Here is a 60,948-nt window from a genome sequence, read left to right as displayed (position 1 = left end):
TTTTGAATTTCTTCCTCCTTTTATAATCAATGTTGTTTTAGCGTACGTATCTTTAATCGTGCTTCTTTGCGGTTTTTAACCTTTTTGTTGGGAGCTAAGTCCCCTATATTTCAACAATAAAAAAGGATGTTACAAGCTCTTTTAATAGTCATTTTTCAATTGTATCAGATTTTCGTCTTCGTATTCTTAATTTCATTTTCCTTTTCTTTTCTGTTTTCACATTTATTATCAATTGTATCAAACTTTCACTATGTCTCTTGTTTTAATGAGTCTATTGATTTCGGATTTGGGAGAAAATAAAACCCAAATCAATTAATTTTAATTAATTTGGATTTCAATTTTTATTTTGCCAAACATGAATGAGTTGGTTCGATTTAAGTAATTAGATATCCAACAAAAAAGTTAATTTAAAAATAAAATAAAAAATAACATGATTTTTTCTGAGTTTAACAAATAATATTGTCATAAAATAATATAACATTAAATGTAATTGACTTTATATATATCAACTAAATAATAACATAAAATTATAAAAAAAACACATAATTGATTGATTAAATCATAAAAACTCCATTTATATATAATAATTGAAAGAAAATAAATCAAATTATCCAACACAAACATTGATTCTAAAGACAAACTAAAGAAAAATACAATGAAAAGATTCAAAAGACACAAGATAGTAAGTAAGTCAAGCATTAAAAAATAATAATAAATATATCATTGGTTTGGAGTTGGAGAGTGTGAATCTAACACTCAAACCAATCAACATCGGATTTCAATTGATTTGATTTGGGTCTAATCTGAATAAGAAAAAATCCAAATCAATTTAATTGGTGTGGTTCTAAATGTTGAGTATTAATCTAAATCAATGAACACTCTTAATGTATTCAGATGTCCGGTGCAATGCATCACTCATCACTCGAAACAACTAGTAGTTTCTTTTAGGTTAAATTAGTTTTTGATCCTCTAATTTATTTTTTAATTGAATTTGATTCTTTAATATTTTTTAGGTTTAATTTGGTTATCTAATTTTTAAAATCTAAATAAATAATCTAACCTTCTTTTTGGCGTGAATTTTATAGAAACGAGGATCTAGCAGCTGAACCATGTTTTTTCTGCACAGTTATGAGAGGGGTCAGCAAGGTAGAGCATGCTTTTTTCTGTACTGGGGCTGAAAGAAACTAATGGAGGGCACGAAGCTTTTACTTGCATGGGGGGCTATCTGAAATCTAAATGTTTGTGAGGAAGTGATGAACGGCTGGGCCCGGTTCAATCTATTTTCCTTAACCCTATGGGCCCGGCCCGGTACAGCAACAAATTCGGTCCGTCATTTAATTTCTTGTTGCTTTTCTTGGGCCCCTCGTGAGTCTAATCCCATAGCCCATACGTTGGCTAGTCACGTTAAAAGTATGGCTAGTCCGCATTGTTGAATAAATTTTCCTCCATTCTTCTGTATTATGATTCTTAAGAAATTTAGTATCCAGATAGAAAAACACAAAAATAAATAATATAATTTTTTAAAATATATTATAATAGACATTTAAATAATATCAATCTTTAAACAATATTTTTTTTCTTCTGAAAGTGAGATGTTTTCTTACCTGGAAATTATGAGATTAATCCCTCAAAATGTAATGAACATAAAGATTTAGTTTTTCTTCTCCCAAAAAATCTTCTCCATACCTATCTATTAATTCCGCTGAACCTTGTTGGTTATTACCTTTAAACAACTAATACCATAAAAATAGAATAATTCGTACAACAACAATTAGCTTGTTACCTTGTGCAGTGTCCCAAAGGGTGTCAATAAATTCTTGTCCAATTGTTTGTGTTTGTGTTGAAGGGTGGGATCAGTGAGAAAGCTCCATGGTGTCTTTGTTCTAAGGAGGCGTCACAAAGGCAAAGGCTATTGATCCCCACGTGGTTTCTGTATCAGACATGATAATGCGCGTATTACATGGTTGATTGGGTGACTATTCCCAATTGTTGTTGTTTCCGTTGTCGTGGAAGTTCTCATCACCACATCGCAATGCCACACACAACCCTTCCCCTCTATTATTCTCGCTTGTCATTTTTCCAAAGGGAACCGAAATATTAAATATTGATAGCGAAATTTATCTCTAGCATCATGCCACGCCAAATACTTTGTGGCCTCACAAATCTTCCATACCCCACCTCCCCAAATTCTCATTTTCTCAACAAGTTACATTTATATTTTTGGAGGAATGGACGGACACGCTTGAAATTAAAGTGAAAACCACTACTGATAGAAAAAGAAGAAGTGAAAAGCACGGGATAGAAGGAAGTAGATTTTATTCCATAATCAATTGAGTTTTTTGGTAGGCAAACAAATCGAATCGTTCATTCCTTAGTTAAAGAGTCTAGATTTTGTGTTAGTATACAAGAGTTTAAAATAGAAAATTTAGTCCGAAGTGTAAAATGTATGACAAATAGATCGGACGGTTAATTTTCGTCTGGTACAATTAATAAAATAATCTATGTGACACAAAGAGACAAATTTGTCACCGAAATGATTGCCAACGTGGTCATATCTAATTGCCAGCATAGGGGCATATTTGTCATAATTTTTTTTGACTTTTCATCTTCCCACCGACAAATCTTTCAGATGGAAGATGAAAATACAAAATTTAGTTCCCGAAAGTATAAAAAGTGATGTCATAATTTTTTTTTTGACTTTTCATCTTCCCTCAGACAAATCTTTCAAATGGAAGATGAAAATACAAAATTTAGTTCCCGAAAGTATAAAAAGTGAAATAGATATATCCGTACGTTGATAATAGATTGTGACTAATTATTATAATTTTGAAAAATTTATAATGACTACAACAAAATTTCGGGAGAGCTATATCACACCGGTAAGTGTCTTTTTCCGTTATATAATTTTTAAGTTTAATAAACTAATGAGACATTAATAAAATATTATCAATAGAAGTGAATTTTTATTGCTTCGACGAATTCTTCTTACTTTTCTTCAACTAAAAAAAAAATCCTTTGGTTGTTAACTCTTAAATAAATGCTATCAACATAGGAAAAAAAAAGAAAAAGAAATTTTATTATAAAACGATAAGAAAATAATTGTTTCTGTTTAATTAAACACTATTTATTTAATTTTTTTTATAAATTTTTCATAATAAAATATGAATGTATATTAGTATATGCAATGACATCAAATTACAAATTATAATAAAAGTTTATTGATTTTTTTAAAATCATACACAATTATTTTTTTATTGACTGATCATTTAAAAAATCATAACCTTAAAAAAATCATTCCAAAAGAGTTGAGTATTTTTTACAAATTAAAAGTGACATTGCAAATTCAATTTTCCCTAAAAATTATTCATGGACCTAATTTAACTATAATGCTTTACAATAAACATTTTTTTTACTTGAGCCTTTCATTAATTTAATTTACGAGTTTGTTAAAAAAATTTGTCCCAATCATTATAATTTTTTTTCAAATTATAATAATTAGTCACAATCTACTATGAACGTACTTTTTATATTTTTGGGGACTAAATTTTGTATTTTCATTTTTGAAGGACGCATTTGTCGATGGGGTGGGGAGACGAAAAGTAAAAAAAAAAATATTATATGACAAATATGACCCTATGTTGACAATTAGAGATGACCACGTTGACAATCATTTCAGTGCCAAATTATCCCTCTGTGTCATGTAAACTATTTTATTAACGGTGATAAACGAAAGTTAACGGTCACATATATTTATCGCACTTTTTACACTTTTGGAGACTAAATTTTGTATTTTGATCACGCATTTGTCAATAAATTATACATTCAGAGACAAAAATGACTATTTATCCTTAATTTTATTCCATCATTATTGATTATATAACTTAAGTTTTTTGCTTTAAAAAAGAGGTAACGTAGAATGCATGCAATGAAGTCATTGATCATAGTGAGTTTCATTTAATGAAAAAAATCACTTAATACATTAGAGTAAATTATACTAACATTTCTCAAGGTTTTTTTAGATTGCATACAATACTCCTCATTATTATTTTTTGGGTTGATTAAATTTTTAATCCCGTAATTTTCTTATATTCCAAGTTTTATTTCCTCTTTTTTTTGATAACTTTTAGTCCTCTATTAATTTATTGTAAGTAATTTTAGTCCATCCATTTTTTTTACCCATTTTTAGTGGCTGATTTATTTTATATTTGAGACTAATTTTAAATAATAAAAATAAATAAGGACTAAAAATGAAAAAACAAATTTAAAGAGACCAAAATCAATGAGGAAAAGTTAATAAAGGTTTAAAGGTTGTAAAAAAAATTGAAAGACTAAAAATTAGAATTCAAAGATGTACTAAAAACTTAATTAACCTAATTATATATATATATATATATATATATATATATATATATATATATATATATATATATATATATATATATTATCTCTATACCAACCCATATAACCGTTTAAAAATATTACACTAACTCTTTGATTTTTGAAAAATATTACTATACGTTGTAAATGTTAAAAAACAGAGAATCATGTGTAAACTGAAAAAATCTCAAGAAATGTCAGTCTAATTTATTCAATATATTATTTTTTTACAGAATATTGTTCAAAATATCATGTTAACATGTGTATTCGAGTTTTTATTTTATTTATTTTCAACCAGGAAGGTGGATAAAGTAAATGGTATATGAAATGGATATTACACGTTTCCCATTGCCTAAAAAATATATTGTGGTTTGGCTATATATAGCGTTGGGGACGTATTTTATTGTATTTATGTGAACCTCGAACGTTATCTTTTTCTGTTTGAGGCGGAACATGAAGTGAAACACAGTACAGAAGAACGTTAATTATCCAACCGAGGCAAGACAAAGGGCTATTTTTAAGCTTCTAGGCTCTGTCACTTCCTTCTTCAGGCCCAGTCTTCACGTTCGAATGTTTCTCTTCCCAAAAAGAGACTGTGAGAGATTACTTTCAGTCGAAGGAAACTCTTTCTTGTTTTCTGCAGGATTTGTTGAATTTTGGCCAGTTTGATTGTTCTTTATATGTGTTATTTATTACATAGTATATATCTACATAGGCACACTTGTTAATTTTTTGTCTTTCCAATGGAACCCTGCTCCCATAATAAAAATATCTGCATTCATCCTGTTTGCATTTAATGAAAGTTTCTGTATGACTTGCATGATTTGGTCCTGAATGACTATTACTTCAGACATAGTGAGACTGAACATGAATATTTGTTTTTTTTTTTTTTTGTGTAAAATTTTGGTAGGTGGTGGTGGTACCTTTTAGTTTGTACTAATCAACAGAGAAAACTCATTAATGGAGAAACTGAAAGTGTCTGCTAAGAATGATCCTGCTGCCAGCAGTGATCAGGCAGACTCATTTCCAATATTCAAAATGCGAGACAGTCAGAATGTTGGACTGCAGAACAGTAGAAGAGTGGAAGATGATGCAAAAGCTGTAAGATTGGATGGAGGTTCTGTAATTGTTCCCTCTAATTCTGCAAACAGTAAGGAACCTATCAACAAGTGGATGGCATTTGCAAAGAAGCCTGGTTTCACAGTTGATGGCAACTCAGCAACAAAGGATAAAAGTACAAGCGAAGATAATTACTCGAGGAATCATCTAAACGAGAAGTCGTCTTCTATTGTAACCGAAGCAAACATAGCTGAGAGAACTGCTGAATGGGGTCTTGTGGTGAACTCGAGGAATTTCAAAGCATTAGGGGGAGAGAATACAAGTGGCTCTTTTGATGGTGACAGAAGCAGAAACTTGTCAGATAGATTTGTTGAACCGACACGGACGTCAGGGGAGTCAAACTACGGATCTGAGTCATCATCAGGGGTGTTTCCAAGGGTGTCGCAAGAGTTGAAGGAAGCATTGGCGACGCTGCAACAGACATTTGTTGTCTCAGATGCAACCAAACCAGATTGCCCAATCATGTATGCCAGCAGTGGCTTTTTTACTATGACAGGCTATTCTTCAAAGGAGATTATTGGAAGGAACTGGTGAGCATGTGCCCTGCCTTTATATACATAGCAAGATATGTGCTGTTTTAGTCTACATCCTTATGAAAAGCTGTTAACTGAACAAAACATACTGTGCAAATGGAAAAATTTTATGATAATTTTAGGTTGTGTGGGAGTCTTAGAAGGTAATTAACTAGAAAATTTAGTTATTAATCAAGCAGCCGATTTCTGGTTGCAGTCGATTTCTTCAGGGGCCTGAGACCGACAAGAATGAAGTGGCCAAAATTCGGGATGCAACTAGAAATGGAAGAAGTTATTGTGGCAGACTTTTAAACTACAAGAAAGATGGAACTCCATTCTGGAATCTTCTCACTATCACCCCCATCAAAGATGACCATGGCAATACTATCAAATTCATTGGGTCAGTCCTACCTTGTTTTGATCACTAAATTATGTATATTGACTTGTCATTTTTACTGAAGTTCACATGATAACGGAAATCCAATTGGCTAACTACAGCTGTGCTTTGCTTTTATGTTAACTAAGCCAAAAGTGTGAAGCAAAACGCATGTTAGAAAAATAAAATCATTCTTGGAACTTTACTTAACAGCTCAAAGTTTTAAGACAATGTGTCTTTGACAAGGTATTAGAGTGCCTCTAAGATAAAGTGATTAGCAGTGCAATCCTAGAGACCCCTTTTTTTATAATTATGTAAAATTTTCGAACAACAGGACACTTGTGTGAGGGAATGTGCTAAAGATGTAAAATCATTCTTGGGTGTTTCCAAAACCATTGAAGCTTTCAGGAGATTCATAAGGTGTTTGGTTTCCTGTCTCAAATTCCAGAACAATAAAAAAAACTTCGTACCCCATTGCCCAGAGGCTCTTTGCATATGCAAGGGTAAGGCTGCGTACAACATCCCTCCCCCATACCTTCGCATAGCGAAGAGCCTCTGGGCAATGGGGTACGAAGTTTTTTATCCGGAAACAGCCTCTTTACATATGCAAGGGTAAGGCTGCGTACAACATCCCTCCCTCATACCTTCGCATAGCGAAGAGCCTCTTGGCAATGGGGTACGAAATTCCAGAACAATAGTTTGGGCATAAACTACAAGAGACAATCTTTTGTCCAAAACATGGTTTGGGATATTTGAAATGAGAAACAAAACACACATTTGGTCTTTAACAATGCTTAGTCATCATTTCCATTTCCTTTACTTTCAAAACTTAAATCCTTTTGCTGCTAGGCATATCATTACTGTGGCTTGTTTAACTATAAAGGAAGTTGGTTTATTCTTATATCTATTAATTGTTGGTTCAAATGGTTTAAATTATCTGGAATGAGGTTTAGTACATTTGATTATTTTTTGTTTTTAAAAGAAAAGGATAAACAAGTCATGCACCCAATCAAACTGAAAGCAATGTTAAAAAAACAGTAATGATCCTTATACAAACTCTAAGATTAACAAAGCTTGAAATGTTCTTTTAGGGATAAAGGCTGTATCTTGAATGTGAGTTCTAAGTATCTAACAATTTTTAGTATTAGTAACAGCTGAAATATGCTTACTGCTTAATACATCTATTACTACAGAATGCAGGTTGAAGTGAGCAAGTATACAGAAGGCGTGAATGAAAAGGCATTACGACCAAATGGATTACCTAAGTCATTAATTCGTTATGATGGTAATATGTTAAGCCATTATTAGTAATATGTGATATTCTGACTTTAAAAGTAATCATTTAATATCATTTACCAGCTCGTCAAAAGGAGAAAGCTTTGGGTTCTATCACTGAGGTTGTCCAAACCGTTAAAGACCCAAAATCAATTATTAATGATAGGAATGGTGATACTGCTGCCAAGCCTGAAGAACAAGAGAAGTTCAATTTTGATTTTGTTTTGCCAAAGTCTGCTGATATTGGGAATACAAACACACCTGGTAGACAAGCTTCTCCACTTTACATCCAACGCATGAGTTCTAGTCAGGATAAGAGCAGGACATCACAATCAGGACGGATTTCTTTCAAGGGGTATTTATTTTCTTTATAGTTTAGACAAAATTCAGCTCTCATTTTTGAACTATACTTACTTAACTGACTGCTAAAAAATATATTTTGAATTGAAAGCTTCTGTGTTTTGCATACATTTGATTCACAAGATATATCTCCTATTGATTTATTGAAGAATGTTTCCCTTACACATTTAAACTCATTATTTGTGCGTGAAATGTTTTCCATTTTATTATAGTTTAAAAGGGAGATCTCTGAGTTCTGCAGAGGAGAAGTCCATAGTTGAACCTGAGGTTTTGATGACCAAGGAAATAGAGTGGTCTAACAATTTGGAGCATTCACTAAGAGAGAGGGACATAAGGCAGGGAATTGATCTAGCAACCACATTGGAGAGGATAGAAAAGAACTTTGTGATTTCTGATCCTAGACTTCCTGATAACCCAATTGTAAGACAGTCTTTTTTTTTTTTTAATTTTATTTTCTTTGGAGAAATAGGTTGCCTTTTTTATTTTAATCTTAATTAGCTTGATTAGTTTATATATTATTCGTTAAATATATATATAGTAGCATTTTTGGATGATCACAAAATTAGCTTAAGCTTTTGGAGAGATTGTCCTTGACATAGTATTTGAGAATGTATGGTCAAGTTGGTTAGGCTTTCATTCTTTGCCATACCCATTGTTAATGATTAATATAACATGTTTGACTTCAGATTATGGATGCGGAAAGCCACATTAAAGTTGAAGCAGCTAGTTCTAGCTTTTACACCAAAGGCTCATTTGTCGTGTTTTTTTTGGTTGGGGAATGTAGTTCCAAACATGCACCAAGTTTAACTAAAGTGTAAGATAGAAGTGACTAGTGCATTCTCCATGCTTCTAGTCCAAAAGATTCTTGAAGGGACGTGTTAAAGATATATAACCATTTTCAGTCCTATACCAAATAATAACTGAAGATTCTAGGAGATTTATCCTTGACACATGTTTAGTACACTGTACATATATTAATACTGTTGAGATATATGATTCTGATATGTGTTAATATATCATTCTGATATTATTGCTTCCTTATTTACATTATGATGTTTTCATTATTTACGTTGTTGATTTAGTTTTCTAGTTACTATTTTTATAATTGATTTAGCTTGATTATTATCCGTACAATTAAGAGATTAGATTTTTTTTTTTTGTGTGGAAAAATATACTTATTGCATTTCGTTCAGAATAGCATAAAAAATACGATTGGAAATATGGTCAAAACCATGGCTGCTAGCATGAAACCTAAATGCCCTAGCAAGGGAATGGGCAACTTGGTTGACTTGCTTCCTAATTAAACTCACCCTAGAGTTTGAAATTGTTGCTAATAGAGACTTGCATTTCACAATAATACAATGAAATTAATCTATGCCTTTTTTCCTAGAAGATAAAGCATCAGTAACCGTTTTACAGTCTATTTCTTGGATAATATTCTCAAGTTGCAGTTCCTCCATGCATTTAATTGCATGAAATAAGCCCAAAGCTTCAGCTTCTCTTGGATCGGGTCTCCCGTTTATATGGACTGCTTTTGCTTTAAGAAATTAAACCTTCACTGATCATCACACACCACGTACAATACCAGCACCAAAGAGATTTGGTTCTTCGAAGATTCCTGCATCAATATATACTTTAAGGAATCCCGCCACAAGCTTGCACCACTCGAGATCTTGAGCAGATTCATTCGGGGCAATGTAGAGTGAGTTGCTAGAGAACTCTATCTCTCACTTTGGTCCTTCAAACAGAAAGTGAATCGCATGTGATAATGATATTTGAGGTGGAGTATTATATTTTGTGGTTGCGGCATCTCCAAATGCACCAAAGTGTGATGCTTAATCTACACTTAAGCTCCATGGGGAGGGTTTCAAGAAGGTGAAAAGTTAAGTCCATAGCTGGTTCTGCATGGTTCATATATAAACTAACCTGGTTCTAGATTCCTGCTTCTTCCCACACGTTTCTAACTTGTTGGCAGCCAAAGAAGACTCGTGCAATGGACTCCTTTCCTTTAGATTGCAGCCTGGTTCTTGTAGGGAGACAGCATTTTAATGTACGCCATAGAAAGTGCTTGACTTTAGGTGGGAGGGGCAGCTGCCATACAAGCTTCCAGTTACCTTTAACTTTGAGATTTTCATTGCAAATCATGTTGTCCATTAAGTGATGATAGGCTGATCTGACTGTATATTTTCCATGTGCACTATATTTCCAGCATGGACGATCACTATCATGAGTGTTAGTCAAAGGCACCATTTGTAAATCATTCATGTCATCCTCATTGAGGATTTGTGCAGCTATATCCATTCTCCAGCTATTATTTTCATGGTCTATAAGAGAGTTAACAGTCATAAATTCAAGACCAAGCGGTGGTAAGAACGAAACATAGGACTTATCTTTTTTCCAAAGCCACAGTTGGGTCCATTGCCTAACCTCCATCTCATTCCTTCCTTGATCAAAGCCTTGAAGCATGGATGCTACGCCAAGTGTAGCTTGGATTGTGCCCTAGAGGGGCATCCAAGAAACCTCCATTATGGTAGTATTTAGCATCTGGATTGGTGGATAATTTCCAGCCTTGCTTCCCTAGCATGGCAAGGTTGAAACCATGGAGATGTCTGAATCCCATACCTCCAAATTCCTTCTACATTGTTACTATAAATAAACAGCCAATGGGACATTCTCTTTAGGCATTTAGAATATATAATTCATTATTCATATATATTCACCTAGTGGCTTAAATTTTTGGGATAGTTGGTTCATGACATGAGTCAAAGCCACTACAACCATGTGATTTGGCATTTGATTTAGTTCGCTCCCATTCTTTTAAACAAAAGCTAAATTTTTGGGCAAGGTATGGGGGTGTGTTGCAAAATTTAATAATAACAACTTAGGCTTTTGGGAGAGTGTTTGACAACAATGATATAAAAGAAAACTGATTGCCTTTGGAAGGCACTTTATCCTTTGCCTATATTCTTCTCTTCCAGTAAAATTGTCTTCATCACTTCAACAAATTCTTCATCCTTGAAGAACAATACACTGTGTTTACCATCTTTTTTACTGAAGGAAAATTTCTATTTTGTTTCATAATGGAAAATTTCATAATCTATTATATTATTCTTATGGAGAAAAGCCTATTAATCTTTAGAGTCTTAATTCTGTTATGCAGTGGTTAGTTATTGATCAGTCAAGTGGCTAATTGGTTTTTCTTCATTAATAAAAGATCGTTTGCTAGTTGTTTTGAATCAGAATTCCTATGTTAATAAAATACTATTGATGTTATAAAATGCCTACGTGCAAAGCAGGTCCTTAATGATAAGTTTTTTCTTGTCAAATGTTTATATTTGTTTTTCTTTTATGGTTATAAGAAGAATTAACCAAAGAGGTCCTTAGTTTTCTCTGTCCTTTACCCTCTTTTTTTCCCTTAGATGGTTTGTGCATGTTGACCATTTAGAATCTTATATATGAACTATTTATAAAATTTAAAATTGTGCAAACTGCAAACAAAATAACTAGGATATAGATAGAAGAATGCTGCAATGCAACCCACTAGGATCTGCTTAGTAGTCGGAGGGGGGGGAGGGGGGTTGGTTAGTTTTCACAAGGTCCTAGATTCAAATCTTGTTGCTGCCATTATACACACACACACAAAATAAAGAAAAGTCTGCTGCTCGTATCATATAGTAGTTGCTGGAAATGGTAGTAGCCATTGGAATACACATTCACACAAATTAAAACAGACAGGTATCACGTGTGTCTAGAATATAAGACTTGTTTTGTTTATTGATAATATCTTTTAAGTAACTATTGTTGCTTCCTGTGCAGATATTTGCATCTGATAGCTTTCTTGAACTTACGGAATATACACGAGAAGAAATTTTGGGACGAAATTGTCGGTATAAATTTTACTATCTTCATATACAAAAAGTTTAATTTTCTTCTGTGCTCACTTCTCTTTTAGAAACAATCCTCTGATGGATTTCTGTCCACTTTTACTAGATCAGTTGTCATTTTAGTATAATCACCTCTATTGTGGTGGAAGGTTATTTTTTGAGTAATAATGTTCTTTTGTCCTTCAAAGATGAATACATCATCAATTTAGTCCTAGAAATTTATTATTTGGAAATATATGTCTAATCAAAGATTAGTTTATTTGGAGTGCCAAAAGCAAGCATGAGATGACTATGGATTCAAAGTCCCGAAGATTGTAACCCAAGAAGAGGATGGCTCAACTTAGATGCGATAAGATAGCATATTTATGGGCTAAGATTCATGCCATAAACGATCCTCATTCTGTTATTTTCATTTTTTAATCTTCAATGAAAAATTTAGGTCCATGAGCGAAAGTCCATATCATAATAAATCCTACAATGTATTGATGATTAGTACTTAACATAGCTTGAGCAGTAAACTTTTGTTCTGAAGGAACGTAAGCAAGTAAAGAGTATATGTGTTGAGCTACAAAAGTAGTAACAACCCTCATTTAGCCCTCAACAATGCAAACTGAGATCAATTTAGTCCCTCTGTAGTTGAAATCCATGGCTTTAAATATAGAGGGTGGAAGATAGATAAAAGAGAATGACAGGCTGATATGGTATTAATTGAGATGTATTACAGTATAGTGATGTGTTTGATATGTTCGTAAAACCTAAAGCACTAACCCTTATTTATACTTAATCATAATCCTAGCTAATTAGGGGAACAAATGATAAGATAAGGAAATATGATAACCAATCCTAAGAGATGATGAGAAAATAGGAAGGGTGATCAAGGATATGATAAGATATTATCATATATTGTAACATCTATCATGCAACATAAAATTAGTCCCTAAATAAGGGCTTCAATATATTCATTTCTCTCGGCTAGACAGAGGACCAATTTTATGACACTGTATTTATGACATTGCAAGCTTTTGTTTGAAAGGCCAGTGACATGGTAGTTCCCTTCATCCATTGTATAGGTTTCTTCAAGGACCAGAAACAGATCAGGCAACTGTTTCCAGGATAAGAGATGCTATCAGAGAACAAAGGGAAATCACTGTACAGTTGATAAACTATACTAAGAGTGGTAAATAACTGGTCAAATTATATCTATACTTCTGACGCTCTCTCTCTCTCTTCATTGGAGGATGACTTGTCCTTCCTCCTCGTTGTATTTTTCTTTTTTCAATAAAAAACTTTCTTTATTCATTTTTTTCTTACTAAAAGTTGCACTTTGAAAGTAGTGTGGAAATTGACTGATGAAGATATTGATATGTTTTTTTTAACCTTTTTGTTTTATTTTATTGTTTACATGTTAAACTCTTAATTTATAATATGTAGGAAAAAAGTTCTGGAATTTGTTTCACTTGCAACCTATGCGTGACCAAAAGGTGAAAGTGATACTGTTATGCTAGAAAACAAATAATTTGAACATAAACATTCAATATCTATTAAACTATATATTGTCTTCCCCCCTTTCTAGTTTCTAATGTTATTCTCAATGATTTGTATTTAGGGTGAACTTCAATACTTCATTGGTGTTCAACTAGATGGAAGTGATCATGTAGAACCCTTAAAAAACCGCCTGTCTGAGACAACTGAGCAACAAAGTGCTAAGTTGGTGAGTATTGTCTTCTCAGTCTTAGCTTTGTACTTACTGGTTCAAGATACTTTGATGCTTTGTTTTTATATTTCACTTTGGGATATGCAAAACTAAGAATCTGCAAATTCTACATGTTAACATAACTTAAGTTACTAGAAAGTTCCCTTATTAAGATGTTTTCTTGAATACTTTCAATACGTATTTAGCATAACCATTGTTCAATAGCAAAATTTTCAGTTTAAATATTATGGAAGACAAAGTGCATAGTATGTCCAAGTCCAACCAATGAAATTTTTTGCTGCTGTGTTCTTGTTCTATAGTCTCCATGATTAGCATAACTTGTTCATAGGTCTATATTTGTCAATTGTGGTCTTTCTTTTCCCACCACGCAAGTACTATTATTCCTTGTTTTACTGTAGAAGTTGGTAGAAAATGCCTGCTTATTGAGTTATATTTGGCAGTACCAGAGTAGAATCACCTAGAAAATAAGAGTAGAAATGAATGCTAGGTTTAGCACGGTTGTTCATATTCTGTAAATTTTCATATCTGACACATCTACTTAGTACTTACTACTTTGTATATGCATCTTCATCCATTTATTATCTAAGAATTTTTATAAAATGTAAGAAATACTTTTGTTAGATTGGTAGCGGTGGAGACATAAGAAAATATGAAATTGCTTTATTTTTATGATGGTCATAGCTGCAGATAGCTGGGAATTGTTAGCGAATCTGCTGCTACTATTATTAGTTTAACATGTATTTCTGATTTCAAGATAGAACGTTGTTCACCATGAGATTTGTCTTAGAATTGAGTTCGTCTTATTTGTAAATTTCTTTACATACTTGGTTATCGTCATAGTTTGTTTCTCATATCAGGTGAAAGCCACAGCAGAAAATGTTGATGAAGCTGTCCGAGAACTTCCGGATGCCAACTTGGTAAGGTATTCATTCCTTTTGGGTTATCAATACCCTACCTATGTATACATTTTCAGATTTCCTTGAATGCATTATTATATGTTTTTCATAGTTGTGTCATTTGAAGAAGGGTGGAATGGTGTTTTTCATCAGTTATATTTAATGATGTCGTATGAATCTTTTATGTTGCAGAGACCAGAAGATTTGTGGGCAATTCATTCCCAACCCGTCTTTCCACGACCTCACAAGAAGGAAAATCCTTCTTGGATAGCGATACAAAAGGTACCGATTTATGTATTTCACTTCCTTTGTCATGACAATTATACAAATATTTATAATAGTATTCCCTAGTTAAACTTATTTAATGTAAATGTTACGTATAAGAACAACCTTATGAAGTAAATGCAAAAGATATTTGATTCACTCTACATAATTATCTTTAAAATTCTACTTTTGCCATTCAGTGATACATAGGGGTTTGTTGCATGCTGACTTGGGAGTTCCTTTAAGTGTTATTCTCCTGCTAATTCTTTTTGGACACTTTGAATCATATGATCTCTAAACGCTAATCTGAAGGTTTCCCCCTTTCTTCTGTGGTCTACTACTTGCCCCCAGAACCTTTGAGCATGAATCTTGTCATATACATAAGCTAGCATGCATACGCGAAGATTCATAACTGTAAAAACATGTTAAGGTTTTGAATTCTGATACATTGTAGCCACATATACATATATAAGGTGCCAGATCCGTCCCTGATAAATAAGGATAACTGATGCAATAACCCTTGTGGTTCTGAGTTTTCAGCCTTAGTTAGTGATTCTGATATTTGGTTTACCTAGGATTTAGTTTTAGATTGGGTTTGATTCATGTGTAGTCACTGCAGGAAATGTTTATTGGCATTATTTGCGTTGCTTTTTCAGTAATTAGGGATTTTACCATGCTGGTTTGGAGGCATGATTGCCACAATTTTAAATTTGAATATGTATGATTGTGTTGGTTTGTTTTAAAAATATTTCCTTGTTTTCATTATTTGTTTCTTTGATTCTTTCAGGTAGCTGCAAGAGGTGAAAAAATTGGCCTGCAACATTTTGTGCCCATAAGGCCGTTGGGTTGTGGAGACACTGGCAGGTAACAGTTGAGTTTGCTTACTTCAGTCATCAACTTGCATTGCCTAAAGGCATAATAGAAATAGCTTTTTTGTCCATTTGCTTCTCACTTTGGCTAAATGGTTTTAGCTTTCCAATAACTGGACAAAACAGAATTCCTATTTCAGAACCATCTTTAATAAAATTACCTCATGAAGATGATTCTTGACCAATATTTGATCTCGGCAGCCTATGAAGTATGATTCCCCTCTAAAATCTTATGTTGAATAAGCTCCTTTACTTACTCCTTTTGATTTTTTTTTTTTGTTGAAATCAAAACATTCTTCATGTACTATATGTTGATCAAGGTTTCTTATGACTCTTTCTTTCTCATTCCAAGTTTTCTACACTGGAATTTTATTTTCTGTTTGTGGGCTTATGGCTTAAAATTTTCAGTATCATAGAATAAAAAATGCTCTGCTAATTTAGAAAGGAAACATTTTGTTTTGTGCTACAGTGTTCATTTGGTGGAACTCAAAGGTACTGGTGAACTATATGCAATGAAGGCAATGGAAAAGTCTGTGATGCTAAATCGTAATAAGGTCTGGATATGTAAAAGTCACTAGTTTCTTCTTAAAGATTTTATGTGCACTTCTCATCAACTATTGAAATTAAGGATTTTGATATATATTCTCTAGTAATACATGCTTTTTGTTTTTTACTTTCATTTTTTTCTTAGCTATTCACCTATGCGAATTAAAATCGTTATAATTTCTAAATATTTATGACCAATTGGTAATCTCTGTTAGAAAATAGGGAATAAGTATCATGCCATTGCTATGAATTCATGGGTTTGTTTATTACTACGTAGGTACTTGATCTAGTTCTTAGACTAAATAGGTGTACAAATTTGTATTTTCAACACACCATATCATCTAATAACCTATTATTCTATTATTTAGATTTTCTTTATGTGTTCTCCTCATTTTATGTCTAAACCCTATAATTTTTACAATATACATGCCTTCCATGAAAAGGAAGGTAATGAATGCATTGAAATATGATTTATTTGTTAGTTTTCAAAATGAAAATATAAATGAAGAAATTGGCTTGAAAATTTATACAGAGCACAATAATGGATGTTGATATTTGCAAGATGAACTAGTGATTCTCACTTCTCAAAACAGATGGCTCTAATGTATTCTCGGTTGCCAACATAAGCTGAAAAGAAAAACACTTAACCATGTACCTCAGTTTGTGTGTTGAAGTTTTTATTATTACAGGTTCACCGCTCATGCATTGAGAGAGAGATTATATCATTATTGGATCATCCTTTTCTTCCAACACTATACACCTCATTTCAGGTAAATATAACACATCTGTATGTTGAACCGAGCAACGACTGAAGTGTAAAGTGTGATCTACATATTGTTCTAGTAGACAACTTATAATCCGTTCAGCAGTAACTCTCTTGTCCATTGGAAATGGGGAAGAATCTTTTTGAACAATTAGTAATTGATGAAAAGAGTCGTATCATCTTTTTATTTGTACCATGTATTGGAGTTGACAAGTAAAATACTTCTAAAAGACTCTGACCTGTTTTACTATCTTAATATGTCTCTCTTTCCTTCAGTGTTGTTAAAAAGCGGTTATGGCGGTATGGCGTCGCGAGTTTTCAAAAAAATGCCACCAAATAGTGGTGGTGTTGCGGGTTTCGTATGGCGACCGCCATAGCCATGACGGTCGTTGCGGAATAGCGGTAATGGCGGAATAACACTTTTTTTTTTTGAAATTTTGCGCAACACGTGTTGGGATGACCTGACCCAACCCAACCCTACCCGAATTTCGCCTGCAAAAGGAGATTCGGAGCGCGAGCACGAATAGCAACAACAGTCTCCAGCACGACGCATAGCAGCAGCAGCAGCAGCACCACGCACGCGAGAATGACGCACGCGAGCACGATGCACGAGTCACGACGCACACGACAAATGGACGACGAGGGCGGCTGCGGCGACAACAACGAAAGTATGCACGTGTTCTGGTTTTTTTTTTTTTTTTTTTTTTTTTTTTTTTTTTCTGTTTGACACTCATTTTTTATATTTGGTTCTATTTTTTTTTTCTGTTTGACACCCATTTTTTATTTTTGACACACCCATTTTTTATATATCTTATTTTGAACTCTTGAATGAGTTTATTTGGTGTTGGTACTTGATTATTGTGTGAACTCATAATTTTTTTTTAATTTATTTGATTACAATCCATTGTTTTTTTAATTTTTTATTTATATTTATTTTTTATCTATTGTTTTGTTAATATATATATATATATATATATATATATATATATATATATATATATATATATATATATATATATATATTTCCGTCATTTTCCGCTACGCCATCCGCCATTAACAACATTGTTTTCCTCCTATATGTTACTCTCAAAGCTAATTTGGTATAAATTGATGAAATCCTTAAAACCATTACCTACAAAATTACTAAAAAATATGTGATTTAGGGAAGTCCTAAAGGACTAGTTTCATGTAGTGTACAAAAAGTAAAATGCAATTTATGATGTACAACACATCCAATGTATGATTGTTTAGTGACTATTTTTCATAATCACCAATCATCCAATCCTTTTAGGACTTTTTCCACCATAACATAGGAAGAGAGTGCTCTAAAGGAGGTTTTTTCTTGGCGTGTGTGTGTGTTAATTGGAGGTCCAAGCTCCTAGGTAGCAGAAAGGTGGCCTAGGGGAGGTTTGATCCTCCCACGTGGACATGAATCGCAAATTTTAATGATTAGGGCTCCCCACTGAGTTGCCTGTTAGCAGTTTTTTTGATAGTTTCTTTATCTCAACAGACTCCTACACATGTATGTTTGATTACTGACTTCTTTCCTGGAGGAGAGTTGTTTGCATTGCTTGACAAGCAACCAATGAAGATTTTCAAAGAAGAATCAGCGAGGTACTATTGATTTCCCATTTTTCTCGGCCAACTTTCTTGGGCCGTATTATTACTTGAAGTTTTCAATATTTATGTAGATGATTCCTGTCTGCAATATTGTGCTAGATGTTCAGTAAGATATGCATGAAGTCATCATTTAGTAGCTAGAATTGAAATCTATCATCTCATTCTAAACAAATTGGTGCCTAAATAATTCTATTTCTATAGAGAGAGAGAGATGCAGAAACCACGTGCTTCAATCACATACAAAGAGATGAATAAATATTAATTATAGAATAAGTAAAAGGTATAATCAAGGAGGCTTTATGTTCATTTTACAGTAACTGGATCAAAGGGATTGACGACTAACTTAACCTAATTATGTATCCTTATATTGGCCAAGTATATGACCAAAACAAACATAGGCAATCCTCCCCCAGTTGCTCTAGCTTTTGGGATTTAGATAGAACTAATTCATTCTTAATTCTAATGTGGTATTGGATCTTCTGCAACCAAGTGACTAATAATATGTGGCTGGTAAAGTTCACTAACCTGCTCATTTTATATATCATTAAGAATGGGATTTAATAGATAAATAAAGCTGGTCTCCTTGTCTCTATTTATACTGAGAAAAAAAGAACAGTGGAAGATAGGTGCAGCCCAATAACACATAATAAGCTAATAACTATCCTATAACTGATGGAATTGACTACTAACTACATACATCATCGTCGACATTCTAAATTGATCTAATAAAAATGATGGACATATTTATATATTTAATACAGACTGTTACATTTTTTTGTTAACCTTATCAATTACATATCCAGATTCTATGCGGCAGAGGTTGTCATTGGTTTGGAATATCTCCACTGTTTAGGTACGCTGCTCATTATATCTTCATTTGATTAGTTCATATTACATTCTTAAGCACTTTTCTATTCAATATATCTTCAATCTGTATACTCCGTGCATGGATTTAGTTCATATAATTTTCTCTGGTATTTTGGTATTCACTGTTAAGTTGAAATTACATTTGATAGGATTTCTTTCTGTGGTGTGCTATTTGTGAGTAAAGTAATTAATTTTTAAAAACTTGTGGATGTCCTACAATAACTGTTAATATCACTTGGTCTTAAGGATGATGATCAATAGCATTTTCTAGTTGACCCACTTATGGCTTGATAGCTGTTACAATATCATTTAGCAAAAAGGCCAGCTATTGAAAAGTTTAAGGTTTTTTAAAAGACTGGCAGCAAGGAACCATTTAACAATTGAAGTCACGTAAAACAGATGAGGCTAGCAGTCAGCATCACCTGAACTAAAAGGCAACTATTAGCATATGTTTGGTTCAACATATTTTGAAGAAATAATTGCTTATTTTTGCCAGCTCTGTGAGACAGCATTTGAAAATAAGCTATTTACTGTGATATAACCAAACATGCTATTAATTTTTTCATTTCTATTTTTTTCCCCACGTTTTGGCACCTCTTTTATACCTATTTAGGCAATTTTAATGCCACACTTACTGTTTTTTAATTGATTTTATTGTTTCTTTCAATGCTCTGTTTTTGAATTTGTAAGCTTTGGAACTTGAATTTACTGCTTTCTAGATGCCATGCTCTGTTTTCATTTTTCATGCCACATGCTGCATTGATTTGGCTTATTAGTTCTGTGGCTGTATGAATTTTTCTTTTTGGTTCTTTGCCACTTATCAGAGGCAGTCAGCATAATTTACAGTTTAATCGCTTTATCAATTTTGATTCTTATATTTGCATAATAATTAGAATTAATACAAAAACACGATATAATTTCAATTCTTTTCTTGACTGAAGAGTGAACTTTTCAATGCGTCTCACCTCAAGGGTTTAAAATAAAAACCCTTGCACAGTTACAGCTTAACTGGATCCTTCACTTCTGACCACCTAGCTATATGTCTGAGTTATATATCCTTTAGCGACAAGATAAACTTGAATATGGTCAATTTAACCATCTGGGACAACTTTTATGGCTTATACCCATGAACAACCAACAGTTGTTTCCCTTGCAGAAGGGAAACTAAGTCCCATGTGCCACTGTGCTGAAGAGCAATAATCTCATCAATCATTGCTTGCATTCATCTTGAATTAGAAAGTGTCTCAGTCATTGCTTTAGGAAGGAGAATAGTAGACAAGAAAGAAATGTAAACATAGCGTGATGGTGAGAAATGATAAAGAAATTATAAATTGGGTGAGGATTTCTAGTTTCAAAGAGCAGTAGGCAGATCATCAACATACTTCACAGGTTTGTTAAAAAAGCTGTTGGAGTAGGACATGTTTCATTTTTTTTTTGATCGGCAAGACATGATTCACATGAATCTTTTTCTACCTCATGCTCTGGAATGACCTCCTGTGGACTGTGGTTGGCATTGATAGAGTTAATAGAAGGGTGTTGAGGTGGATACATGCAAGCTTCTATAATGGGACAACTAGTGATTCTTGTGACGGTACATGCAAGGGAGGTAGAGCTGGACAAAAATAAGGTGTGGGTAAAACCTTATAAATCACACTACATTGAACATTTGTATATGATATTAACAATGACATCTATTTTGTAACCTAGAATATCTAATAAAAGACACATTTAATAGCATGTGCAAGCAACTTATCTTAACCAGGAGCAAGGTCACGAACCAAACCAATACACCCAAATGCACATAGAGGAGCATGGTATAATGGACCTTTGAGGAAATAAGTTGATAGGGAATTGATCAAATAATAAGCAGTTAAAACAACTTCACCACAAAATTATAAAATGATATTTTCATGTAACAATAAATGAGCACAGACTTTGAAGTTTGTATTGATAAGCAGTTTTGATAAGATGGGGATTCTTTCTTTTTTGCTGCTCCCTTTAGTTGGGCTATGTGAGGGCATTTTTTCGATGAAATTGAAGTTTGTTTGGATTTGACTTTCCCACTGATGTTTCCATTCTTAAACGAGATTGAAAACTGGTAACTGATGCTGCTAGTGTATTCTGCCTCTACATTTCATCTTTTCACATAATTTGGAAGAATTTTTTCTCCATACAATATAGTGGTTACGAGAATAAATGAAGTAAGGTGCTTTAAAATTGTGGTGTTATTGCCGAAGCATGGTCAGAGCATAATTTTTAAAATTTTTATCCAAGGTAGCTTTTCAGCCAGTGGGATAGGGTTTTGTTGTTGAATTCAGGGTAGCTTTTCTTTTCTTACAATTTTTATAAGTATTTCAGCAGTGTTAAAGGTTTTCTTCTTTTGTTATCTGTGTTTAATCATACCATTCCTAATTTTTTTACAATTTTGATATGCCACGCTGACATATTCCATGTGATTATTCAGGAAGCATCCTGTCCTGGTAGAATTTTATTTTATTATGCACAATAATGAGAGGAAAAAAATAGATATTGATTCTTAGGTTATCTGAATGTTATTTTCTTTTATTGAATCTGTCTAGGTATAATTTACCGTGACTTAAAGCCTGAAAATATCTTACTTCAGAAGGATGGTCATGTTGTATTAGCTGATTTTGATCTATCATATATGACATCTTGTAAACCACAGGTATGTTTCCTCATTCCTGAAAAAATGGTCCATTTATATAAATTATTGGGAATTCTTGACCCAACTGAAATTCGTTGGTGTCACACGTCTCCAATGATATAGTTTTTTGTAGAGAAAGTAATACCCAAGGCTTTAAATCTTCTATTGTTTAATTTTTTGGAAAAAAAATATGATACATTTTTAATGATGTTTAATTTTCTAAAAAAGGAAAGAATTTCTTTATGCTTTTCTTCTTTTAGAGTCATAAAAATATGTCTTGAATATTTAATTTTCTTTATGCTTTTCTTAACTATCGCTACATGAAAAATATGTCTTGAATTGTATGGTGCCCATAGCTAAGAAATTTAATCTATTCCCTTATTATTAGAGTAGAAGAGTAGAATTACTCTCTTTTTTTTTTTACTTTGTTAAGTAGAGTTAGTTTGTTAGTTAACTCAACTAACCTTAGGTTAGTTGACAGTTGGTTTGTAAGTTATGACAGCTGTGCTTTGTAAGAGAAAAGGTTATGGAGAAAAGACTTCAAGTGGTTCATGTTCCTACTATCGATCAATATGCAGACATCCTCACCAAATCTCTCTCCCCTTCCAACTTCACTGTCTTTAGGGACAAGGTCAAAGTTATTGACAAAATTTTTATCAATCCCTCATGAGCTTGCCAGGGGTATTAGAGTAGAATTACTCCCTTTTCTTTCTACACTATTAAGCATAGTTAGTTTTTTAAGTTAACTCAACTAACCTTAGGTAGTTGACAATTGGTCTGTCAGTTATGATAGCTGTGCCGATAGTTGTTTACAGTTGTACTAACTCTAGTATATATAGTACTAGAGTTGTAACCACTTTTCACTTGAGTTTGTTAATATAAAAAATTCCATTTCTGAAGATTGACTTTTTCTCTCCTCTTTCAATTCCAAAATCCTTTTACTTATCTATGATTGCATCTTAAAGTTAGTAAAGGAACTGATATTCTAGAGTCATCTTTTAGCTTGATAATTGTCAAATGCTTAAATTGAAAGTTTTTCCTGCAGGTTGTGAAGCAAGCGATACCTGGTAAAAGAAGATCACGAAGTGAACCACCACCAACATTTGTTGCAGAGCCAGTTACACAATCAAACTCATTCGTTGGAACTGAAGAATACATTGCTCCAGTATGGTGACTTACAATTTGCTTCATACTATCTAAGTAAATGAAAGAGATATCCCTTGATGTTTAATTTTTAAATCTCACTCATTTTGAAAGTTACATAGACATCCTCTGGTTTTAATTCAAAAATAGGTTTGTCATGTTAAAATTGAGGATGTGAAATGAGAGCAGCTTAGATGATCCTCTAGTCGTTGTCCTCTCCTTTCCTCCTTCTCATAAAAGGTAGGTGGACTTGTGTGTAGTCTGTGCTTCATGCCCAAATGGCTTACAAGCAACAGGGTGTGTTAGAGTTGTAATGAAGAGAAAACAGAGATCTTTGTAACTTTGGAAACAAGTGGGATTTCATCAAACTTGAGGACATTTAACGTAATCTATTAATACACATAATAACCACAAAAAAATTATTTTATTATTTATGTGTTGTTATGCATTATTATCATTATCATATTTTTGAGGTTTTTAAGGGACTTGATATCAGGAAATTATAACTGGAGCTGGGCATACTAGCGGTATAGATTGGTGGACCCTTGGTAAGCACTTCCATCCTTTTGTTTGAATACAAATTCTGTAGCATGGTTTTTATTATTATTATAGATAACTAAATTAGCTTCTGTAGCTTCCTGGTTATATTTTTCAACATTAAGGACTATGTCTATTGTGAGGAGATTATTAACAGATAGCTTTCATTACCATTGCGATCTTCCTTTCTCCAGCCTTCTATATAAACAGACATACCACAGTTGCTTTACTTATCAACAGGGCTTTGTTTCTTAGAGCTTAGAAGGGATACTATTGTCATGACTGAGAAAACTGGTGGGATCTTAATAGCTGATATCAATGTGAAAAGAAATAGGGGGAGGTGAAGTTGTAACTCTTAAAATTAAGGCTTAGGGCCTTACTCGACCCCACAAAATCAACTAGTAAGGTGAGAATTGACTAAGTTGATAGGCCATGACACACTTATGTCATGTGTTAGATATCAGTCAGGCATAGCTTGTTAGATATAGCATTCACTTTATTCTCTATTTTAGTAAAGACGACAGCTAACTAATCTCCAATTTCATCATGCTTTAATACAATCAATCCTTGCTGGAGCTTTTTCTTGAGCAAATGGCAATCAATTTCTGCATTTTATTGTATTTTTGTTAGCAATACGTACTTGATGGCTACACCATATCTCTATAGGACAAGAGATCCCAACTCCAAGTTCCATTAGCAAAATGAGATATCCGTATGAGTTTACTAATAACTTGGGCCATTTATAAGAAAGTAGAGCAAGAAACAACATTTTGTTTCTTACTCATTCAAGACAAGGATTATTATAATCCATCTTTTGGAGAGGGAATGAGGTGCAGTGCAGGAAAATGATAAGAATAGAGAGTGAGATCAAAAGATGATTATCAATGAATCTGTACATATTTATTACTTAATGAACTATGTTAAGAGCTCTAATATTTATAGTTAGGTGTGGACAACTATCTCTTAACTGTTTTACTATCAGAAATACACCTAACTGGTTCCGTTATAAGATTAAAAAATAGCAGCAACTAAGTAGATATACAATGCCCAATTGGACCTCATGTCAACTAGTGATCCTGTCCAATTTTGGACCTCATGTCAACTAAGCAGATATACAATGCCCAATTTTTCTAAAGTTTTCTCACATACACACAGTTATATTTATGAAGAGTCATGACTTTTCAAAGGTTTTTTGAAATCTCTTCACTAGTAATCGATTACAGGATTTTGGTAATCGATTACACAAATTAAAATTCAAACAGTTTTGTGCTACTAGTAAAAAATATCTTCACAAACTCTTTGGTAATAGATTAAATAGTATGGTAATCGATTACCAGTTCAAAAATATCTTTTTGAACTGATTTAGCCTTTGATAAAAGAATGTTTGATACTAAAGATGTTGAGGCCAAACTAAAGCATTCAAATTGAGATTCTTTAAACAAACTTACTAAGTTATTATCTTAAATTTACTTGATCATATTCATGTGTGAAAGTGTTTATTCTAAATCTCTTAACATTAGTTGTGCCTTGATGTGTAACTTGTAATGTATCCCACATTTCTTTTGCATTTTTTCAGTTTGAAACTCTAAGGGTGTGCTTGGTTTGCATTTTCATTTTCTGTTTTCATTTTCTGTTTTCATTTTCTGAAAACTGTTTTCATTTTCAAAAGATTAAAATTCTGAAAACATGTTTGGTTTGACTTCTTATTTTCTGTTTTTAGGAAATAAATACACTGAAAATTTATGATATATTAACTTGTCTTTTTTGTATTTTTAGATTTGCTTAAAATTGCATTCCTTGTCATCGCATTTTCATTTTAACCAAAATGAGGTTTCTATTTTGAACTGAAAACACTGAAAACGAAATTTTATTGTTTTCATTTTCTGGTTGTTTCATGTTTTCATTTTCATTGAAAATGTTTTCAAAAATCCAACTAAACACATTTTCATCACTATTTTTTGTTTTTACTGAAAATGAAAACAGAAAACAGTCAAACCAAACACCCCCAAAAGTACTCATCCATGTCTAATGCAGAAGTAATTATGTTCTTGGTTTTTAAATTATATTGGACCCTTCTTCTTTCATCTTCATCCCATTGTTCTCTAGGTTTTTCTATAGTTGCATTTTTCACTATCATCGTAGGAATGAAGAGACTAATTTCAATGACTTCATATATTTAAATCTATGGCTTCTATAAAGATTTGCATACAGGTTTTCCAATGGACAAGTGACCTCAATAACTTAAGAGCGGGGGGGGGGGGGGGGGTGAATTAAGTTTTAAAATTTTCCCACTAACAAACTTTAACCCCCTTTTTAAATGATATATAATAGGCTTAGAATGAAGAAGAAGAAGCAACAACTAAATTAACCAATGTTCTTTAAACGTGCAAGACAAAATTAGTTTCAATAAAATAAACGAGATAAGGGAAGAGAGAAATGCAAACTCGATTTATACTGGTTCGGCCACTTTCCGTGCCTATGTCCAATCTTCAAGAAACCCACTTGAGATTTTCCACTATCTCTGTAAATCATTTACAGACTTTGAACATACCTTGGGATTCCTCAGGATTCTCACAAGTCAAGAGACGAACAATCTCTTGCTCACAACAATGTCTTTAGAATATACAGAAAAATTTCTCTCTTTTAGGGATGATAATACAAATCGAAGATCTTAGAAGAATTCTCAATTGATTTGCAAGTGTTTGACTAATAGTTGTTTAGAGAGCATTTGACAATTAAATTCTCTTTTAAAATCTCTCTCTTACTTTTCGATGTCAGACACACATATATATAGGCTCATTGCGCCTTTTCAAAATGATTTGAAGAGATGTGACTTTTCAAAAAAAATTTCTGTCACTGATAATCGATTACACAATTATATTTCTGAAGAGTCAATGACTTTTCAAATTTTTTTTGAAATCTCTTTACTGGTAATCGATTACAGGATTCTGGTAATCGATTACACATATCAAAATTCAAAAAGTTTTGTGCCGTTAGTCAAAAATATCTTCACAAACTCTTTGATAATCGATTACACGGTCTGATAATCTATTACCATTTTTGAATTGATTTAGCCTTTGATAAAAGAGTGTTTGATACTAAAGATGTTGAGACCAAACTAAAGCAATCAAATTAAGATTCTTTAAACAAACTTACTATGTTCTTATCTTAGATTTACTTGATCTTGTTCTTTTGACATGATTCAATTCATGCTCATCAAGTAACCTTTTTTGGCATCATCAAAACCTGCATGATATTCATTCACATTCTCCCTCTTTTTGATGATGACAATCATCTTTAAGTAATACTTTGGCATCATCAAAACATGCATGATATACATTCACATATACCACATAGTTTTCCTATACCAATGATTGATGAGTTGCTAGATGAGATAATGGATGCAATGATATTTTGTAAACTACATTTAAAATCAGGGTACCACCAAATTCGCATGAGAGAAGACATTCTGAAAACAACTTTTAGAAGTGGCACTATGAATGCACCCTCTACTTTCCAAGCCTTTATGAACAAAATTCTAAACCCTTATTTGAGGAAATATGTCTTAGTTTTCTTTGATAACATTTTGGTCTACAACCAAGATGAAGAGAATCACCGGAAGCATCTCAAATTGGTGATGCAAATCTTAAGGGAAAATCAGTTGTTTGCTAACACAAAGAAGTGCAGTTTTGGCCAAAGTCAATTAGAATATTTAGGGCATTTGATTTCAGAAAAAGAAGTTTCAGCAGACCTAACAAAATAAAGGACATGGTTCATTGGCCCATTCCTAGTAATGTGAAAAGCCTAAGGGGATTTTTGGGCTTAACTGAATACTACAGAAAATTTGTGAGAAATTATGGAAAAATAGCTTTGCCTTTTACACATCAACTAAAAAAAGATAGCTTCAACTGGGGAAGTGAGGCTCAGATGGCTTTTGAGCATCTCAACCAAGCAATGACTACAATGTCAGTGTTAGCAGTCCCAAACTTTGAGAAAACATTCATTGTGGAAGCTGATGCTTCGGGGAAGGAACTAGGTGCGGTGCTCATGCAAGAGGGGCAACCAATAGCCTATATGAGTAAGACCTTAGGTGAGAAGGCTCAAAATAAATCTATTTATGAGCACGAGTTGATGACCATTATTCTAGCTATCCATAAATGGCAGGACTAGCTCTTAGGGAGGCATTTCATAGTGCACATGGATAAAAAAAATGCTTGAGGTTTTTGGAAGGTCAAAGGCTTATGGGTGAAGATCAGCAAAAATGGGTTTCAAAATTGTTGGGTTTTAATTCTTGGGAGAACTTTGCTACAATTAATGTACAATTCCCTAATTTACACCTTGAGGACAAGGTGGGTCTTGAGGGGGGAGTATTGATAGGACCCATAGTTTAATATTTAAGACATATGTGAGGAGGCGCATGCAAGAGGTGCGATGCACAGGATCAAAAGCAAGAGAGAGAAAAGCCTAACTAACTTGCATACCTGGCAGTAGTGGCGTGGGGTGTGCACGAGTTGTTGGGAGAGAAAGTAAGAGAGGAAATATAAGTGGGAGGTGGAGTATGAGGGAGGTAGGCTGGAATTCTGTTAAGGCTTGGGAGAGAATTGGACACTCTCGAAATGGCCCTATTATCATTTCTTTGCTTTTTCTACGTGTTCTTATTGTATTCCTCATTCCCAGCTTTGAATCTCTTGGATACAGGCTGGGATTACCGTATTAATACTATTGGAGTTGGTTATTTTGCTATATATATCCTATCACATACATATAGAAAAAAAACACTAACGTACTCCGATCCTAGAAGGCTCCTTGATATGTGAAAGTATGGGAAAGGGTCATTTTATGCAAACTTATCCTTGCATATGCAAAAAGGTTGTTTTCGAATTCAAACATTTGACCAACCAGTCACTTAGGCGTAACTTTACTATTATGTCAAGGCTTGCCTTGAATTAAAAAGGCAGCAAAAAATAGAATAATTAAAGCGGTGCTTCATAAAACAAGGTCATCAATTTACTTGAGAATAATCATTGATAAAATGATAAGAACCTTGGGAAAACCAGACCACAAAAACTAGCTATTGTAGTTGGAGAGCCCAAGGTCTTATAAACCCTACACTAGAATCTTGTACTTCCAATGTGGGACTCAAGTGCCATGCCTTGCAAATGGGTTCTAACATAAAATTAACAAAATATTTAAACAGGATTCATAGAATCAGGACATTTGATCAGTTGCATTTACCTGGTATTCAATTTTTTTTTTTAGTTTTTGAGAAATTTGAGGTTTTATGAAGATATTCTCTATTTTGTTAGGATTTGGTCTCTTAGGTTGCTGGAAAATTTAACTTGAGATGATTTTGTTTCTACATGCTGGGATAGAATTAATGTTTACCATTCTGAGTATTAGCTAGTGATTTCTGTTAGCGATAACCAAAATAAATGATTGCTTCTTGAAAATTTTGATGGAGCCTCATTTACTGATGTTTGTGCATAGAGAAGTTATGCATGAGGGGGCATGTTAAAGATCAATGATATTCCTCACATTCACCAAACAACTTTTAGCATAAAAAATAGTTATTACTTTTTCACTCATTATTAAGTCATCGTTTGATTATCACAGCCCGATGTTTGACATTTACGATTTCGTTTCCTTATCTTCTGAATATAGGTATCTTGTTGTATGAGATGCTCTATGGTCGTACACCATTCAGAGGAAAGAATAGACAGAAGACATTTTCCAACATCTTACACAAGGATCTTACCTTTCCAAGCAGCATCCCGGTAAACAAAATAGTGCTTGATATTAGTAGTTGAACTTGAAAATTATTGAATGTTGTTTGCCATCCAATTCATTTTCCAAAGAGAAGGTCTTATTCAAGAAGTTTTTGCATAAAATACATGCATTTCCCCAACTTCAGATAATGGGTAGTAAAATACATGTAGAGAAGCATGAGCATTCAAATACATAGGTACTTAGTTTTCAAATTTATTTTTGGGTGTGAATAATAATATATTTCTTTTGTCCCATTATAATTGTTGTCCTAAGTAAGTTATTTTACACAGATAAAAATAATAATAAATATATGAAAGAGAATAGTAATTTTGTAAAATTAACCTTATATCATTATTAATTCATTTATAGATTTTATTGTCCACCTTTAATATTATAAGAGATATGAGTGGAAAAAGATAATTAATATTACATTAAAAACTAAAATGATAATTATTTTGGGACAATTTTTTTTTTCTTGCACGAAAATTATAATGGGAGGGAGTATTTTCTTCTGATATCCAGAGACATATTGTTTTGATCTTACGTTAACTGAACAGTTTTGAAATTTTCAGGCTAGTCTTGCAGCCAGGCAGTTGATTAATGCACTACTCCAAAGAGACCCAACAAGTCGTATAGGTTCAACCACTGGTGCCAATGAAATCAAGCAACATCCTTTTTTCCGTGGAATCAATTGGCCTCTTATCCGCAACATGGTAATATTCTTGTGATTTCTTTTGAAGTCAGTCATTAGAAAAATATTGACTACCGTAAGTAATAAAATTAGTCCTTCAAAGATACGTCAGTCATTTTAGGCCATAAATGATGGAAACTATGCCCAAAGTCCCTAAATATGTATTTATTTGGTGATCAAATTCTTGAATTTGTAATCCATCAGGCAAATTAGTCCCTATGGTCTCTAATGCGGGGACTACTTTAGCTGACAAAATATGCATCATTCAAGGACCTCAAGTATAATCAATCTGTCACTCAATATGACGCATCTTTCAGGAACTAATATGACTTCTTCCTTTACTGTTTTGAAAGACCTCTAAAAGTCAATTTAAGATTGGTTAAAGTTTAACTGGTGAAATCAAATGCTGACTTATGACATGTTTGACCTTTGAAAGGGATAGCTGCTACTGCTCCTCCTAAACTTTTTCAACCTAAAAAAGAAAATAAAAACAATATAGCCTCTCAAATCATATTTTCAGTATTTGGTGAAGTTGTTAGCTGCTTATTATTGCATTAATTACTGAGTTATCTTTTTTTCATGCAGACTCCACCCCCATTAGATGTTCCTCTTAAATTGATAGGAAACGATCCCGTGGCAAAGGATATAAAGTGGGAAGATGATGGAGTGCTAGTTAGCTCTATTGATATGGATATTTTTTGACGGTTTGCACTGTTCACTCAGGATCTTTGGTCAGCATCTTATCTGATTTCATGCTGCAACGATCACGGGGTCTAAGTCATTCAAGTGTAATAGTGTCTGTTGATTTGGTTATGGTCCAATACTACCATCATGTGATCTGCCAATAGACAACTTCAAACAAATTCTAAGTTATGTAGGATTAGCAGAAAAGTAGAATGTACATTGAATAAAGTCATTTTCCGATAGAAACAAGCATCCTAGTTATATGCTCATCGACGATACATCAATAATACACTTTTGTATATGGCTTATTAAAATATCATACATATTACTAGTTATTTTGATTATGGTACATGTAATCAAATTTATTTATTGCCACAAAATATCATACATATCACTAGTTAAAATAGCATACATATTAAATTTTGTAATAGTAAATATTTTTTATTTATAAAAAAATATACGGATTAAATAATTCGTATGATTTATATCAAAATTAATTGTCATAAAATTTATTATTTAAATTTGCATGCGCATTAAATATACATTAAAAATTTTAGTGTATACATTAGAAATTTTAGTGTTATGTATAACAACATTATTTATTTTATAATGTAATTGGCTCATTAGCTCATTTGGTTAGAACGTTATGCTAATAACCTGAAAGATGAACTTCATGACTCTTATGGATCAACTTCATCCGTAAAGGGCAAAAATGAAAAAATGTTGAGTGTATCTAGCAACACCCTTACGGATGAACTTCTAGCAACACCCTTACGAATGAACTTCATCCGTAAAGGACAAAAATGAAAAAATGCTGAGTGCACCTAGCAACACCCTTACGGATGAACTTCATCCGTAAAGGACAAAAATGGAAAAATGCTGAGTGCACCTAGCAACACCCTCTTGTTTTGCTGGTATACCCAACAAAATAGGTGAAGTGACAAAAATGTCCTTCACCTATTTTTTAAAAGCCTTTCTTTTTTTCCTCTCTCGCTACAGTTACCATAGCAACGTCTCCTCTCTCTCTCTCTCTCTCTCTCTCTCTCTCTGTTTTATTCATCTTCTTCGCATTTATGCCGCTGCTATTGTTCACCGCCGCCGCCGTTAGTGCCACCAGTGGCCGATGCTGCCACACCATTCACATTTCCATGATAGAGATCCATCGCCGCCGAGGTAAGTCTCGTTCTCTCTCTCGTCGTTGGATTTGCAGACACGGTTGGTATTTGTATAAGGGATACGGTGGGTATTTATTTTAAATTTTTTCTTTCAATTTGAGAGAAAAAATCATTTTATAATTATTTTAAAATTTTAAATGAATTAATATTTTTATTTAATTTTTTTTAATAAACAAATGTTGTTGTAAATTTTTTGTGTACTTTTATTTAATTAATTATATTTATTTTTTGAAGTTTTTTTTAAGAACTTAAGTAATTTGTTTATTTTAAAACAAATGTATATATATTAGTGATTTAATTATTTTTAAAAAGTATAAGTAAATTACAATTTGTTATAGTTGATATTTTAAAAAGTTTTTTTTATAAATTTATTAATATATATTTGACAATTTAGTTTAACAAGAAAATGTAAATTTGTAAATTAAAAATTTTATAATTTTTAAATTACAATATATATATATATATATATATATATATATATATATATATATATATATTATTACAATCATAGTATTAAATATTTATATAAATAGTGTTTGGAAGTATAAAATTAAAATATTTTCATTAGTAAAAAAATTTAAGTTATTGCCATAGTAATTTGTTGAAAAATAAAATAGTGATTTGTTAGAAATAAAATCCAAAATTGTAGTTATATTTTGGTCATTAATTTAACTTTACTAGGATTAGTGTTGCAAACTCTATATATTTGAAAAAAGAATATTCTATATGCATTTATGAATATATTAAAGTAATAAAAAAGTTATTCAAAAAATAAAAAGTTTTATTTATGAATTATTAAATAGTAATTGATTGAAGTATTGTTTGAATGCTTACATAAATTATTATGAATGTTTTAATGTGCAGATTATGGTTAGAACTACAGGTTTGGGTCAGGCTTTAGGCAGGGTTATAAGAAGAATCCTAGGAAGAGAAGTCAGTAGTTATGCGGATGAAGCCCCTCAACAGCGAAGGCCCACAGTATCTGCGCATAGGAAATGGGAAGATGCAATTGTTGCTGAGGATGTTCAGCATATGGACCATGCAGATGACGAGATCCATGAACAGCCTGAAGAAGCAACTGTTGATGATGTAGTTATTGATACCAAGGGTTTTCCAGGCAGACCCCACGACACATTAGTTTTGATGGACTATGTTTATCATGTGACAATGAAAGTTTGAAATGGAGAGGTATTTATATTTTTAAATAAATAATATTTTTGTAAGTATTTGTTATTATTGCTGAATTGAGTTAAATTATGATTTTCAGGAACGTCATGAGCTAAAGTTATCCTCCCATGAAAGAAAGGTTGAAAAATTTGACAGGCCTGCTCCAAAGATCGAAGGCTTAGTGGCTGCCACTTGATTAAGTCCTCTGATCGCATGTTTGTCTGAGACGAGATCGAGGACTTATGTTTGCTTTCGTGGAGAGGTGACTATCACCTTGGATGATGTGTCATCGTTGTTGCATCTGGCTATTACATGTGTGTTCCATAGCTTTGAGCCTCTTCATGTGGATGATGTCATGTTTCTCTTAGTTGAATTGCTTGAAGTCAGTGCTGAAGAGGCAAGAGCTGAGACAGTACAGTACAATGCCATGGGGCATATGTGCGATTATCCTGGCTGCGAGACATATATCAGAGCAAATATGATGCAACACAGTGGACTGTAGCAGCCAAGCATATTTGTTGCATCTGCTTGGTTGCACACTCTACGCTAACAAGAGTGTCACACACATGCATGTGGTATTCTTGGACGCATTTTGTGACCTGACGTAGAGTGGAAGCTACGCATGAGATGCTGTTGCATTGGTGCATATGTATGAGAATTTGAATGATGTGTCAAAGAGTAGGACCAGACAACTTGCAGGATATATCACGGTTTTACAGGTAATTTGATTTTTTTAAAATTTAATTTTAGTTGGTTACTTTATATTGACAATTTTTTTTTTGTTTTTAAAATATGTGCAGTGTTGGATCTACGAGCACTTTTCTTCTGTTAGTTTTGCTATCGTTGCTAAGAATTATGATGAGAGGAAACCATGTGCTTGCCGTTGGAAGTTTGGGAAGGCATTACCAGTATCGACGTATCGTAAGCGTTTGGATATATTGACGTCTGATGGTATGTGTTGGATTCCGTACGGGGACCACCGTGCATTCAGAGAGTTTGATGTTATCTCTTTATTTTTCAGGCATATCAGATGAGGTCCATCTATTGTCATACACAGACCGGAGAGGGTAGTACGACAGTTTGGGCATGTGCAGACCATTCCTCCACACCCTCCTGCTCCTTTTCTATGTATAGAAGACATTGATGATAGATGAATTCAGTTTTCTGAATACATTGCACCGGTGGGTCAGATATGTGTAGTGCTTGGACAGTGTTCACCAGACTACATGGAGTGATTCTACATGATATCTCATCCTTTTCATGAGTCCAACACAACATGGGGATCCTCCTAGACATCCACCTGTGCCGCACCATGACACATTTGTTGAATCAGTTGTTGCTCAGCACCCGGTGGTGGCAACAACTATGGACGAAGCACCTGAAGGTGCACATGTTGATGTAGACCAGCCTCGACATGCAGTGGTAAAATATATTTTCTATTGTGACTTTTACTTAATTTGAATGATGTGTCAAAGAGCACGACCAGACAACTTACAGGATATATCACACTTTTACAGGTAATTTGATTTTTTTAAAATTTAATTTTAGTTGGTTACTTTATATTGACAATTGTGTTGAATTTATTTGTTTTTAAAATATGTGCAGTGTTGGATTTACAAGAACTTTCCTTTTGTTGGTTTTGTTATTGCTGCTGAGGATTATGATGAGAGGAAACCATGTGCCTGTCGTTGGAAGTTTGGGAAGGCATTGTTAGTATCGACGTATTGTAAGCATTTGGATATATTGTCATACACCGATGCATTCAGAGAGTTTGAGGTTATCTCTTTATTTTTCAGGCATATCAGATGGGGTCCATCTATTGTCATACACCGACCGGAGAGGATAGTACGACAGTTTAGGCATGTGCAGACCATTCCTCCACACCCTCCCGCTCCTTCTTTATGTATAGAAGACATTAATAATAGATGAATTCAGTTTTCTGAATACATTGCACCTGTGGGTCAGATATGTGTAGCGCTTGGACAGTGTTCACCAGGTTACATGGTGTGATTCTACATGCTATCTCATCCTTTCATGAGTCCAACACAACATGGGGATCCTCCTAGACATCCACCTGTGCCGCACCATGACACATTTATTGAATCAGATGTTGCTCAACACCCGGTGGTGGCAACGACTATGGACGAAGCACCTGAAGGGCAAATGTTGATGTAGACCAGCCTCGACATGCAGTGGTAAAATATATTTTCTATTGTGACTGTTACTTAATTTATGTGAACATAAATTAAACCTAATCTTTTTTATTGTTTTTTTTATAATTTCCTAGGAGACTTGCCAAGCAATAGCTGAAAGGTTGGAAAGGTTGCTCAACCTAAGGATAAATGTCATGCTTTGTTGGAGTGAAAGAGAAACAAGGATCACATTATACCTTGATGCAATGACATATCCCATGTCGGTTATATTCATCTACTTGTCCATAGTAACTTGCATGTAACATTCAACAAATTGAATTTATTTAAAGCAAATTAAATCAAACAAAACATAACAATAAAGTTATATACCATGGATAATCCATCAACAAGTAGAGACCGCTTTAATTCCTCAAATCTGTCTATGCCACCAACCAGGTTGATATACTCATCAGACCATTTTGTAAGTTCTTTAAGCAAATGGTTGCACACCAATGACCATGAATCTTCAAGACCAATACCTTATAAGACAACAATTGCACGATATCCACAATTACCATAAGCTTTGACATCAACAATGTTTATAATGGAATCATGAATGCATGGATGAAATTGATCCAACATCGGCATGGTTCTTCTTTGAATTGGTTGCTCAGATGATGATGCACTACGTTTGATTGAAGAATTACTATTTTGCACAGAATGTAATGCATCAATATACTCCCAGTAAGACGGATCACACTTTGTTGATCTTTGTTGTTTGGTCATCGGTTTCTTCTGAGCACCTTTTGTTTTCACCTTTTTTGGAGGAGCACACATAGAGTTTAATTCATCGGTCTCTTTAAGGTCCAATGAGCAAATTCAACCCTGCATATGAAATACACAACCAGGTAAAGAAACACAATTTTTTTAATCCATTGAATTGTAAACCCTCACAACAACAAAATTTAGAATTTTTGTACCTATTAGTTACTGTGTTTCCTAAGTGCATCACCTTATTCCTCCAGACTTTAACAAATATTTCTTTGTGAGGAATCAGCCATGTTTGGTTGACATAGTCAACAAATATTGGCCAAGCAAGAAATTTCAAAATTCTTAAGGCACTCATTAAACTATTGCTTAGAAGGACAATCCACCAAACTCTCCCAAGCTTCCATGACATAATCCCATGCATTTTTTTTACCAGCCAGGATTTTACACTTTGCCTTCACATTCTTATCAATGTGAAACCAACACAACAAATTGGTAGCCTCAAGGAATACAACTTTCACTGCATTCATTAATGCTAGATCTCTATCGGTAACAATAACTCTAGGGAGTGCATCACGTCTGAGGAAAAGACCTTGAAATCGTTGTAGAGCCCAAACAACATTATTCAGTTGTTCTCTCTCCAAATAGGCAAAAGCAACAAAGAATGTAATCCTTGTTGGTGTCACACCAACAACATCAAGTAATGGCAGTATGTACTTATTTGTTTTGTAGGTACTGTCTATCAAAAATACCAAATTACAGGCATTGGTTAATTTGACTACATTAGGATGACTCCAAAATATGTCACGTACAACATCTTCATCCTTCAACATTAATCATTAGGTTGATTAGTTGTTGCATTTTAGTATTATTGCCTCTTATGGAAGAACGATAATCATTTCTTGCATTGTATATTTGCTTGATTGTTGTATAACTATTGGCATTGTGCTCCTTCAACATTAGAAGAATATTTCTTGGTTTCACCATTGACTTTGTCGTATCAGCAACAATGATTCTCATCATCCTTGGTCAGTCGACCAACATATGGATGTCCAACTAAAGACTTCGCCAATTCATGATTGTGACTCCCACAAATTAAATTCACCATCCATCCTTCTTCTTGGCCCTATATTGACCATTCCTTTCACAACAAATTAAAACAAATGAGGTCCTTCCTCTAATATCATTATTTGTATCCGACTTCATAATCACCGCCACAAATCCAATTGAATAAGTAACAGATCGAGCCCAATGTAGAACATCATCATGGGTAACAAAAACCTACAATGCAATCCATACAAGTTTAGTATTCAAGGGACATTCATTTAATTACTTTAATGACAATAAATCATATCAATACCTGAGAAGTATTGAACGCATTAGAACAATTAACATATTCTTTATTCACACCAGCTTCATCTTCATTTTCGTCATTCATATAAACTTCTTCAAATATTAGACTATCATATATCCACTGATCTTCATCCATCTTAAGAAAACATTCAAAAATTTCAAGTAGAAACAAAAACCCCTAGCCACACCATAATTATACTATCATATAATTTTTTGCATTTTTTTACTGCATTTATTAATATAATACATTAAATTAAATTAAAAATGAAAAAAAAAACAAATTTCTGTTTAAATTATTTTCACATTAATATCACTTTCAAATTATACAAACTATAACTATCAAATGAATATTCTAACTATATCTATTTAAAAGTTTTTTAGTTATCAATTCTAATTTTTTTCTTATTAAACAATAAAATAAAAAATAAAAATAAAAAATAAATTTAAAACAAAATTACGGATTGGTATTCTGTATGAATCTTACCTATTGTCAATCCGTAAGTTATATAAAAAATCAAATTTATATTACGTAAGTTATATTACGCGAAAAAAATCAAATCAACAACTTACCTTCGCCGTTAATGACCAAACCAACCACTTCCACAACCATCACTTGCCAATGAACCACCGTAAATAATGTACCTCCATCAAAGAGGACACAAGAACGAGTGACAAACTCTCATGGAACGAACGATGGTGAAGGAAAAATAAAAACAAGCTCGAAAGAAAAGTGAAGAAGGAACGAGTTACTTATAACAGAGGGATATAATGGGCATTTAAAAAAATTGCTGGGTGTACCAACAAATCTGCGGGTGCCCGAAGCAAATCCCCCAATATTAGTGAGAAAGAGAAAATGGGAATATTCAGAACAACATGTAGTGTTTTACCCACACATGGCACAAGTATTTATAAAACTTTCATAAACTCTTTATATTGAGCAAAAGAGAGATAGACTATTCCTTGTGATTAATCAATCATTTCATTCTTCACATCATTTGGGTACTAAATTGAACAATATAATTGATTATAGCCAAATAATTGATTATCTACAAAATGATGAATTTCCTTTTGGATCAAATAATCAATTATCTTAAATGAATAATTGATTATTTACGAATCTTCACAAATTATGGATAGTAAAGTGACCAGATAATCAATTAAATAGTTCTTCCAATTGATTATTATCAAAATTTGTGATTCTTCAATATGAATTTTTGTCTAGTTTGAATCCCAAGTTATTTACAAGATCAAATGTGTTTTGAGTACTTGAGTAGGCCATTCATATGATGCATTCTACTTAATATGCATGCATCACGCACATTCATGCAATCAAAATAGAAAATCAAGCAACCTAAAAGAACTAGTGTTCAAACTATACAAGGCTTTTACATATTCTATTTACATAATCAAAACTAGATATGAACAACATGACTTCTTCAATCTTCAAGTCATGGCCATCTAAACTCCAGATGAATACCAGTGAAGGAAATCTTGGAAACTCCTATGAAGAGCTTAATTCAAAGATAAACTCCCTAAAAAAGCTTGACAAGAACATAAGACATGATAAAAACGAAAAATAAAAGTTTCACAATTATGTTATTTTAGAAAATTCTTTCCTAATGATGATAAAAAAAAAGAAGGATCAATTTCATCATTGGTTCAATAGTGAAGTGCTTCCAGATATTGCTCCACATACTAAACAATTTCCTTCCTTTCTTGTTCAAGTTGAACCAATGCAAGTCCCACAAACTTATGCTTCATTTTGAAATTTATCACCATCTAAGTAATTTTGTGATCTCTCCCTTCTTTTTAATTATTGATGTTAAAAGGAGGAGTGTGAGTAGGAAAAACCCACCACCACTAGTGGAGTAGACCATCTCACCACCACCCAACCTTAACCCAAACCCCACCACACCATGAACCTAACAACATGCAACCTAGACTTGAAACCTATTCAATCCTTTTTCTTCTCCTTGTTTGGATATCTCATTCGTACACATCTGGATATCTCGTATCCGAAAACTAGTAGTTCACCCCATCAATCCTCTAAGGGCCAAATAACTCAATTTTCTCCCATGAACTATTTGAGTCAATGCATTAGTTTGATCCAAAACTTGAGATAATGGATGTAATCCAAAAAAAGATTCATAAGTAGTTGTTAATGGAGTTGAAGTCACCAAATTCAAAGGAGTTGGTATCAATTTATGTCTAATTGCTGATTTTTTTTTCTTAAGTAGGGAAAGTGGTTTTTTTTTCTTTCATATAGAGTTAATAATAAAAAATAAGATACTTGAATGCAGGCTTCTGCAACATCAACTCTAGGTATGGTTTTGGTTTCAGTCTTGAGAAGCTCATCATCCTTCCCTACAATAAATTCCCTAAGGCCTCCTTATTTGTTTTCAAAACTACCAGACCTAACTCAATATAGAAAGTAAGAAAAGATGAAGAAGAAGAACTAATCATGATCATTAATAAAACCCTTGTCCCAAGACTGATACTCTCATTAGCAATATGAATATTGAAAACATGTTCTGTCTAAATAAAATATATTGAAGACAAGTAACCATGTAATTAAGTGTAAATATGCATAAAGCCGAAAGCAATTTCATCTATACTTCTATTCTGTCTTACTTTGGAAAAAATGTTTAAAAGATTTATGTGAATTCAACACTTATAAATAAAAATTCCAGATTTTACAATTAAACCTTCTTTTTCGGAAACCTACACCAAAAAATCTAAAATTCCTCTGCCTAAAAAACCAGGTATCAAGTTAAGATTAAAATGTTGATTGAAAGTGTTACTGGTGCAGCTTAGGTAATGAGGACTAAAAGTATCAACATTTTATTTAAAGTACAACTCCAAGGAAACAATCAAGCAGTCTAAAATTTAAGGTGTTATTACATTAATTAAAAAATATAATTGGTGGATCCTAGGAAAAAGAAACTTAGGAATGCTATATGTCTCAGTTTGGACAAGAATTGGTATACCTTATAATTGTATATAGGATGCCAGAATTGTTGGGAATTTTGAGGGGAGTAAACACCGGGGAGATTTACACTGGTGGACCACGAGCCACTACATAAGGGAACTTGACACCAAACTTTAACCTAAAACCTTAAGGCTCAGGTTTATGGGTCTTATCATCACTTATATGGTGCCTAACTTTTCCACTTTTGCCTAACTTTTCCAATGTGGAACTTCACCTCACACTTGTAACCCAACAATCTTTCCCTCAAGTGTGAGTCTCTTCCACATGGTAGCCTTCCCCACGAGAGAAAGTCTTCCACGAGTATAGCCATTAGAGTCCACATGCTCTCTAGCTACTTGCGGTACTTACACTGTCGCCATCTTACACATCTGAGTCAGTCATTAAGTCAAACCAGGCTCTGATACTAGTTGTTGTGAAATTCGAGGGGAGTAAACACCGAGGAGATTTACACCGGTGGACTACGAGCCACCACATAAGGGAACTTGACACCACACTTTAACCCAAAACCTTAAGGCTCAGGTTTATGGGTCTTCTCCTCACTTATATGGTGCTTAACTTTTTCACTTTTGCCCAATGTGGAGCTTCACCTCACACTTGTAACCCAACACAGGATGGTTAATGTCCGTTATGTTGGGGACATTCGAGGGGGGTAAATGCCTGGGAGATTTACACCTTTGGACCATGAGCCACCATATAAGGGAACTTGACACCACACTTTAACCCAAAATCTTTAGGCTTATGTTTATGGGTCTTCTCCTTATTTATATGGTACTCAAATTTTTCACTTCTACTCGATGTGGAACTTCACCTCACACTTGTACTCCAACAATCTCCCCCCTCATGTGTGAGTCTCTTCCACATTGTAGCCTTCTCCTTGAGTGGAATTCATTACCATCCACGAGTATAGACATTAGAGCCCACATGCTCTAGCTACTTGCACTACTTGCACCGCCGCTCCACCTGCGGGACACGCTGCCTAGACTCACCGCCAGGAAGACTTTTGATACAAGGGATCCCCAAGGCTAATGATCCATTTTTAGTCGATGAATACGACTAAGTTTTGTGTAATAAATCTATGCAAATTGTATCTAACTCCTCCCATTTATGGTTATTTTGTAGTGTTGTAATTACTTTTTGTTAAAAATAGGTAACAAGTACTTAGTACTCCCATTTTTTGTGTATTTAATAATCATTTCCTTTTAATTTCAGGTAAATTAGGCAAGTTTGTGAAGTTCTGATTTTGATCTGCTCGCTAAGCCAATCTGCCAGCTTAGCGAGTCATCACTGAGCGGACCACTCTTGCGGCTGAGCGCGAGGAAGAATCTGGAAGAAGGATGAGCTTGACACACGCACTAAGCGAGAGCCCATCCCGCTAAGCGCATTGCTTGCATGCATCTGCTAAGCGAGAAGGCGAGCGCTAAGCCAAAATTCACTTATGCTTGCCAAGCGAGCCAGAGTGAGCTAAGCGCGCAAGCACCAACAAGGCCACCTATTTAAGCCTGAAATCAGAAATGGAAAAGGGAGTTTGGGAAATTCTTGAAGCTTTTGCATGTTTAGAGATTTCTAGAGAGAAAAAGGTCTAACTTCTAGAGAGTTTTGAGAGCTTTTGCTGTGCGAAGACTGGAAGAGAACTGAGTTTGAAGAGGAAGCCATCCTGAGAGCATGAGATGAGTCTGTGAGTGATTGTGAGGTTCTAGAGGTGGAGGAGACATCCCCACTACTTGTATTTCTTCAATCCTTCATATTTCTTTTCTCTTTGTTGTAAAGGAAGCTTCTCAGATATGGAGAATTAAATCCTCTATTGGTTCTTCCTTGTAGGTACTTGATGTAAATACTTGTATATATATTTAATGATGTTTTATGTGTTCTTTGTGCTATCAATACGTCATTTCAGTGTGTTTTTGCCTTGATCACGTAGATGCATGCTTTGTTTGGATCATTCAACAGTGGAATCTAGTCTGATTCTTAGAACTTGATATGACAGGGCTAGTTTATCGTACTATCACGAGGGATCGGGGTACGGTAACCTAGTTGTTTGTATGTTTATCTTAATGCGGTTCTGGTCGAGTTTAGTCCAACAAGAGGAATCTGAGGACGATGCTTGGTCAGGATTAGGCTAGACTATCACGAGGAATCGGGGTTTAGCATTTCAAGAGACACCATAGAACATATGAGCATTGTTAAGTAGAGAATATCCTTATAACATCAGGCACCTAATAGGAAGACCAACACGTTGTCTACTTGTCTTTACACATCATTACTCACGTGATTTTCCTTTTAATAGTTAGTTTACACACCTATTCATAGTCCACTCATATCTTTTCATACTAGACACCAATTCACTGAATATAGCTTTACCAAGTAACACAAGTTCCCTGAGAGTTTGATACTCGGTTCTTACCATTTTATACTACTTGTACGATTCGGTGCACTTGCCGGGTTCGACCAAGTTTTTGGTGCCGTTGCCAGGGAAGTTCTTTCTATTTGGAAGGTTAGTTCAGTCCTAGGTGTCTATTCTTTATTCTTTGATTAACTGTGAATATTTTCTTTCAATTCACATTTGTTTTATTCTTGAACTAGATAACCGCTATTTTTGTTAGTGTTTTGTATGTATAAAATCTCCTACAGGTAGCCCAGTTATTCTGAAGAAATACAATCTTCTACCTCTATGTCACGAAGATTTTTATCTCTATTCCACTAAGAAATTATGATTTTGCTGGAGGAGATAAGTATCAGGACAATTGTTATTGCTATTCTATAAATAACTCCGACTGGAGATAGGAGTCGACCATGCACAATCATCATGAGAAAGGAAGAGCTTCTGATCTGGAAAGTGTATTGGCAGACTTCAAGACATATCAAGCTAGCTCTAAAGGTAATTGCTATTCAACGTAACAGCAGGGAACTCAGTTTGGAAAGGACTATTCTTTTGAAGATTATCAATGGGAATCAGAATGGCAACCTTGTTATCAGAATGAAGCAGAAGGATTGTCTAATCTGGATGACCTGTTAATGCAATTCAAGGGTATAGTAGATTCAATGCAACAAGCGTTTAAAAGAGCTGAGACTCAGATTGGTAAGTTGGTGGATGATATGACTAAAGTTGTGGTCAGAAGAAAAGAAGAGTATGCAGAGATTGAAACACATCAAGAAAGTATTCTTCAAGTTAACACAATCCATCATCAATTGATCAACAATGAAGAAAAGGATGAAGTCTCCATTATTCCAGAATATTCCTGCATGGTAACCACTGGCTATGATGTAGGCAAAGATAAAGGTCGATTGGAACTCAGTGTAGAGGATCATAACATCTCCTTTGACCTCTTTAAAGGAATGAAACACCCAGATATGAGTGATGCCTGTTTTGAAGAAGAAGAGGTGGAGTAGGAGATAGCATTATCAGCTTCAACCATGGTACTACAGTTCCCTTTGGAAAAAGAACCTGATTATGTGACAGATTGCCTAGTTTGTGATGAAGAGCTTGATGATCCAAAAGATAACTCTGTTGGTCATGTGGTTTTTGAAGAATTAGAAAAGAATTAGACCAATAGAAAAGCCCAAAGCAGAATTGAAGACCCTTCTAGCGCATTTAAAGTATGTATTCTTTGAGGATAATGAGACTAAACCCATTATAATTAGCAGCTCCTTGCAGAAGGAAGAAGAGGATCAACTGGTGTAGATTCTAAAAAGTCGTAAAGCTACTATTGGTTGGCACATCTCTGATTTAAAAGGAATCAGTCCATCATATTGTATGCATAACATCAATTTAGAAGCTGATTACAAGCCCGTGAGACAACCTCAAAGAAGATTGAATCACATAATGAAAGAAGAAGTAAGAAAAGAAGTGCTCAAGTTGCTAGAGGCAGGGCTCATCTATCCAATTTTGAACAGCTCATGGGTTAGTCCTATTCAAGTTGTTCCGAAAAAGGGAGGTATGATAGTGGTCAAGAATGAAAGAGGTGAGCTAATTCCTACAAGAACAGTCACCGGATGGAGAATGTGTATTGATTATAGGAAGCTCAATGAAGCCACAAGAAAAGACCATTACCCGCTTCCCTTCATGGATCAAATGCTTGAGAGACTTGCAGGGCAATCTTTCTACTGTGTCTTGGATGGATACTCGGGCTACAATCAAATTGCAGTAGATCCTCAGGACCAAGAAATGATAGCTTTCACATGCCCTTTCGGTGTATTTGCTTATCGCCGCATGCCGTTCGGTTTATGTAATGCCCCAGCTACTTTCCAGAGATGTATGATGGAAATTTTTGCTGACATGGTAGAGAAATGTATTGAAGTTTTTATGGATGATTTTTCTGTCTTTGGTGCATCTTTTGAAAATTGCCTAGCAAATTTAGAGAAAGTGTTACAACGCTGTGAAGAATCTAATTTGGTGCTCAATTGGGAGAAATGTCAATTTATGGTTCAAGAAGGCATCGTGCTGGGACGCAAGATTTCTAAAATGGGAATTGAGGTGGATAAAGCAAAACTTGATGTTATTGATAAACTTCCACCTCCAGTTAATGTTAAAGGCATACAAAGTTTTTTAGGTCATGCTGGATTCTATCGGCGATTCATTAAAGACTTTTCCAAAATTGCTAAACCACTAAGTAATCTGCTGAACAAGGATGCTATGTTTGTGTTTAATGACAAATGTTTAGAAGCCTTTAACACTCTCAAAGCCAAGTTGGTATCTACTCTTGTGATTACAGCACCAGACTGGGGACAAGAGTTTGAATTGATGTGTGATACTAGTGATTATGCAGTAGGTGTTGTGCTGGGGCAGCAGAAGGGCAGAATGTTTCATACCATCTATTATGCTAGCAAAGTTTTGAATAATGCTTAGATTAACTATGCCATAACTGAGAAAGAATTATTGGAAATCATTTATGCACTTGAGAAATTTCGATCTTATCTGGTGGGATCAAAGATAGTGATTTACACTGATCACACAACAATTAAATATTTGTTGCGCAAAGCTGACTCCAAGCCATGATTGATCAGATGGATACTGTTGCTTCAAGAATTTGATTTAGTCATCAAGGACAAGGTTCCGAAAATGTGGTAGCTGACCACTTATCCAGATTAGTGAATGAAGAGGTCACTTTAAATGAGGCTGAAATAAAAGATAAATTTCCTGATGAATCTTTGTTTTTGATTGCAAGGAGACCCTGGTTTGCTGATATGGCTAATTTCAAGGCAACAGGTGTAATTCCCAAAGACATCAATTGGCAGCAGCGAAAGAAATTCTTCCATGATGCCCGACATTATATTTCGGATGATCCACACTTGTTCAAAGTAGGTGCAGATAATCTTCTTAGAAGATGTGTGACAAATGAGGAGGCCAAGGGCATATTGTGGCATTTTCACAATTCACCATGTGGAAGGCATTATGGTGGAGGCAAAACAGCAGCTAAGGTTTTACAGTAAGGATTTTTCTGGCCAACACTCTTTATGGTCGATGTATATGACTAACTTTTGTGTATAAAACCTGTGTAAATTATATCAAACTCCTCCAATTTATGGTTATTTTGTAGTGTTGAAATTAATTTTTGTTAAAGATAGGTAATAAATACTTAGTACTCCCATTTTGTGTGTTTAATAACCATTTCCTCTCAATTTCATGTTAATTTGGCAAGTTTGTGAAGTGCTGATTTTCATCTGCTCGCTAAGCCAATCTTCTGGCTTAGCGAGCCATCTGCTGATTGCAACACTCCTCGCTTGAGCATGAGGAAGAATCTAGAAGAAGGATGAGCTATGCATTTGCCCTGAGTGAAGGGTCATCCTTCTAAGCGCACTGCTTCAGTCCATCCGCTAAACGAGAAAAGCACGCGCTAAGCTGAAATCTACTAATGCACGTTGAGCAGTTCATAGTCCCGCTAAGCGCGCTAGCACAAACAAAGCCACCTATTTAAGCCTGAAATCAGATTTTGGAGAGGAGTTTGGGCAATTCGTGAAGCTTTTGCATGTTTAGAGATTTCTAAAGAGAGAAAGGTTCAAGTTCCAGAGAGTTTTGAGAGCTTTTGCTGTGAGAAGATTGACAGAGAACTGAGCGACAAGAGGAAGCCATCCTCAGAGCATGAGATGAGTCTGTGAGTGATTGTGAGGTTCTAGAGGTGGAGGAGACATCCCCACTACTTGTATTTCTTCAATCCTTCATTTTTCTCTTCTCTTTGTTGTAAAGGAAGCTTCCCAGATACGGAGAGCTAAATCCTCTGTTGGTTCTTCCTTGTAGGTACTTGATGTAAATACTTGTATATCTATTTAATGATGTTTTATGTGTTCTTTGTGCTATCAGTACGTCATTTCAGTGTGCTTTTGCCTTGATCATGTAGATGCATGCTTTGTTAGGATCATTCAATAGTGAAAACTGGTCTGATTCTTAGAACTTGATAGGACGGGGCTAGCTTATAGTATTTTCACGAGACATCAGGGTACGATAACTTAGTTTTTGGTATGTTATGTCTTAATGCAGTTCTGGTTAAGTTTAGTCCAACAAGAGACATCTGAGGACAACACTTAGTTAGGATTAGGCTAAACATACATGAGACATCGGGGTTTATAAGTCCAGGAGACAACATAGAACACATGAACATTGTTAGGTAAAGAATATCCTTTTAACATCAGGCACCTAATAGGAAGACCAATGTGTTGTCTACTTGTCTTTACACATCATTACTCACATGATTTTCCTTTTAGTAGTTAGTTTACATACATGTGCGTAGTTGACACATCTCTTTTCATACTAGACACCTATTCACTGAATATAACTTTACCAAGTAACACAAGTTCCACAAGAGTTCGATACTCGGTTCTTACCGTTTTATACTACTTGCGTGATTGATCGAGGCCGTACCTGAATCAAATAAACATTAAAAATGCAGTATCTAGGAAGTGATCCTAGGTCATCTCCCAACGAGCAATGGTCAACCAAGGTTCATAATAGATAGTGAAAAAATAGTAACAAATTGGCGGGGGGGGGGGGGGGGGGTGTTTTGTTTTTGTAAATTAAACAGCAAGCAAATTTGAATTAGAAAATGATAGAATTAAAACATGTTGTTTCCCCTTGATTCACAAGAAAGTCTCTTATCCTAGGTTACGAGAATTTATCCTTAATCAGTTCAACCACTTAATCCAACCTTAAATTAAATTACTAAGCGAAAATTAACATAAGACTATCATTATGTGATTAAGCAACACATACACCAATTAATCATGAACGAAACTGATCATTAAGCATGAACGTAAATTAAGCGCAGAGACAATTAATCAAGCACTAAGCATGCATGGATTAATAACAACAAATACAGAGTAATTGGTGAAGAGGAAAAACTGATCAGAATTCAATAGTAATAACAAAACCTCAAAGAGAGCTGTGTTTGATCCTCAAGAGAAAACAACGCTGGAGACTTAGCCTTCCCTTAATCAGTAGAAAATGAAATTGTAGATTGAAGCAGAAACGAAATTGCAGAAAACTAATTTTATTCTACGTGAACAGTGCGCATGAACAATAAAAACTAAAATTCTAAAACCCTAGAATTATTCTCCTCTCCCCAAAAACTCTCTAAACTAAAACCCTGGTGCTGTTATATAGGTCCTCCGCCCCAAAGCTTACAAATCTATTTTAAGTCCAAGCCCATAAACGAAATAAAATAAAATCTGGACAAGATAAGATAAGATTTGATGAAGTAAAATCTAGACAAAATAAAATCTAGATGAAATTAAATCTGGATAAGATAAGATTTGATAAAATAAAATTTTCTACTCTCTTCAAGTCCAAGCCCAATTCCGGATTCAAGCCCAATTGCTTATAATTCTCCTGAAATTAAATTAATAACACAAAATTAGTCAAGTAGGCCCAAATGATAAAACTGCATAATTAATTTGACAATTAAGGCTAATCAGTAATTAAAATGGTGACAAAAGAGGTTAAGAAATAGGAGAAAATAATGACACATCAGTGATCCGATGCACTTGCTGGGTTCGAACAAGTTTTTGACGCCGTTGCCGGGGAACTTCTTTCTATTTGGAAAGTTAGTTCAGTCCAAGGTGTCTTTTCTTTATTCTTTGATAAATTGTGAATATTTACTTTCAATTCATATTTGTTTTCTTCTTGAACTGGATAACCGCTGTTTCTGTTAGTGTTTTGTATGTATAGAATCTCCTTCAGGTAGCCTAGTTATTCCGAAGAAATACAATCTCCTACCGCTGTATCATGAAGATTGTTATCTCTATTCCACTAATAAATTGTGATTTTGCTGGAGGAGAACATTACCGGGATAGTTGTTATTTCTATTCTATAAATAAATCCAACTGGAGACAGGAGTTGGCCATGTACAATTATCATGAGAAAGGAAGAGCTAATGATCTTGAAAGTGTATTGACAGACTTCATGACATATCAAGCTAGCTTCAAAGGTGATTGCTATTCAATGCAACAATAGGAAACTCAATTTGAAATGGACTATTCTTTTGCAGATTACCAATGGGAGTCAGAATGGTAACCTTATTATCACAATGAAGTAGAAGGAAAAGTGATAAAGCCTCATAAGATATGCATTCTATCTCTCAAGTGTCTAGGCTACTGTTTACTCTCAGAGCACCCATGAAAACAAACACCACATAGACTTGGCAAGACTTTAAAATTGACAACCACACCACAAACACATGCACATGAGGATCAAATGGTCATTTAAGGTTGTAATGGGGCCAAGGATAAGGTAGAGGAAAGTATGGGATAAGTAGCTAAAACCCAAAGGAATAGAGGAGCAATGAGGAATAAGTGAGAACTAAGAAAAAGTAGTAAACCCCAAAACCAAAATTAAAAATTAAGCTTAAAAAGTAAACCCAAAACAAAATCAAACAAGTCCTCAAACCAATCTAAGTATTCAAACCAAGACCTCATTTATTCAACTTCATCCTTCTTCTTTTTTTTCGGTTTTTCATTTTTTTTTCCATTTTTTTACGTGAACAGTAGAATTTGAAAGCATTTGAAAATAAAGCAACAATTAGGCAATATATGTATATACATCAAGCATGGCCAAAATACATCATCAAGCATGGCCAACAAAAACATATCATCCAATGAAACATACCCTCCCACACTTATTTCCAAAACAATTCCAAAGCTCCAAAATTCCTTAAGGGTAGGGTGAGATCATGGTTTTTCACTTAAGGCTTGTAATGAGCTTCAAAACAAAGAAAGGGGAACATAGGCTCAAAGGGGCTATCAAAGGAATTAATTCAAGGTAGGCTCATTTGGCTAGAGGCTTATAAGAACAAAATGCCTAAATCATCTCCCAACATGCATGTGAAGCAAGAAGTATCAACAAGAGTCAAGCCAAGGCTATTGTGCAAGCAATCAATGGGGGCAAAACACACTGAATAAAATAGATGATGATGGCTCAAATTCTCACCAAGGGTAAATCTATCACTTCCAATTCGAACTTTCAAAACTAACTTGACACGCAGAGAAAAATAAGGATTTCAATTCACAAAATGCCAAGAAACTCCTATTTCAAAAACAATTATCCATTACTTGTACATAACCTATAATTCAAAGAGAAACATGCAATGTTGTACACAAAACATAAAACCAAAATAACAAAATTAACCTAGAAAACCTAAAAAAATTAAACTAGAAAACCCAACAAAATTAATCTAGAATACCCAACAAAATTAATCTAGAATACCCAACAAAACCAACAAAATTAAAGAACAATCTCCCCCCCCCCCAACACTTAAACAACACATTGTCCCCAATGTAGCACAATCACAAGATCAAGAGCAATCAAAAAAATCAATAAAATTGGACAAGTGCAATAAAAGTAAAGAAGGAGACAGAAAAAGAAAACTCCCTAAGTCATGGCAGAAGAGAAGTAAGGTGAAGTAAGGAGGTCTCCTCCACCACTACATCCACTAAGGAGGGATTTGTGAGGAATGGTTTCAGCCGATGTCCATTGACCTTGAAGCTCTTATATGTGGATTCACTTTTGATCTCAACTGTACCATAAGGAAAAAAAATAGTCACCACAAAAGGACCAATCCACTTTGACCTCAACTTACCACTCATGAGTCCGAGCCTAGAGTTATACAATAAAACTTTCTGTCCAACCATGAAGTCCTTCTTAGCTATCAAGCTGTCATGGAACTTCTTGGTCTTCTCCTTGTAGATTTTGGAATTCTCAGAGGCTTCTAAACATATCTCATCTAGCTCACTTAGTTGCAACTTCCTTTCCTCTCCAGCCTGATCAATAGAGAAGTTGCAGGTCTTTACAGGCCAATAGGCTCTGTGCTCTATCTCTATAGGAAGATGGCATGCCATGCCAAAGACAACCCGATAAGGAGACATTCCTATGAGTGCTTTGTAGGCAGTCCTATGCGCCCAAAGAGCATCATCCAGCCTGGTGCTCCAATCCTTTTTGCTCGGCTGCACAATCTTCTCCAAGATCCTTTTTATCTCCCTATTTGAAATCTCAGCCTACCCATTAGTTTGGGGGTGGTAAGGTGTGGAAATTCTGTGCACGACCCCATACTTTTTGAGCAAGGTATACATGGATTTGTTACAAAAATGGGTGCCTTGATCACTAACGAGGACTCTAGGGACTCCAAACCTGCAAAATAGATTAGATCTAACAAAATCCACAACAACCTTAGCATCGTTAGTCCTGGTGGGTTTGGCTTCCACCGTTTTTGAAACATAATCAACAACAAGGAGAATATAAACAAAACCAAAAGAGACAGGGAAAGGCCCCATAAAATCTATACCCCAGACATCAAACACCTGACAGAATAACATGGGATGTTGAGGCATTTGTTGTCTCCATGAAAGTGAGCCGCCTACTCTCTGACAAGGCTCACAAGTGCTACATATTCTCCACGCATCCTTGAAGATGGTGGGCCAATAGAAACCGCAGTCAAGCACCTTGCGAGCTATCCTTTGTATGCCAAGATGGCCACCTAGTTCAGAAGAATGACAGAATTGCAGGACTGAGTCAACCTCATGGTCTGGAATGCATCTCCTAATAACCTGGTCACTGCATAACTTCCACAAATAGGGGTCATCCCAAATATAATGCTTAGCATCGCTCATAATTTTATCATTTTGAGCTTTAGATGCTAAGGAAGGAAAAACAGAAGCAACCAAATAATTCACAATATTAGCAAACCAAGGAGTGGGGAAGGAATCAGAAATACTATACAAAATGTACAAATGGTCATCCGGAAAATCATCCCAAATGGGTGAGTCCTCAGACGCACGCTCAATCCTACTCAGGTGGTCAGCCACGAGGTTCTGCGCACCGCTCCGATCACGGATCTCCAAATCAAACTCTTGGAGCCAAAGCATCCACCTGATCAATCTAGGCTTTGATTAAGCCTTCTTCAACAGGTACTTCAGAGCTGCATGGTCAGTATAAACAATAAACGAGTACTAAGTAAATATGAACGAAATTTCCCAAGAGCAAAAGCTATCGCTAATAGCTCCTTCTTTGTGGTAGTGTAATTTGCTTGAGCAACATCCAAAGTTTTGGAAATGTAGTAGATCACCTGAGGCAGCTTATCAATCTTTTGAGCAAGGACAGCCCCCAATGCATAATTGGATGCATCGCACATTAGCTCAAATGGGGCTGTCCAATCAGGTGCCTGAATGATAGGGGTGGTAGTCACCACACGCTTGAGGCAATCAAAAGCCTCTTTGCACCGGTCAACAAAATCAAACTCCTCCTCCTTTTGCAATAGATTGGATAGTGGAAGGGCCACTTTGATAAAATCCTTGATAAAGCGCCTATAAAACCCTGCATGACCAAGAAAAGAACGAACCTCTCGCACGCAAGAGGGGTAAGGCAATTGTGAAATAACAACTATTTTTGCAAGGTCTACCTCTATGCCCCCACTAGAAATGATATGCCCTAAAACTATACCTTGTTCTTCCATGAAGTGACATTTTTCAGAATTCAGCACAAGGTTAGTTTCAATGCATCTATTAAGAACTCTATCCAGACTATCCAAACATGCATCAAAAGAGGATCCATATCCATAAACAGTAAAATCATCCATAAATACCTCTATGCAACTCTCTAAAAAATCACTAAAAATGCTAAGCATACATCGCTAGAAGGTACCAGGGGCATTGCATAGGCCAAAGGGCATCTTCCTATAGGCAAAAGTGCAAAAGGGACAGGTGAATATGGTCTTTTCTTTATCCTCAGGAGCAATATGAATTTGTAAATAACCAGAAAAATCATCAAGAAAAAAGTAATGAGACTTACCTGCCAAGCGCTCAAGCATTTGATCAATGAATGCAAGGGAAAATGATCTTTTTTGGTTATCTGGTTCAGCCTCCTATAATCAATGCAGACTCACCAGCTGTTCTGCACTCTTGTGGGGATGAACTCATCCCTTTCATTCTTAATCACTGTGAAGCCTGTCTTCTTTGGAACCACTTGGACTGGACTCACCCACTGGTTGTCAGAAATGGGGTAGATGATTCTAGCTTGTAAGAGCTTGGTCACTTCCTTTTCACCACATCTGGAATGACGGGGTTGAGTCGCCGTTGTGGCTGCCTCACTGGCTTAGCTGCATCCTCTAAAAGTATCCTATGCATGCTGGTAGATGGGCTAATACCAGGAATGTCTGCCAAAGTCCATCCAATGGCTTTCTTGTGCTTCTTGAGAACTAGCAACAACTTCTCCTCTTGCTCAGCAGCAAGGGAGGCAGAGATGATCACTGGAAATTTTCCTTGTCCTCCAAGTAAGCATATTTAAGGGTTGCTGGTAAGGGCTTCAACTCTGGTGTGGGTGGTGGCTGAATAGTGGGAGGAAACAGGGTAAGAGAAGAAGAAGGTTCCTCAGCCTGTACCTCATAGAGCAAGTCAGAAGTATATGTACTTCCTGCAACATGGTTAGTGCATTCTAACTCTAAAAAATAACATCAAGAGGTACAACACCCAGAAAATCAGAACTAGACTCAAATTCAAATTCACTCTCATCATAAAAATCAGATACAAGATCAAATTCAAACTCAGATTCAGATTCAATGCATAAGGAATGACAAGTATGCAGATCAGATAAAAATGGATGTTTCCTACCATGAAGAACAAAATCAAAATCAAACATATAATTATCAACAACTTGATCAATTATCTCAGCACGAAAAACAAAATGATCATCAAATGGATGTTTCATGGCATCAAGAATGTTAAAATGAACAACAATATCACCAAATTCCATAGACAATGTACCAGCATAAACATCTATCTTGGTTCGGGCTATTTTCATAAATGGCCTGCCTAAAATAATTGGAACTGAACCATGGGAAATCCCTCTTCCATATTAAGAACATAAAAATCAACAGGAAGAATAAGTTCACCAACCCGAACCAGCACATCCTCTATGAAACCTGCGGGGTAGGCAACACTTCTATTTGCCAAATGAATCACCACATCTGTAGATTGCAAAGGTCCATGAGATAAAGAATTGAAAATGGACAGAGGCATGACACTAACTGATGCTCCTAGATCTAGCATGGCATTCTCAAATTTACTATTCCCAATAATGCAAGGTATACAGAAAGTACTTGGGTCATTTCTCAGTAATGTGAGGAACAAATTTACCTATCAATGCTGACACATTTCTGCCCATGCTAATCCTCTCATTTCCTTTGAGCTTCCTTTTGTGGGTGCACAGCTCCTTTAGAAACTTGGCATATCTTGGAATCTGCTTGATGGCATCTAGCAGAGGTATGTTCACCTCTACTTTCCTGAAGGTCTCCAAGATCTCCTTTTCCACTTCTTCCATTTTTTTGTTTGGAATTGCTCTATATGGAAATGGAAGAGGGATAGGAGGGTGCTGCAAGTCAGAACTACTCGAAGAAGGTCCACCTGCATGAAAATTTTTGTTAGCTTCCTCATGATCAGGAAGCTTTCTCTTTTGTGCAACTATCTCATCTTCTTTTTCAGGCGTAGAATGAAGCTTGGCGGGTTTAGGTGCAGGTGCTGCTACTAGTGAAGGCACTTGAATTTGGTTTCCAGACCTCAAGGTGATGGCACTCACATATTTATGATTCTACACAGTTTGTGAAGGCAATTTGTCAGAATTTTGGGACTGAGCTTGGTTCAACTGAGTAGCCATTTGCCCCATCTGATTTGTCAGACTCTGAATGGAGGCTCTTGTCTCTTGCTGAAATTGCATATTCTGGATGGTCATTTGCCTCACTAACTCTTCTAAGGAAGGTTGAGGAGGAGCCTCAGTTGCTTGTTGTCTTTGTTTTGATTGCTGCTGCTGCTGTTGCATTGGAGGAGGAACATATGGCTTACTTGGACCAGCAACATTGTAGAAAGGAGGGACATGCTGTTGTTGTTGTGGAGGACTTGTCCATCTCAGATTTGGATGATTCCTCCAACCTGGATTGTATCTGTTGCTTGAAAGGTCATAATTATTCTACTATTGTTGGTTTTGCTGCTGAGGGGGTCTATTATAAATGTTTGCAGCATAAGCTTCAGGTTGCTCATTGACTCCAGATTGCTGCAAAGAAGGACAGAGATCTGTATGGTGATATGCAGAAGAACATAAACCACAAACTCTTGCAACAGGTGCAAATTTCTAATTCATGGCAAGTTCAGTTACTAGGTTGACCAAGGCATCAAGTTTTCCCTTAAGCTTTTTATTTTCAGTTGATGAAGATGAATCTGTGGCCACCTCATGGACTCCTCTAAGGACAATAGCATCATTTATTGCACTGAATTGTTGGGAGTTGGAAGCCATCTTCTCAATCAAATTCCTAGCCTCAACAGGAGTCATATCACGAAGGGCTCCACCACTGACAACATCAATCATACTCCTCTCCATGTTGCTAAGTCCCTCATAGAAATATTGAAGAAGGAGTTGCTCAGAAATCTGGTGGTGAGGGCAGCTTGCACACAATTTCTTGAATCTTTCCCAGTACTCATACAAGCTCTCTCCACTAAGTTGCCTGATGCCTGAAATGTCTTTTCTGATGGCAGTGGTCCTAGATGCAGGGATGAATTTCTCCAAGAACACCCTCTTAAGGTCATCCCAACTGAAAATGGACCTGGGAGCAAGGTAGTATAGCCAATCTTTTGCCACTCCCTCCAGAGAATGAGGAAAAGCCTTTAGAAAGATATGATCTTCTTGGACATCAGGGGGCTTCGTGGTGAAAAAAACAATATGGAACTCCTTAAGATGCTTATGAGGATCTTCACCGGCAAGACCATGAAACTTGGGCAGCAAATGTATTAGTCCAGTCTTGAGAACATATGGAACACCCTCATCAGGATATTGAATGCACAAGCTTTCATAAGTGAAATCAGGTGCAACCATCTCCCTAAGATTCCTCTCACGAGGTGGAGGTTGAGCCACGTTCTCAGTATGAAAATTAGTAGTCGAATGCTCAAAATCATAATATTCAGAATCACCAGCAACAAAATACTCTGAATGCTCAAAATGCTCACAATGCTCAAAATGCACAGAATTATCAGGATGCACACTATGCCTAACTAATCTATGAAAGGTTCTATCTATTTCAAGATCAAAGGGTTGTAAATTACCTGGATTGCCCCTAGTCATGCACTATATGCAGCAAATAATGTGTTCTCAAACAAGCACTAGGGGAGGGTTAAAACTACAACTATAGTCAAATGATATCCAAATGAGTTGGAATTTTGTTAGTAACACCCTAAAATCATGAAAATATAGCACAAAAAATTTCAAACAAAAATTCAAAGTCTAACTATGAAAACTACCTAAGCAAAGTTTAGAAAAATAAGACAATAATACTTGAAAAATAAAAAAAAAAAACTTAGTAAATGGCTGATTTTTCAAGTTTAAAACGGCATTGGACCTTTAGTCGACTGCCATGGCATGGGAAATTTTCTTCTACCCCAAATGCATATATAATAATAGTCGTTCTGATACTCGGAGCAAAAGTTATGGCCGTTTTAAGTATTGCTAAAAACAAGTTCCCAAATTTTTTGTCTCTCTCAAATACTGCCACACCAAGTGCTCCTGGTATTTTTCACACAAAATATGGATCAAAAGAAACTACCACACAAAAAATCAGCCAAAAATAACAACTTTAACTATCAAAACAAAAGTCGCCAATTAAATTGCAAAATCAGTTGCTAATCACTGTTCACAACAAACATAAAACTAAAACAGTCGCTAAACAGGGGACGCGACTGAAATGCAAAATAGAACGCTACACAAAACAAAACAACACACACTCATAACCTAAACGACAGAGCGACACACAAAAAAAAACAAAACACTATTATGAACCTTTGGCCCACTGCCCCCCGGCAACGGTGCCAAATTTGATTGAGGTCGTACCCGAATCAAATAAATATTAAAAATGCAATATCTAGGAAGTGATCCTAGGTCATCTCCCAACGAGTAATGGTCAACCAAACGTTCATAACAGATAGTAATAAAATAGTAACGAATTGGGGGGGGGGGGTGTTTGTTTTTGTAAATTAAACAACGAGTAAATTTGAATTAGAAAATATCAGAATTAAACTGTGAATATTTACTTTCAATTCATATTTGTTTTCTTCTTGAACTGGATAACCGCTGTTTCTGTTAGTGTTTTGTATGTATAGAATCTCCTTCAGGTAGCCTAGTTATTCCGAAGAAATACAATCTCCTACCGCTGTATCATGAAGATTGTTATCTCTATTCCACTAATAAATTGTGATTTTGCTAGAGGAGAACATTCAGGATAGTTGTTATTTCTATTCTATAAATAAATCCGACTGGAGACAGGAGTTGACCATGTACAATTATCATGAGAAAAGAAGAGCTAATGATCTTGAAAGTGTATTGGCAGACTTAATAACATATCAAGCTAGCTCTAAAGGTGATTGCTATTCAATGCAACAGCAGGAAACTCAATTTGAAATGGACTATTCTTTTGCATATTATCAATGGGAGTCAGAATGGTAACCTTATTATCACAATGAAGTTGAAGGAAGAAGAGGATCAACTGGTACAGATTCTAATAAGTCGTAAAGCTACTATTGGTTGGCACATCTCTGATTTAAAAGGAATCAGTATGCAATTCTGCATAGGATTTCCTTGAGAAGCTGATTACGAGCCCGTGAGACAACCTTAGAGAAGATTGAATCCTATAATGAAAGAAGAAGTAAGAAAAGAAGTTCTCAAGTTGCTAGAGGCAGGGCTCATCTATCCAATTTCGGACAGTTCATGGGTTAGTCCTGTTCAAGTTGTCCCGAAAAAAGGAGGTATGACAGTGGTCAAGAATGATAGAGATGAGCTAATTCCTAGAAGAACAGTCACCGGATGGAGAATGTGTATTGATTATAGGAAGCTCAATGAAGCCACAAGGAAAGACCATTACTCGCTTCCCTTCATGGACCAAATGCTTGAGAGACTTACAGGGCAATCTTTCTACTATTTCTTGGATGGATACTCGGGCTACAATCAGATTGCAGTAGATCCTCAGGACCAAGAAAAGACAGCTTTCACATGCCGCTTCACTGTATTTGCTAATCGCAACATGCCATTCGGTTTATGTAATGCCTCAGCTACTTTCCATAGATGTATGATGACAATTTTTGCTGACATGGTAGAGAAATGTATTGAAGTCTTTATGGACGATTTTTCGATCTTTGGTGCATCTTTTGGAAATTGTCTAGAAAATTTAGAGAAAGTGTTACAGCGCTGTGAAAAATCTAATTTGGTGTTCAACTGGGAGAAATGTCACTTTATGGTTCAAGAAGGTGCTGGGACACAAGATTTCTAAAAGAGGAATTGAGGTGGATAAAGCAAAACTAGATGTTATTGATAAACCTCCACCTCTAGTTAATGTGAAAGGCATACTACTCGCTCCCCACTGCAGTTACTTTTTGTGCATAAATGTCTCAGGGAATTTTCAATGGGGAGTTTTCTCACTGGAAAGTGTACCGGGTTGTCAAGTAATTAAAATTAAAACAGATAAATCTGAGTATCGAACACAGGGAACCAATGTTAGCCTGAATTAAGTTTAGAATCGAAGCATTGTTGAGAGAACATGTATAAGTGATAAATAAAATGACAACAGTAGGTAGATATGTTGGGTCTTTCTGACAAACAAGCTGATGCATAGAAATATATTTCTCTAATCATCCGTGTTTTTGTGTTCTATGTTGTAGCCTAAATTACTAAACCCTTGATCCCTCGTTAGGCTGAATATCCAAGCTTCGTCCGCAGATCCCTCATTTAAGACTACACCTAATTTAGACATCCCTTTGGAGTTATGTGCCCTGGCCGTCTGTAGAAGTTGTCATAAAAGTGTCATAAAAGTGGTACCCTAATTCTGCACAAGACAGACTTTAAATAGACTCTGAAATTGTGACACTGCGCTTAGCACCACCCTCGCGCTTAGCACAAGTTAGTGAAATTGGGCTTAGCGCCAGTCTCGAGCTTAGCCTGGCTGAAGGCACCTACTACGCTTAGCGCACTGATCTCGCGCTTAGTGCGCGACTTTGATGTTGATGCTCTGCCAGATTCTCCTTTGCGCTAAGCGCATTGAAGTTGCACTTAGTGGTGGATATGTGCTTAGCCCAATTGCTGAGCTTAGCCTAACTACTACATTTTGCAATTAAAAACTTAGCCTCTTTTTCACCTAAAAATGCACAGATTTCATCATTAAATTCAATGGAAATGTTCTAGAGAAAGCGGTAACCATAAAACAAGATTTATTTACCAAATTTACTCCAAAATGACCATAAATTGGGGAGCCATACAAGCTTTGGAAAATGATTTCTAAACAAAAGTTAGTCGTATAAAGCGACTAACAACTCCCCTAAATTTACAGTTTTGCTTGTCCTCAAGCAAAGAAAGAACAATTCACTTGTCCTTAAGTGATAAAGACAGTGGCCAATCAAAACAAAATGGTGTTTGATTCATCAAGGACATCAACCATATGAACTGAATATCATGGAATGCTTAAATCAATCACTTCTCACAAGCATGCAGTTTTTCAAAGATAGGAGCACAAGTATTAGAGTCACAGCTGAAATAAGCTAGTAAGCATGACAGAAATCAAGGAAGGATCATCAACCAAAACCTCACAGTCATTATTTCACTCAAACTCAAGTGTTTAGGCTTATTCCATCATAAACAACCAACACAAGTTCCAGCCTTTGCATTTCATCTCCTATCATACAACAATGAACACATAAAAATGAATCCGAAGGACTTTCTAGGCTTGTAATGGGGTTAGGTTGCCAACAATTCATGGTTTTTCTAGGATTCAAAAGCTTAGGTTCTAGGAAAGCATTCATCCATAGAATAAACTTCACTTTTTCATTCATTCTTTCCCCATACTTGCCCTTTTTTCTTAGGCACTTAGCTTCCATACCTGAAATTTTAGCATACACAGTTATTAACTTTATTTATACTTACATTTTTTTAACACAGAAACAGAAACAAAGTGTATATACTATTTTCTTTAACCATTTCAATCCTTACCCAGTGCCTCCCCCAAATTTGGGACAAATTTTCCTTGAACCATCTTCTGTGGATGATGCTCTCCTACAACCTAAAATAAGGTAGCAGAAGATACAACTAAACAGGCTCAAGATTTAATCAATCAATCAATTCATTCAGCTCAAACTGGGTGCAAGGGATAATTCATTCAATCACAAGGTTAGCTTTTTGGCTAAGTAGCTATTCATAATCAAGCATGGTCTTCTTCATTCTCAAGTTCATGCATCCAATCCTTACTTCAGAGATTCACACAAAAATCAACACTAAATGATAGTCATTTCTCTCAAAATTTTAAAGATCACACTCTCATCGGGATACGGTTAATGCATTCTGTTAGTGCTTAGCTCTACGGAGTTTTAAAAGATTGGCTAAGATTTTGTTAAAACATAAGCACTTAGACAATGAAGGAAAGCTGGAGTTGCTGCACATGATGTCCAACGTTATGTCAAGGAATAAGATCGGGCTGCACAATGCACAAGGCAAGATAAAATGTCAAATGAAGAATTGAAGTTGCAGGATCCACGATGTCGGATACAATGTCCTGACATCCTGCCCGAAAATACTGGAGTTGCTGCACAATGCATAAGTCAAGATAAAATGTCAAATGAAGCATTGAAGCTGCAGGATCCACGATGTCGGATACGATGTCCTGACATCTTGCCCGAAAATACTGGACACATAAATCTGTTATATCTTTAACAGATTATTGTGCAGTTAGCAAGAGATTAGATGATCTATCTTTAGGAACGAATTAAAAGATAATTAAAGTTCGAATTTCAAAGTAGAAGAGTTCGTTCAGGGATTAAAGATTAAAGATAAAAACTAAAAGATCAAACTGTATCTTTTAGATCTTTAAGTGCAGATTTTCAGGAAAATGATAGATCTCATCCAGCACAAGCAGTTGCAGCCCAGAAACGCACATTGCTATATAATCA

At 35.0% G+C, this 60,948-nt stretch overlaps 1 protein-coding gene and 1 non-coding gene across 3 annotated transcripts; both read left to right on the top strand.

Moving 5' to 3' along the window:
• The first annotated feature begins 4,782 nt into the window (after positions 1-4,782).
• On the top strand, positions 4,783-31,272 carry LOC100804783 (phototropin-2). 2 transcript variants are annotated; one of them, XM_003547818.5, is made up of 23 exons: positions 4,785-4,972; positions 5,288-6,026; positions 6,226-6,408; positions 7,578-7,669; positions 7,744-8,014; positions 8,232-8,439; positions 11,836-11,906; positions 12,974-13,080; positions 13,335-13,384; positions 13,510-13,614; positions 14,475-14,534; positions 14,706-14,795; positions 15,565-15,641; positions 16,116-16,200; positions 16,882-16,962; positions 18,466-18,569; positions 19,379-19,428; positions 22,022-22,128; positions 23,153-23,272; positions 23,747-23,798; positions 29,449-29,561; positions 30,126-30,266; positions 30,830-31,272. In XM_003547818.5, the coding sequence occupies exons 2-23, from the start codon at positions 5,338-5,340 to the stop codon at positions 30,944-30,946; spliced, it is 2,973 nt and encodes a 990-aa protein (XP_003547866.1). In that variant the 5' UTR covers positions 4,785-4,972; positions 5,288-5,337; the 3' UTR covers positions 30,947-31,272. The 2 variants fall into 2 exon arrangements, with proteins under 2 accessions (XP_040866366.1, XP_003547866.1); XM_041010432.1 differs by lacking the exons at positions 29,449-29,561; positions 30,126-30,266; positions 30,830-31,272 and having other exon boundaries at positions 4,783-4,972; positions 23,153-23,307; positions 23,401-23,778.
• A 24,128-nt stretch (positions 31,273-55,400) lies between these two features.
• LOC112999881 (small nucleolar RNA R71) lies at positions 55,401-55,507 on the top strand. Its single transcript, XR_003265099.1, has one exon. It is a non-coding gene; the product is annotated as a small nucleolar RNA R71 (small nucleolar RNA).
• The last annotated feature ends 5,441 nt before the right edge of the window (positions 55,508-60,948 follow it).

Source organism: Glycine max, chromosome 16 (genome assembly GCF_000004515.6).
Source record: "Glycine max cultivar Williams 82 chromosome 16, Glycine_max_v4.0, whole genome shotgun sequence".
Taxonomy (NCBI): Eukaryota; Viridiplantae; Streptophyta; class Magnoliopsida; order Fabales; family Fabaceae; genus Glycine; species Glycine max.
Note: the sequence above shows the minus strand (reverse complement) of the source record. Positions and strands in the feature narration are given on the sequence as shown.

Bases quoted from the DNA above. Each gene is read 5' to 3' on its own strand.
- LOC100804783 (XM_003547818.5), top strand. From the start codon at position 5,338: ATGGAGAAACTGAAAGTGTCTGCTAAGAATGATCCTGCTGCCAGCAGT. The intron at 6,027-6,225 runs GTGAGCATGTGC...TTCTGGTTGCAG, and splicing joins GAGATTATTGGAAGGAACTG to TCGATTTCTTCAGGGGCCTG. The intron at 6,409-7,577 runs GTCAGTCCTACC...CTATTACTACAG, and splicing joins AATACTATCAAATTCATTGG to AATGCAGGTTGAAGTGAGCA.